Source organism: Oncorhynchus mykiss, chromosome 9 (assembly GCF_057628025.1).
Source record: "Oncorhynchus mykiss isolate SJ-2025 chromosome 9, ASM5762802v1, whole genome shotgun sequence".
In the NCBI taxonomy this organism is placed as follows: Eukaryota; Metazoa; Chordata; class Actinopteri; order Salmoniformes; family Salmonidae; genus Oncorhynchus; species Oncorhynchus mykiss.
Genome location: NC_143030.1, coordinates 68,464,117 through 68,529,481, shown reverse-complemented (window position 1 = coordinate 68,529,481; position 65,365 = coordinate 68,464,117). Strand labels below are relative to the sequence as shown.

Here is a 65,365-nt window from a genome sequence, read left to right as displayed (position 1 = left end):
CCCCTGACCCTGCCTGCCGTCCTGTAACTTTGCCCCGTCTCTGGATTTTGACCTCTGTATCAAGGCACAAGGCGAGACCCAAATGCAGACACAAGAGGCAGATGGTTGGAGTCTTACAATGTTTATTAATCCAAATGGGTAGACAAGAGAATGGTCGTGGACGGGCAAAAAGGTCAAAACCAGATCAGAAGCCAGGACGTACAGAGTTGCAGACAGGCAAGCGGGTACAAAGTCCAGAACAGGCAAGGGTCAAAACCGGGAGGACTAGAAAAAGGAGAATCCAAAAAGCAGGAGAACGGGAAAAACGCTGGTTGACTTGGAAACATACAAGACGAACTGACACAGAGAGACAGGAAACACAGGGTTTAATGTGTGTATTGTATTTTGACATGTATTGTGGTGCTAAACAGGGCTCCTCTGGAAAAAATACCTTGGTCTCTAGATTGACTCCCTGTCAAAATAAAGGTTAAATAAAAACCTGACAGATCGGTACATATGACATTAATTTAACTTTTCATAATATGAACAAGGCCCCACTATCCTGGCTTCTATGCTAATGGTCAACAATGACATGTCATTGTTTGGATTGCATTTTGGCAACACAGTCAGCTCTTGGGGCTTATGCATCATCCTTTTTGGACTTTTAATATGTACATTTGCTACTGTAAATCTATTCACACGTAATACACACACTAGCAATTAAACACTCAAGGTCTACCTGAAGCATTTATCTTGGAAAGGTCTTTTTAAATCATGGGACCGGGTAACCCAAACCAATAAATGTTTCAAGAAAGCCTAATTCAGCACATTAACAAGTTCAGTGTGGTGCCCAGAGGAGGAAGCAGTGGAATTAGACATACAGAGAAGCCAAGGTAAACTTAACAGACATTAGTTCCAAAACCATGCAGGCCTATATCAGGCCCTTACTCTCTTAAACCCATTTTGTGGATTGGTTTATGCTACATAATACAAAGATAGGTGATTAGACATTTTAATACCTTGTAACAGGATGCATCCCAGAGTATGTGGAACTTGTGAATGGATCAAGTACTGGATATGCAACCATTTTGTTTAATTAAGTAAGAGGACATTTCCCACCATTAATATATAATGACTTATGAGGACTTATGGAGGCATTCATGAAGCTTTTAAAGTTGTTGTTCATTTAAAGTGGAAGAACCTTTATACCCATTGCGGTACATTGTACATTGTAGAAAATTAGGACACTGATATGTGTACTGACATCAAATTGAATCTCATTTTATTTGTCACATGCTTTGTAAACATGTGTAGACTAGCAGTGAAATACTTACTTTTCCAACAATGCTGAGTTAAAAATTTAAAATAATGTATAAAATCAAATATAAACAAAAAAAATACAATAAGAATAATATAAAACAAAAGTCTGACGTGAGCAGCAGAGCTTTCCATAGGAAAATATGTGTACTTTAAGGGGCATAATCAGGGATCTGATTCGAGTTCTGACATGGTTTTGGGTGCTAGATCCAGACTATGAAACTAAGTGACTGCAGTCAGTGACTGCAGAAAATCACACAATTCAGAGTATACATTTTAGGGTTAGCCTAACTCTCTGGCCGTCTGAGTTAAATCCATTGCCTACCAGATGTAAATTCCTCCACTGTGACGTTACTCTTGTGCAACGCAAATGATGAATGAGAAAATGAATATAGTTTGAGAAGGGAAACCTGACTGCGCCTGTCCAGAAGGCCGAGTTTGTATTTACGTTTTTTTCTAGAGGAACCCACTTTTTCAAAATGTATGCAGGATTCTTCCTTCACTGTATAACAGCTCATTTAGGGAGCATTGTCTGGGTTATAGCATTACACCATTTTAGTTTTTTCAATTGTAACATGCGTGTTTGAGTTTTGAAACCAGTGAAGCAGTGGAACTTTGATGTGGAAATGCATGGCACATTATATCATGTCTCTTGGAAAGCTTTCGAAGGAAATTCAGACAGATAAAGGTATGCGTAGACATTTGGCTCCATTTGAGTTTCACCTTAAGAAATCCATGCAATTGTATTATTTAAGGTAGACTACGCAATATAACATCATCATCAGCAGTGAGACTTCTTCCTTACAGTAATCAACAACAACCAAATTAAAATCTGCCAAGACTGTAAGCACTGGTTGTTCACAATTTATATCCCTTACAGGGACACCTGCATTTGTAAAAGCAAAAATTGGAATTGTGTTGTTATTGATTTCTGTAAGCAGGAAGTCACCACTCATTTGATGTCATATTGTGGAGTCTACCTTTAATGTGGCACTGCTGTCTTGACTTGAGAGTCATTATTGACATAGTTGTGTGTAGAACTTTACAATGTACACTAGATGTTTTAAGTACTAACTGATAGAGAAGCTTCTGTATTTAGATTTCAGTTTGGACTTCCTGTTCATTGTTTCAGCCAGTGTTTAAAACTTCATTCTTAAAATAAAGTTCTATAAAACAATTTTAATTTCTTAAAGTTGCTGCTTTAAAACTGGACAGAACAGTAGTTCATAGAACTGAACTAAAATGCTTGGATAGTAGAACCAGGCGGTATATTATGTTGTGTAAATAGAGATCCTGTTCTTCTTTTGCCACTTGCCATCTTTGGAAAATATTTCCTTCCTTCTTTTTCCAACTGAATGAACTAATACGTTCCATATCAGTATGGGAACTATATGAACTAATACGTTCAGTATCAGTATGGAAACTATGTATGACCACTATGTATGGATGAAACAACCCCCGTAGCTATGTAATAGGAGTTTGATCGATACTTTAATGTTGGTATAACATTAATTTCTCTGCTTTAGTCCAATGGAAAACAAAGTTACATAGCTCATGGATTCTCCCCTTTTGAGCACAGGTGGTGTTCTGAAATCCCATGAAACAATATCCTCCCAGAAGACACTCTTCGGTGTTGTAGTACCAAGTTTCCGATCCTAACTCAAAACTCTGACATCCTTCTATCCCTTCTATTCCTGTTTGTTTCCACGGTAGCCAAGAGGTGGGGACTACAACGGTGAAACTTCTTTATTCAGCAGTACATGGTAGAGAATAAGCAGCCAGAAACCAACCTTTCAGTCACCCCTGTGCTGTGCCACTCCTGCCCTCTCAGGCTAACACCCATGGGAGACATCTAACACTATGACTGTCTATTCACCCAGCACCTCAATAACAATAACAACAATAACCTCTGACCCCTATAGGAAGAGCTGCGTCTCCTACTTGTACTACAGTACCACAGCTAATACCACTACAACTACTACTCAGTGGTGCAAAGTACTTAAGTAAAAATACTTCAAAGTACTACTTAAGTAGTTTTTTGGGGTATCTTTACTTTACCATTAACTTTTACTTCACGACATTCCTAAAGAAAAATAATGTACTTTTTACTCCATACATTTTACCTGAGACACAAAAGTACTCGTTACATTCTGAATGCATTTCTACTGCCTCTAATTTGGCAGACTCACTAAACACACATGCTTTGTTTGTAAATGAGTGTTGGAGTGTGCGACTTGATATCTGTAAAAAAAGGGGGGAAAATTGTGTCGTCTGGATTGCTTTATATAAGGAATTATTTATACATTTACTTTTCAAGCTTAAGTATATTTTAGCAATTACATTTACTTTAGATACTTATGTATATTTAAAACCAAATACTTTTAGACTTTTACTCAAGTAGTACTTTACTGGGTGACTTTGACTTTCACTTGAGTCATTTTCTTACTAAGGTATCTTTACTTTTACTCAAGTATGACAACTGGGTACTTTTTCCCACTACTGCTACCTCTACAACAACTATTACAAATACAAGTACTACCACTCCCTTAACAGATAGCTCCTCCTCTTCTAATGATGCAATGGAGAAAAAAAAAATTAACTGACAGTTACTGTATATCATCTGAATCGCCTCCCTACCATACTGTTTGAACAGCACTGTACTTCACTCTCCCTCACTAGATGTTATAGAGGATTACAGTAGGAGGGGAAATATTTCAGCGACCCTTCCTTCCCAATAGTAGTAGGTGCTAAGACCAATCAAAGCGTTCCAGTCCTGCCAGGCTATAAATAGCTGTTGAGGAGGGTGTGTGCATGCTCAGCACCTTTTCCTATGAGGAGCCTACTGGTCACCACCAAAATCCTTTGTTTACACTGGACATAATAGAATGTGTAACAGATTGAATTATAATTGACCGTTTTTTTGTATTGATCTGTCACTTTTGATTTATCCGAACAGTACGGCAAATAGGGTTTGACATCATTTTCTATTTGGCATAATAATGTTATTAAAATCATGATTGTTTTTCCGTAAGGGTACATTTTTTCCCCGTGTAGGAGTACAATTGACCCTAACAAGCTGTCTTTCTCTATAGAGGACTCCCTGACATCAGAATGTGTCTTCAGCCATACTGGGTACTCTATATCTCTCCTCTTTTGATTGAGTTGTAGGTTTGGCAATGCTGCAACAAGTGGCTCTGTTGCTCGCTTGAAGCTCTGAGGAAAGAGTTTAAAACATTAAAGATAGGGGTCATTGCTGTTGATTCTGGGGTGGAATTTCAGTTTTCATTGGGCTGATTAACTTAAATGGGTTGTTTTATTGGTATAACCTATGCATTCGGGCAAAAAAACAAAAAAAAACATTGGATGGAGAAGCAGGATTTTATTATGAACACAGTAGTGTTTACAGATTGGGCTGAGGCTTGGTTCCAACTAAAATCATTTCTGGGACGAATACAAAATCTTGGGAGATTCAATACATTTTAACTTGTGCATGTTCTAACTTGGTGTGAGATTCAATTATTATTTGCGAAGATTATGATGTAAAATTTATTTTATACCAACTGAATTTTATCAGATGAACTAAATCCCATAGTTACCTATCATGATAAAATCCCTATCTGACATTACATGGTCAAAGTGACAGGGCATAGACTGACCCTTCCACAGTGAAGGCTACAGGATCTGCTCATCGGAAAGTGTGGCTGACTGTAGAGGAGAGCAGCCTGTGTTGAGTGTCAGGGACTCCCTCCTCTGGTGAAAATGAGACACACTGATTTACATAAGGAAGATTTCCACTACAGTACAGCCTCAGTCTTACAGTTTTACTTGAGGAATAAAAATAAAATAAAAAATAAAAAAATGTACTCACACAAAGCTAAACATATTTTAAAATACTTTTAAAAGGGATTTCAGAGTAATGACAATGAAGGTTCAGTGACTAGAAAGGAAAAAACATTAGATTTATTTGATCACCACTGATATCCACAATTCAATACTATCCTCCTTGTTGTTCTGCTGATAAGAGTGCAATTATACCAACACAAAATGATCAAGGTTAATAAATAAAAACAGGTTATTTACAATTATGCAGTGTCATTCTACCACAATTGATGGTTTGAAACCTCCAAAGTCCACATTATAAAAGAAAGTAGTTGTCAGTGCTAACAAAACTCTGTGCAAAAAAGGCATGTCAAAATTCAAATGGTTTCAATGTTTGAAACGTCAACTAAAATAAGGAGATGTACAGTAGATTACACAATACAAAATGCCTGTAATTCCAACACACTGGGCACACACTGGTTCCATCAACGTTGTTTTCATGCCATTTCAATGAAATGTACATCTGTGTCCAGTGGGAACTGTACAATAAAAGCAGTGAATTAGTAGTTATGCCACACGGCATGCATTCTTGGACTCAAATAATTCACACATTTTAACAGTAACCCTGTCATGGTATTAGGCAACATCTTTATAATGCATCAAATAAGCTAAAATAATATAAATGGAGATAATACAACACAATGTCATTAGTACCAGTCTCTGAATTTACTGAATGGGAGGAACAGTATGGGAGGAATTTATTCTTTTTTTTTCAAATGTGTACTAATACATATTAAACGTCAACACATTCTCCTGGGCCATCCACTCTGAGCAGGTGAAGTGTTATTTTCTATTCCAGACATGTCTGTGTCTGTGGGGAGAAGCAGTGGGAATTGTGGGGGTAGGCGAGGGGTCAACCGGACAGTGGTCAGAGTATTTTCAGCTATGGCTTGAATTGGCTTCATGTCACAACTAAAGTGAATCATGGAATGATACAGTGTGGCCAGAACTGGCGTCAGGAGTGGGCAGTGGCCACATGACAGGGTAGCCTACGGACTCCCTGGCCTAGAGGACACAGCTAATCCGGGGGCCAAAGTGGAATATACGTCTTGGCTACAAATAGCATCATGTTAGTGGCTGAATATTGACCATGCTCTTCAGTTTAGACAAACTGTTTTAACATTCGCCGCCCTGAAGTACGAAATGACAGACACACACACTTTGACATCTGAGCCTGTGGGTTATCATGCTATATTGAACCACCAAGCCACCTCCACTTGGTAGGGTTATAGTCGTTAAGTGACGCACAAACACATACACAAACAGAACTGATCAGTTCACGCATCCATCTTTAAACCTCAGAACTGTTTTTAACATCAAATTGCATAAAGTCCTTGAGAAATGCTACTTCAATAACAATGTTATCCATTAACAGATTGTGCCATAAAGTTTTTTGTATCTGTAATGTAACTATTACAGAATACTGTATGTCAAAATTTTATGGGGGGAATATAAAATGATTACATTTCCCACTATATTTCCAATGTAACTACAACGATTAGTTTTAAGAAATATGTGCAATTAAAACATAATTACCAATTCAATGCATTTCAGACTGACAAGCATGTGTTATTTTTTTATGCAAGTATGTTAGTCAAATCCAAGCAGGCGTTCCTTGTTACAGTTCTATAGGCCTGATGTTTAGATACCAAACAGGATTTCTATATTTCCTATATTGTTGATTGTTGAGTCAGTCCATGATTAAGAGGCACACATAGCCCTCTGTTAGTACATTATGGAACCTATTTCCTGATGGTATTCACACATTTCTAGACACGTTACCATGGCAAAACACAGAATTACGGTTCCAGCTTCAGTCTACATGGAATTCCCAACCAGCGATAGTCAATCCAACCACCAATCCAATCAGTCTGGAAACATACCAAATATTTACATCTAAACAAGGGAAGTATTGTAGACTTGCACAACTTTCTCTCTTCTCAAATCAAACTATTTTTTTCTTCCTACACCATCTCTTCCAATTACACAATAACCTTTAAGAATAAATTAAAGGGGAAGGGAACCCTTTAGGTCCAAATAAAGATATGCTCCATTAGATGAGAGAGGTAGGGAGGAGTGAAAGCAGAGACCTCTCTCCCAGTGCACAGAAGCAGGGATGGAGGTACTGTATGGTGGCGGCGGCAGAGGGGACAGCTGCCTCCTCGTCCCTCTCTAAGTGGTGAGCTTGGAGTAGTTGGGAGGTGAGAAGCGTCTGCGCAGGTACTTGAGGATGTAGAGGGGCAGACAGCTCACCAGGGTGATAACCGTCACCTTCCACAGGAACGACATCGTGGCAATGAAATATACATCTAGAAACAGTACAGGAAACAGAGGGCAGGATGGTGGGTCATTCAAACAGAGATGTTTATACAGTGCCCTCCGTAATTATTGGAACAGTGATATTTCGTTTTTTGTTTTGGCTCTGTACTCCAGCACTTTGGGATTTAAATTATACAATGACTATGGAGGACAAAGTGCAGACTGTCAGCGCTAATTTGAGGGTATTTTCATCCATATCGGGTGAACCGTCCCCTCATTTTAGGGGACCAAAAGTATTTTGATCAATTAACTTCTATGTATATTAAAGTAGTCAAAAGTTGAGTATTTGGTCCCAAATTCCTAGCACGCAATGATAACACCAAGCTTGTGACTTCAAACTTGTTGGATGCATTTGCTTTTTTAAATTATTATTATTATTATTTATTTTTTTACTTTAAGTGAATACTTTTGGTCCCCTAAAAAAATGGGGGGACTATGTACAAAAAGTGCTGTTATTAATGAAAATACCCTCAAATTAAAGAGGACAGTCTGAACTTTAACCTCATCCTCATTGTATAATTTCATATCTAAAGTGCTGGAGTACAGAGCCAAAATAAGAAAAAAATGCTTCCCCGTCCCAATAATTACAGAGGGCACTGTATATGAGAAATTGAGTAAGTATAACTGAATGTAATCAGACTAGTGTGACTACTGTTTGTGTTTCAGTTGCCACTACTCAGTTCATTAGTGACTTAAAATTGGCTGCATCTAACAACCTTTCATCTCAATATCAAATCATTTCTGGGTAACAATATGAAATGTCCTATCCCTGTCAACTGCGTTAATTTTCAGCAAATTTAACATGTGTAAATATTTGTATGAACATAACAAGGTTCAACAACTGAGACATAAACTGAACAAGTTCCACAGACATGTGACTAACAGAAATTGAATAATGTGTCCCTGAACAAAGGGAGGGGTCAAAATCAAATGTAACAGTCAGTATCTGGTGTGGCCACCAGCTGCATTAAGTACTGCAGTGCATCACCTCCTCATGGACTGCACCAGATTTGACAGTTCTTGCTGTGAGATGTTAACCCACTCTTCCATCCAGGACATTTCTGGGGGAATGGCCCTAGCCCTCACCCTCCGATCCAACAGGTCCCAGACGTGCTCAATGGGATTGAGATCCGGGCTCTTCGCTGGCCATGGCAGAACACCGACATTCCTGTCTTGCAGGAAATCATGCATAGAACGAGCAGTGTGGCTGGTGGAATTGTTATGCTGGAGGGTCATGTCAGGATGAGCCTGGAGGAAGGGTCACACATGAGGGAGGAGGATGTCTTCCCTGTAACACACAGCATTGAGATTGTCTGAAATGACAACAAGCTCAGTCCGATGTTGCTGTGACACACTGCCCCAGACCATGACGGAACCTCCACCTCCAAATCGATCTCGCTCCAGAGTACAGGCCTCTGGGTAACGCTCATTCCTTTGACGATAAACGCGAATCCGACCATCACCCCTGGTGAGACAAAACCACGACTTGTCAGTGAAGAGCACTTTTTGCCAGTCCTGTCTGGTCCTGCGACGGTGGGTTTGTGCCCGTTGTTGCCGGTGATGTCTGGTGAGGACCTGCCTTTACAACAGGCCTACAAGCCCTCAGTCCAGCCTCTCTCAGCCTATTGCGGACAGTCTGAGCACTGATGGAGGGATTGTGCGTTCCTGGTGTAACTCGGGCAGTTGTTGTTGCCATCCTGGTTAATTGAACAAGCATGGGAAACAGTGTTTAAAACCTTTACAATGAAGATCTGTGAAGTTATTTGGATTTTTACAAATTATCTTTGAAAGACAACATCCCCTTTTCAGGACCCTTCTTTTTTTGCTGAGTTTAGTGCATTACTGTGATTGTTTTCTATTAAAACAGTAAAAAATAAACAAACATAGCTTCTTAGCAAAGAGCAATTTCTCAGTGGCGAGTGGAAACCTGAAAACTAGCTGTTATTTGCAGAGAGGTTTGGACGTCTTTGTCTTATTGATCTATTAACTAATTTACCGCCTGGTGATATCACCAGGCAGGCCAAAACTTCATTCCACTAAAACAGGCTGAAATTTCTGGCAGTCTTTTCAATCAGCTTAAACTAAAAAGGGCATTACCATCATTTCACAGTATTATTCCAACCTCATAGTATGGAAATGCACAACACACAAGAAAAGTCACGTTTTTGACTGCAGTGGGCCTTTGGAAAAACAGGAGATTAGGGAGACCGAGCATGTTGCCAATACAGTAGATGAGTGAAATGGATTACCATGTAATTGACTCGGATTCAAGCTGTTCCATTCAGGGACATTATGTACCCTTTGTGTTACTTGTGTCGTTAAACGTTAAAATTACCTCTCTTTTAAGAAAGAGAAGAATGAGAAAGTGCACTTTTGACCACGTTCAGGTCATAACGCTGTGGTCTGAAAATGTACCTCCACACCCCACATAAAGGCCTAAAATAAGTTGGAAAACGCAACTAGTGACTGAAGTAACTGATCGGAATCTATGCATCTAGTCCATTTGTCACATTTCTCGCTTTACTTGGGCTTTTTAAGTGACAAATGTCTGCTGCGTACCACTGTTTAGATTTCATAAACTACATAATACAGCCGACACGAAATTCCATAACTAACATCAGCAGCAGTGTGTGGGGTTCTAGATGTGGTACAATCGTTTCTAAACTACAGCAGGCTGTTTAGTCATAAACACAAAGACCTTGGCCAGCATGTGTGTGGTAGAGGGAGCAGGAAACTAACACGAGGCTTTGGCATTTCCACTTCAACACGCTGGCTGCACTCCTCTGGTACTATTTGTCACTTTATTCACCTTTAGCAGGACTTCCTACAGTCAGTAACCTCCAGGTCTCAGACAGCCCAAGGGCACAGTATGAATGGAGAAGACCCTGTCATCACTGAATGCTGACGTACAACTCCAAGGGCAGTGAAAGACCATTACTATCAATCTATCACTGTGTACAGGTTAATACAATTGTGGATACACTATTATTTGTCTCATCTGTATGAAAATTCCTGGCATCGGAATTCCTTGGCCAGAAACATGTCATCAAATGTGTGTGGGTGTTAAGTATGTGTTTTACCCACCTATGAACTCGTGGAGGAAGACGAGCGAGGCGATGTAGCAGGCCAGACTGAGTAGCTCGGCTACGATCATGAGCCAGTGCCACGTCTGGATGGTGAGCGCCACCATCAGCAGCTCCGTGAGGATCAAAGAGGTGAAGGAGATGGCCACGATGTGGACAAACTCTGACTCAAACAGCAGCAATGCCCCATACATGATGATACTGCCTGAGGAGCACAGAGAACAGGTTAGCACAATGTCAAAAGCACTGCTACTGCTTGTATGGATGTGCATGTGCTTTTATTTTCAATCAACAGACATATCTACGGTGCCGTTTAAATGCATGACTGGCAAACTTTAATGCTCAACCTGAACCTTGGCTCTAACTGTTCTGTTCTACACCAGTTATTCCAACGCTACAATCAGAGGAATGGACTACAGAAATACAATGAAGAGAGTGTGAAGTCAGTACAGTACAGCCACATCTATATATTTTGCTATAAAAATAAATAAATAAGGGAATCGATGTCAGGATTTGTAGCTGTGACGGGAAAAGGAAGTGTAACACTTCTCCATGTTATTGTGACCTTAAAACAGAATGTAAAAATACACTTCCTGTGATTGAAAATGTAATTAATACCAACAGATCTGACATGGGACATACAGTATCACAGTTATGTATAAAATACAGCAACATTGTACTTCAATGTATTGCTTATACACATCACATTGTTGGGATAAACCAGATGTACATTTTCTGTTGGACATTGGACAATAAAATTATATTATTCATATAAAAGCATACAAAACATTTCTTCCATGGACAACTGTTATGGAATCGATACCAAACAACCCACCAATGTCCTTAAACACAGAAACCAAAGCCCACTCAATAGCAAATAAGGATAAAAAGGATAATGGCAAAGGAAATGTCAGAATATTCTGCCACACTCTGCTTTGAGAGGGAGAGGTACAGCCACATCTATATCTGTGTGGTGGGAGGCAGGGATTGAGTGCTGAGCTGTAGACTAAAGGTTTAGGGTGTAGCATTGGATGATTCTGGCAACGCCAGTAGTCCTTGTTGGAAAACCACAAAAGGTTATTTAACATTTACAAACCACAGACATCAATAAACTCCACTACTAGCAATTAAGAAGAAAGTGTGTGGGCTGGTGGGGAGCATCATGGATTGTACACCACAGGGCAGGGCAGTTTCTAAAGTACTATCTGTGTAAAAGAGGCCTAAAGGAATTTAAAAAACATAACAAATTCCTAAGAATCTATAGGAATGCCTATTCTACTCAAGCGTTTATTTCCATTACACAAAGCATCAATGTCTTCTTACCTTGGTAGATACTTATTAGGACCCATATCAGAAAGGTCTTAAAGGACAGAGGTCGACCCTAAGAGAGGAATAGAAAAATAACACATTACATTTAATACAATATAATTATTTATAAATACACTGAGGATAACAGTGAGATTAAATGAAAGCTGAATAGAGTTCAAAATAAATGTGTGTGTATACTGTAGATATACTACTCTGAATGTTATGGAGTTTTATGCAGTACATCATTTTGAAATAATGCATATTATACTGCCATATTCGATAGCTAATAAAGTAATATAATGAAGACAGTGTATTACCTTTAGGAGATCCTTATATAACTCAGGATAGAGCATAGCTACTTCTGACTTCACATCTTTATCCAACACGAGGGAGAACACAGGGAACATGGTGTAGATGGTGGAGTAGCTAGAATAAAGAACATAAATCATTGATCAATTTCCATTAAATAGTTTATGTAAGAAATGAAACACAAAAATTATGTTTTATTTGAGAAGTTACAGTGCCTTGCGAAAGTATTCGGCCCCCTTGAACTTTGCGACCTTTTGCCACATTTCAGGCTTCAAACATAAAGATATAAAACTGTATTTTTTTGTGAAGAATCAACAACAAGTGGGACACAATCATGAAGTGGAACGACATTTATTGGATATTTCAAACTTTTTTAACAAATCAAAAACTGAAAAATTGGGCGTGCAAAATTATTCAGCCGCTTTACTTTCAGTGCAGCAAACTCTCTCCAGAAGTTCAGTGAGGATCTCTGAATGATCCAATGTTGACCTAAATGACTAATGATGATAAATACAATCCACCTGTGTGTAATCAAGTCTCTGTATAAATGCACCTGCACTGTGATAGTCTCAGAGGTCCGTTAAAAAGCGCAGAGAGCATCATGAAGAACAAGGAACACACCAGGCAGGTCCGAGATACTGTTGTGAAGAAGTTTAAAGCCGGATTTGGATACAAAAAGATTTCCCAAGCTTTAAACATCCCAAGGAGCACTGTGCAAGCGATAATATTGAAATGGAAGGAGTATTAGACCACTGCAAATCTACCAAGACCTGGCCGTCCCTCTAAACTTTCAGCTCATACAAGGAGAAGACTGATCAGAGATGCAGCCAAGAGGCCATGATCACTCTGGATGAACTGCAGAGATCTACAGCTGAGGTGGGAGACTCTGTCCATAGGACAACAATCAGTCGTATATTGCACAAATCTGGCCTTTATGGAAGAGTGGCAAGAAGAAAGCCATTTCTTAAAGATATCCATAAAAAGTGTTGTTTAAAGTTTGCCACAAGCCACCTGGGAGACACACCAAACATGTGGAAGAAGGTGCTCTGGTCAGATGAAACCAAAATTGAACTTTTTGGCAACAATGCAAAACGTTATGTTTGGCGTAAAAGCAACACAGCTCATCACCCTGAACACACTGTCAAACATGGTGGTGGCAGCATCATGGTTTGGGCCTGCTTTTCTTCAGCAGGGACAGGGAAGATGGTTAAAATTGATGGGAAGATGGATGGAGCCAAATACAGGACCATTCTGGAAGAAAACCTGATGGAGTCTGCAAAAGACCTGAGACTGGGACGGAGATTTGTCTTCCAACAAGACAATGATCCAAAACATAAAGCAAAATCTACAATGGAATGGTTAAAAAATAAACATATCCAGGTGTTAGAATGGCCAAGTCAAAGTCCAGACTTGAATCCAATCGAGAATCTGTGGAAAGAACTGAAAACTGCTGTTCACAAATGCTCTCCATCCAACCTCACTGAGCTCGAGCTGTTTTGCAAGGAGGAATGGGAAAAAATGTCAGTCTCTCGATGTGCAAAACTTATAGAGACATACCCCAAGCGACTTACAGCTGTAATCGCAGCAAAAGGTGGCGCTACAAAGTATTAACTTAAGGGGGCTGAATAATTTTGCACGCCCAATTTTTCAGTTTTTGATTTGTTAAAAAGGTTTGAAATATCCAATAAATGTCATTCCACTTCATGATTGTGTCCCACTTCTTGTTGATTCTTCACAACAAAATACAGTTTTATATCTTTGTTTGAAGCCTGAAATGTGGCAAAAGGTCGCAAAGTTCAAGGGGGCCAAATACTTTCGCAAGGCACTGTATCCAGGTAAATGTAAAAAAATACAGTTATTATATTTTTCCCTAAATGATTGAACATTTCAGGCATCTAATTTCCTGACATTTCGCTAAATCGATTTGAGCTCCATTCTAAGGCTGAAAAGAGGGTATTTTGATGATGTTTTGATGACTAAGCAGGGTTAAAGTAAATTCATTTTTTTTCTACATTCAACCCAATGCAACAATACGTCAACACAATCTCAATGTCATAGCAATCCGACTAACAGTTGAAATGCCATCCTGATAAGCCACAGCTATTGAGAAAAGATCAGCTCACCCAATAATGAGAAATCCTTGGTAGAGGGGGACAGACGCAAAGTAGAAGACAGAGGAGAAGACAGCCTGGGGGAAGAAGAGATCATGAATGAGTCATCATCATAGCAAAATGGTATTATACTGTGAAAGAGTTAATCTGTGTATATCGGAGGGTTAGAGTTAATTTCAGAATAAATGGTGGATTGGCCGCTATGGGTAAAAATCCAGCACTTGAGAGGAAATTAGAAATACAGTGCATTCGGGAAAGTGTTCAGCCCCTTTGACTTTTTCCATTTTTGTTGTTCTTACAGCCTTATTCTAAAATGTCTTAAATAGTTCCCCCCTCATCAATCTACACACAAGTTTCTCATAATGACAAAGCAAAAACAGGTTCAGAAAATGTAGCAAATTTGTATTGAAAAAAACTAACTGAAATATGACATTATTCAGACCCTTTACTCAGTACTTTGTTGAAGCACCTTTGGCAGCGATTACAGCCTTGAGTCTTCTGGGGTATGACGCTACAAGCTTGGCACACCTCTATTTGGGGAGTTTCTCCCATTCTTCTCTGAAGATCCTCTGTCATGTTGGATGGGGAGCGTCGCTGCACAGCTATTGCAGGTCTCTCCAGAGATGATCGATTGGGTTTAAGTCCTGGCTCTGGCTGGGCCACTCATGGACATTCAGAGACTTGCCCCAAAGCCACTCCTGCGTTGTCTTGGCTGTGTGCTTTGGGTCGTTTTCCTGTTGGAAGGTGAACCTTCGCCCGAGCCTGAGGTCCTGGAGCAGGTTTTCATCAAGGATCGCTCTGTACTTTTCTCCGTTCATCTTTTCCTCAATCCTGACTAGTCTTCCAGCCCCTGCCACTGAAAAACATTCCCACATCATGATGCTGCCACCACCACCATGCTTCACCATCACAGGATGGTGCCTGGTTTCCTCCAAATGTGACGCTTGGCATTCGGCTTACTGCTATTAACCCACACAAACGCATTGAATAACAGATTCACTACACAGAACAGATAGTCCCCCCCAAAAAAATCTAAAGGAAATTTGTTCTGAAGTTTCTGTCCTACAGTACCAGTCACAAGTTTGGACACACCTACTCATTCAAGTGTTTTTATTTTTATTTTTTACTATTTTCTACATTGTAGAATAATAGTGAAGACATCAACTTTTAACAAGGCACACCTGTTAATTGAAATGAATTCCAGGTGATTACCTCATGAAGCTGGTTGAGAGAATGCCAAGAGTGTGCAAAGCTGTCATGAAGGCAAAGAGTGGCTACTATGAAGAATTTAAAATATTTTGATTTGTTTAACACTTTTTTGGTTACCACAAGATTCCATATGTGTTATTTCATAGTTTTGATGTCTTCACTATTATTCTACAATGTGGAAAATAGTAAAAAAAAATGAAAAACCCTGGAATGAGTAGGTGTGTCCAAACTTTTGACTGGCACTGTATATCTGAGAGATATAAGAAAGATCAGGATTTTATTTTTTAACATATTTTTGGCATTAAACAGTCCCCATTTATAGTTCCATTCATTTTTTGAACTAGTACCAAAGGACCTTCAGATGAGTCTTATGAGGCCTGTGGGCGTCCTAGAGCAAAACAACTGACATACGTGTTTGTGAGTATCTCACCTTTCCACAGGGGGGTCATATTAGTGCGTAGCTTCAGACAGAAGTTGGCAGATCGGCTGTACCAGCTTCAGAAAATTCCTAAGATGCTTGTGGGGGGCATAGAGCAAAACGGAGAACAGCATTGTGTCTTTCCATAGAGGGGTCATAATAGTTTCTAGCCAAGGACGCTACAGACGATTTTGTGAGAAGACAGATTTGGGGGGTTTCTCATGGTCTGACAAACATCACACTAGCTCTGTCACCTTTCACAGCAGATGCGGAAGAGCGACAAAAAAAAACTTAAAATTGACCGATTTTTGTGGGGATTTTTTGATTATGCTAATTAGATTCCCACAGGGGAGAGGACATCGACTCTGGGGTTAACAGCAGTGGTTGTGGTCAGTGTTAATCTGAGACACATTGGAGGCCTCCCAAACTAGTCAATGGCCTGGTCTGGGAGACTAGAGGGCTGAAGACCTGGCCTTGTGCTTAGGCTGTGTACTCACTGGGGCTGAGGGGGGGGGGGGGCTGGGGTTGGGGCCCCCCAGAAGAGCTCTGACTCATCCCCCACCCTGCTCCACCTCTCTATGCCTGGCCCAAGGTACTCTCACTACCCACTGGCTCTGGGGCTGCATGGTGACTAGGCTTCCAGGGAAGCTGCTGGCTCTCCCTGTCCTGACACTCCCTATCCTGTTTCACCATTTGGTACCCTAGTCCTGACTCACTCCCCACCTTGTTCCACCATTTGGTACCCTGGTCCTGACTCACTCCCCACCCCGTTCCACCATTTAGTACCCTGGTCCTGACTCACTCCCCAACCTGTTCCACCATTTGGTACCCTGGTCCTGACTCACTCCCCACCCCGTTCCACCATTTAGTACCCTGGTCCTGCTTACCTGCATGGTGCTGATGCACAGGCTCCGGTGGATGACAAACTGGGAGAGGCCGGCGGATCTCTTGTAGCTGTTCCGCCCATGGACCATGAGGAGTCGGCCCAAGTGCTTGAACTGAGTCACAGAGAAGTCCGCAGCCAGCGATGCCTGTTTCCCTTCCTGTCAACCAACAACATTGTGGTGGAATTTTTAAGACATTCTGAGATACATTTAGAAAAGGTTAGCAAAGGTCTTTGGTAACCAGAATAACACTTTTTACGAGTTTATATAAAGAAAGTTTAGAGGAAAAGTTGAAACTACTGCCACTGAGTAAACAAGTTCCCTATTTCTGCCACAGTTAAATCAATATTTACCAACTATTGAGTTGATGTGGAGCTCTGGTCCATAGTTATTGAAGGAGCAAGGTGTCCATAAAGTAAGAACTCTACATGGTTGACCTGTCAGCACTACAGTTCAAGCAGTCCCAATAAGAACAGAATACAATACCACATTGTCAGAAGACAACATCACATTCATTTCCTTTACACCCATGACATGTTTTCACACAGTCAAAAATGATTAATCTGTGCATGATGACATAGTGACAAATGTATGTTAAAAGGTGCTCTGGCCAGAGGGGGGCCAGCTCTCAGGAAACACACGACACAGACAGCAGTGACAGTGTGTGTGTGAAAGCAAAGCAACAGGGCGACAGGGATAGAGATGTTCTTACTTTGCCCTCCACTCCCACGCCACAGTCGGCTTCCTGGATCATGCTGACATCGTTTCCTCCGTCCCCTAAGAGAAAACAAACAGACATCAGTGGAAGTGTCAGGAGGAACACGTCTGTTAATGTGACTCACAGCAGAGAGGGTTTAGTGTGTGTATGTGCGTGTATGTTCGTGTGTCTGTCTGTGTCTGCCTGCCTGCCTGTCTGTGTGTGCGACTCCCTCGATCAGATCTCAATCCTTACCATAAGAAAATACTATGAGGCAAACTGTTTATCAAGTTTATATCATGAAAGCAATACCATCCAATATCTTAAAATGTACAGGTCAGTAACCCTGCAGTTAACTATAATTGGAGAGTTTTAGTGAGCCGATTTGAGAGTAGGCTATTTGTTAACTCTGTAACTCCGTATACTGTAATGTCCCAATAGAGAAAGGCTAGAGAATAGAGAAAGGCTTGGGGCTGACACTGGGCAGACTCACCTACAGCACATGTGAGTTTGCCAGTGCGCTCCTGCAGCAGGCGGACTATCTGGGCCTTCTGGGTCGGAGCACAGCGACAACACACCACGGCAGGACACTGACACGCCAGCTCCATAAACTCATACTCATAGAACTTCAGACACACCTGCAGGAGAAGCAGAGAAACAGACGAGGGTTGAGCAACCACTGGGGCCAACGACCAACTGTGGAGATGTCGGGATCTTTATCATTGATATAGACTCCTTCCTCAACGTCTGTTACATTTATCTAGGCAGTTGTCAATTGAGACTCAAAACAATGCAGCAGTGTGAATGGATAAGACTCAACACTGGCTGACGTTTCTCAAGTGTCTCAGTTAGACTTTAACCAATGTTAGACTGACTATTACCAATACCACAGATACCACCAAAGGCCTCTTCAGTAACAGTGCTTTGGTTTGGTTTACACAGATAAGGTAAAGTATTCAGAGTGAGGACGGTGTTTAGCTTACCTCCAGTGAGTCCCCTGATATGACCAGAGCACAGTCGTGTTTCCTCCTGAAAGCGTTGAGCTCCAGATGGGCCTCTCCTCGTGTCGTCACCTAGGACCACAGACAGTACATGGCTTACCATCATGTCAGAGACACACACAGATAGCTATCTAACCCACAGCAGCAGGAGTAGCTGCTCTCCTGACTGCAACTGTCAACCACACTCTAGATTAGCATCAGGGTGAACTGATCAACTGACAAATGTTGAACATATGTAAGGTGTGAAACCATAAGGACGACCAGGACATGAACCCACTAATACATGGCTGATTTTGTGGCTTTATATAGACTACTATTTCTAATGAAATATGGAGGTTGATTGTGTGGACATTACAATATTGCAAATTGTCTAACCTAAGGTCCATATTAAGAAGAAAACATCCCATAGTTTCTGCAACTGTGTCAAACTTATATGTGGACTCGGAATTCCAAAAATGTGGAACTGGAAATGACAACAAGACATAAATATGTCAACCAATGTTATGCACTGGTATGGCTATAATCCTCTCAAATTGCGTGTTCATACGTCAAGTCATCAACCCAGTGCCATTTGTGTCGAACCAGGAAGCCAATAGCAGATGCCTTGGCTATTGGACCACTCAACAGTCACAGCCCCTGCCTGCCCTCCTCTGCTGGGAGAAGCTAAGGGATTGTTTTCATGCTGTGCCAGCCATTGTTATCCTCTTCCAGTAACAATTGTTGTACGCAAGTCCTAAACTTCCTATGGCAGGCAAGCTTTTTTGCAACTGGACGAAGGCCAAAAGGGAAGTCAACAGACTATCAAAGCAATTGTGCTGTTTGAGAGCTAAGCCTGCAAAACAAATTAGAAAGTTAGGTTCTCTGTCTGTGTTCCCTCAGGAAGTGGTTCAGCTGGTACTCACAGGCCTGTTTCCAGACCTGGGGTCAAATAGCATTTAAAAATTATTCAAATATATGTACTATAAGTGTTTGTTTTAGACTGCCTGTAGTGCTAGTCAAGCACAGACAGCTTAAGTATTTGAACCAATATCAAATAGTATTTGAACCCAGGTCTGGAAGGCTCTGGTCTGGTTGACACTGGCTTGAATGCTTATTCTTGTGAGAGGTGATTTATTGTTGGGCCAGCCAAATAGCCAGCGGATCCAGGCTGGGCTACATGGCTGGGGGACTACATAAGCACAGCTATGGGCCTTCACCACACAGAGGATGGATGTCCGCATGAGGTCAGTGCAGACGACAGGAAACTGTGGATGTTCCGATGAACTAGGAATGACCCCTTATGCTAAAGCAATTTATTCCAATTCACAATAAACATTATATTGAAAGTGCAGTGGTTGAACAGAAAAATGCCCTCTACTGCTTTTCCACTCACCGAATTAAAGATGTGGATTTCCTGGTTGCGGGTCACCAGATGAGCATTCTTAGCCGTGCACGTGGCTGTTTCCAGCTTATCTCCAGTTAACATCCACACCTACACAGGTAAAACAGTTTTAAAATGACATTTCTGTGTGATTAATACGTTTTACATTTCTTATCCACATTCAAACAATGACACAACAACAGTTTCAGAGGGCATAAAGCCCAGGGTTAAATAAAGTGTATTGAAAAAAAGTATGAAAATGTATGCACTCTGGATAAAGCGTCTGCTAAATGACTAAAACGTCAATGTAAAATGTATTGAAGTGAATTGTTGCTAAGGCCGTCTACCCCACTGCCCCGGTGACCCCTGACCTTGATGCCTGCATTACGTAGGATCTCCAGGGTGGGCCGTACGTCAGCCTGCAATTGGTCCTCCACCCCTGTCAAACACAGCAGCTCCATCTCCATCTCCAGGCTCTCGATCACCGTGGCAACCTTCAGAGACCGGTCGTGCACACTCAGCTTGGCCTGGACATATCGGGCCTGTGGAGAAAGTAACGAGAGAAATGTGGTGAATATATTTGGATTGTGAGACATTATCCGAATATAGCATATTGGAGTTTAGCTAGTTTGATTTATTAACTGTCAAACATACAAAATCGTCAAATGTAACATGTTTTGGAAGGAGCAAGTAAATGTCCAGCAGTCTCCAGCTCAGAGGAGATAAAGCAAAAAGCTATCTGAGTGACTCACTCAAGAACACAAGATCTATGCGTGAGTCACCACCGCCCACCAGCCAGCTCTCACAATTATACACTCAGGCAATGGGCCTGGTGGGGCTGCAGGGGAGACACTGCCCATCTGCCCGCCCTCCCACCCTGCATTGAGAATGGGAGTGTGTGTGTGTGTGTGAGAGAGAGAGAGGGATATCCGAGTATCAAACAACACACTTGACATCTTAAGAACAATGGCGAGTATCTGTGGAAACTATTTTGTTTTTGTATTTGTTGTTGTTGGTTTGTTGTTGTTGGCAGGTAGGTAGGCTACCTAGCAGATATAAAAGACTTGAAAGGACATGACAACTCCAAGACAACACCTGGAAAGAGTGTATTTTGTGTAGGACGATAAACAAATTAGTGCTATATTGTCATCCAACACAAATGTACATTTCTGTAATCTCATAAGGAGTGGCACTAATACAGTAAAAACAACACATACAGAGGGAGGTGCAGCAACTAGTAAATTCATGTCATTGTAAGAATATTACCACACCTGGTTTCACAAACCCAGACGTTGATCAAAAGGAATTTCCCTTCTATTTATGACACTATGTGGATGTGCTCAAACCACGATGGATACCCTAAGCTTCAGCCTCACTAATGACTTTGCCAAATGGCTATGACACACTGAAATGTCAAGGTCGCTAACAGTGGGCTTGGTTACTCAGGACAGTCAATTCATTCTCCATCTAAACATCCTCCTCCTTCTGTTGGCTTGGGTTACCGCACAGTCCCATACTCTATGGAACAACGTGACGACAGTTACATTGAAGCTCGACCAAAGATAGTGAGGGCATGCTACCAACCTCAAAGTCTTGGTACTGTTCCTCTGTTAGAGACTTTTTGGAAACGACCAAGACCCTCAGGCCTTCCCTGGCCATATTTCCACACTGGAAGAAAGAGCAAAAGTAACACCAAAACATTAATATCAGAACGTTCAAACATACACAAGGACTGAACCTTCCCAAGAAAGGGAAAATTGACAGCAACACCCTAAAGATGACCACAACACGCTATAATCAATTCATGGTGGTAATTTATTCAAACTAAAATGACGTGTTTTAATAGAGGAAACCAAAAATACCTCTTCTTCCAGCCAATCATTATACTGGACGATGCCTGCCATCACTACGTCTGCACCCTTCATGTAGAAAGTTATTTCTCCTGTAGACTCATCCTGTAAAACAGACCATTCACTGTCATTACCTTAATTCAATGCTTGACAAACAGAAATGAAGAAAAACATTCACATTAATCAATAAGTTGGAATGTATGTGTAGAGATACACATAAAGGATTAGTTTATTATTGTTGGTTGGTTGATAGAAAGGGAAACTTATTTTGGTGTTAATGTTCACAAGGGGTCCAAACATGTCTGAAAATATTTTCTTGAGGAAGCCAAGTTTAATCCCAGCCTTCCTAAAGTAGAGTTATACCAGGTCTATCCAAGCCAACAACAATAGTTAGTCATGCAGACAGCACAGAGACTTAGTCATCGGAGTTCATAGCAGGGTAAAGTCTGTCTTAGATCAGCCTATGTCTTGATAGATAAATGGATCAATGCTCAGGATCAAAAGCCATAAAATGTATCTTAAAAAAGAGCAGTTGGTCCCAAACAGTTGGCCCTACTGATATCAGCTATACAATGGATCTTTCAAAGGAGTAGTTACATCAAAACAGACAGTTGGCCGGCAATCAAGCAAAATACAAATGATCTTCCACAATACATTAGATCAGCTGAGGAAAGCATACACCTCTGGCAACTGTAAAGGGATGACTCAAATTAGAATTATCCTAGTCAGCAGCACTCACTCGAACTATGATTCCCATTCGCTTGCTAACATAGGTGAAAGGGAATATCTGTAGGATGGTGAAGTTCAGGATCTGTCCACTAGGAGTCCTCAGCTGCATGGAGTTCTGGTCCCGTCCGACCAGGGTCAGACCCACACTCTCTGTCCATTGCACCAGCGAAACCTAGCAACAGTTTGGTGAATGGGTGGTTATAAAAATACATACATTTGATAAGGTAAAAGGAGAAAGGACTGTTTTAGCATGAAATGGGTTCATCTTGGTTAACCCAGAACTGAAGTATTGCGTAATTGGTCAGATAGTCAATGAAGTTCTGGGTCCATAGTGTTAAGAGAAGAGATAGAATGAGCGGATCCGGAATGAAAAGCACCAACCTCTCTCTTTGCAATTTACAGGCAAGTCTTTGGGCCAAATGTCCCCTCTCCTTCCAAAATTCAAAAGATGCTAACACCTGCAAAATCATGATTTGTCCAAATAATCAGTGCCGAAAAACCCAAGCACTGGAACTAATGCTGCTGATTTCACACATCCCGTTGTATCATGACAGATCTACAGTACCATTTATGTTTACGTAGTCTTTTCACAAGAGATTAACATGATGTACCTTTTCACAGGACAAATGAAAGAACAGGAAATATAAATCTGAGTAGCACATCAAAGAGCTCTACTTCAGCTCAAATCAATAGTATTGATTTGAGAGTATTGATTGACAAACTAGGAAGACAATTTTAAAAGACAATGCCACATGTTGTTTCTGGTCTCTTTTGAAGGGCACATGAGGATAATGCCAAACAGACGACATTTGGAATGATTGAAAGAGTCACTTTTGGGGGGTGGGGGGGGTCAGAAGTTATTTTTCCCAATAACTTCCAGACCACCAGCACAAGATCAAAAACACAATTCATCCCCCATGCCTACACTGACCGGTCTCTAATTTCAATCTCAGATGGACAGGAAGAGGCATCAATTGGACCCTAAACACTTCCAAAGTCCAGTCCCAAACCAAGCCTCTTCCAGCTAACAAACAATACTTATTTTATGCTAATATTTGGCCTGGGGTGGTCTTGAGCTGAACTCCATAATGATCAACAAAGCTCTGACTACCTTGTGTGTTGGTCATACAAGTTGGGGAGAATGAGGTGTTTGACTTAGTCATGGTAACATTAGTAAGGCTACATTCACTATGGAGATGAGCAGTGAATCGGCCTCCAACCCAACAGCACCACCTAGTCATGGGAATGTCTAGGATTTAATTGAGCTGGATCTGCTACTGGCAAATATCTGGAGTCAAAACCACAGCTTGGCAGAAGCTAAAATTCTTATTGGCCCTGCTTGGAAGTATAACCCTCAGGAAATACTTTATACTCTGCCTTTTTTTTTATAAGAACACACTTCTCTTGAGTCGATATCACAATCAATATATTAGACATAATACATATGATATACTAAATAAGCAGATGTAAAAGCACAAGTTTTGGAATAATATCTCCACACAACAACCAGGACTATTCATTTTGATTTCATTAAAAAACGGGTTATATCTGCCAAACATGTACAGGTAACAGCCAAATAAAGAAAACACTTAGTTTAATGAGGTAAATGAGGGATACAAAGTATATTCAAAACAGGTGCTGCCACACAGGTGTGGAATTAACATCCCATCATGCTTAGAGTGATGTATAAAAATACTGGGCAGGCCCAGTTGCCCATTACTTTGTCTACCATGGTTAGAAGAAGAAATCTCAGTGACTTTGAAAGAGGGGTGATTGTTGGGGCACGTTTGGCAGGAGCGTCAGTGACGAAGACTGCTCAACTTGCTGATGATTCACGATATGCCATAGCCGTCTCAGTCTCCAGATCTCAACCCAATTGAACACTTATGGGTGATTCTGGAGCGGCGCCTGAGACAGTGTTTTCCACCACTATTAACAAAACACCAAACTATGGAATTTCTTGTTGAAGAATGGTGTTTCATACCTCCAATAGTGTTCCAGACACTTGTAGAATCTATGCCAAAGTGCATTGAAGCCGTTCTGGCAGCCCTAACAAGACACTCAGTTGGTATTTCCTTTATTTTGGCAATTACCTATATCACATCCAACAAAGCAAGTTAGATAAATGGCTTACGATTATAAACCATGCATGCAACTGCCACTGACATTGTGACCACTACCACCGGCAGCCAACAGTCAACACCATATCTATATATAGACTTCCTGAGAAGCCATAGGAAAGCAAACTGAATTTGAGCCAAGATCATATCAAGCGGATACAATATACCTATTTTATCAATTGCAAAAATATTCAATCAAGAAAGGGAATAGCAACACATTGACTTATATTGTAACCTGTGAGAAATCTTGGAACAGGCCAGGAGCTTCAAGACTCATACATATTTGCGCGAGAAAAAAAAAAGTGCTTGTATTGCATGAAGTTGAGCATACAATAAGCCACAGCTCACCATAAAAACAAAAGCTGTGGGCCATATCAAAGTATCTAATACTAAGGTAGGAGATTCAAAGAGGGAATAGGTTAGCTGAAATCCAATAGACTGGGGAGCACATTAAGGAAATGTGTATTTACACTACGGGAACTGGATCAAGGTGAATTCCTCCTCAGCCTTCCTCCTGGACTTCAAATGATTCATAGCGATCAATGACATAGCTAGGTACACGTGTCATTTGTCTCCTCAAGGTTTCCTTCAAAGGCAGCAGGTAGTCCACGGCAACAACCGCTAAGGGTTCAAACTTCAAAATCACTTGAAGTGACCCTCTCCATCATTTAACTTGGACTCTATTATTCTACTGTCGCAATACCTAGTAACAATTCCCTTTAACCTTCCTGAGGGTGTTGAGTAGACAACTCACATTTTTCCCAGGCAATTTTTTGTACAGTGCCTTGCGAAAGTATTCGGCCCCCTTAAACTTTGCGACCTTTTGCCACATTTCAGGCTTCAAACATAAAGATATAAAACTGTATTTTTTTGTGAAGAATCAACAACAAGTGGGACACAATCATGAAGTGGAACGACATTTATTGGATATTTCAAACTTTTTTAACAAATCAAAAACTGAAAAATTGGGCGTGCAAAATTATTCAGCCCCCTTAAGTTAATACTTTGTAGCGCCACCTTTTGCTGCGATTACAGCTGTAAGTCGCTTGGGGTATGTCTCTATCAGTTTTGCACATCGAGAGACTGAAATGTTTTCCCATTCCTCCTTGCAAAACAGCTCGAGCTCAGTGAAGTTGGATGGAGAGCATTTGTGAACAGCAGTTTTCAGTTCTTTCCACAGATTCTCGATTGGATTCAGGACTGGACTTTGACTTGGCCATTCTAACACCTGGATATGTTTATTTTTGAACCATTCCATTGTAGATTTTGCTTTATGTTTTGGATCATTGTCTTGTTGGAAGACAAATCTCCGTCCCAGTCTCAGGTCTTTTGCAGACTCCATCAGGTTTTCTTCCAGAATGGTCCTGTATTTGGCTCCATCCATCTTCCCATCAATTTTAACCATCTTCCTTGTCCCTGCTGAAGAAAAGCAGGCCCAAACCATGATGCTGCCACCACCATGTTTGACAGTGGGGATGGTGTATTCAGGGTGATGAGCTGTGTTGCTTTTACGCCAAACATAACGTTTTGCATTGTTGCCAAAAAGTTCAATTTTGGTTTCATCTGACCAGAGCAGCTTCTTCCACATGTTTGGTGTGTCTCCCAGGTGGCTTGTGGCAAACTTTAAACGACACTTTTTATGGATATCTTTAAGAAATGGCTTTCTTCTTGCCACTCTTCCATAAAGGCCAGATTTGTGCAATATACGACTGATTGTTGTCCTATGGACAGAGTCTCCCACCTCAGCTGTAGATCTCTGCAGTTCATCCAGAGTGATCATGGGCCTCTTGGCTGCATCTCTGATCAGTCTTCTCCTTGTATGAGCTGAAAGTTTAGAGGGACGGCCAGGTTTTGGTAGATTTGCAGTGGTCTGATACTCCTTCCATTTCAATATTATCGCTTGCACAGTGCTCCTTGGGATGTTTAAAGCTTGGGAAATCTTTTTGTATCCAAATCCGGCTTTAAACTTCTTCACAACAGTATCTCGGACCTGCCTGGTGTGTTCCTTGTTCTTCATGATGCTCTCTGCGCTTTTAACGGACCTCTGAGACTATCACAGTGCAGGTGCATTTATACGGAGACTTGATTACACACAGGTGGATTGTATTTATCATCATTAGTCATTTAGGTCAACATTGGATCATTCAGAGATCCTCACTGAACTTCTGGAGAGAGTTTGCTGCACTGAAAGTAAAGGGGCTGAATAATTTTGCACGCCTAATTTTTCAGTTTTTGATTTGTTAAAAAAGTTTGAAATATCCAATAAATGTCGTTCCACTTCATGATTGTGTCCCACTTGTTGTTGATTCTTCACAAAAAAATACAGTTTTATATCTTTATGTTTGAAGCCTGAAATGTGGCAAAAGGTCGCAAAGTTTAAGGGGGCCGAATACTTTCGCAAGGCACTGTATATGTTGGTCTACTGTATCTTTAACAAAAAACAATATTATAACCTCGCAGAGCAAATGTCAACTGTTAATTAATTATTTGTATAAAACACTAACAACCCCTGGTTGCTATATTTTTGGACAGTTATGTCTAGTAGTTAGGGTGAGCCGTCGTGTACCTCGTCTGGGCTGGCAGCCTGGTAAACCCTACAGGTGTCCTCATAATGCTGCTCTGCCTCGGCCTGGTCCGTCACGCCATTGGCCTCGTACGCGGGCGTCACACAGTGCACCAGGGCGATGGCCTTCACCGCCTCATGCACACGGCTGCTGATGGTCTTACGAACCTTAGTGGCTGCCGGAACTCTGGATGCTGGGAGGTCATGAGAGGGCTGTGGGGTGGAAGGTGCAGAAAATAAAAGTTAGCCGACTGAGTTGGAGCATCTGTCTACCTGCAAGGTTTTCAATAATTAGTAGAGCGTTTTTTAATAATAAACTTTTTTTCTCAGCCATGGATTGACAAACAGTCATCACATTAATAAATTATTAGTGGGGAATATATACTGTAATGTATATATACAGTACATGTACCTGTGAGCTGCCTGATTCAGTAACTATGGCATTAAAGTATATGGAATATATGCGTTTTGTAGTGCTAAAACATAACACTTCTCTGAACTTACTCAGTTCTAAAATGACTACTAACCAAGTCATTTAACTAATCCTACCCTATTCATTCATACCAACCACAGAAAGTAAACACAACCAGGTGTGTAACAAAATAAGAAATATGAACAATTAGCTTTAGTATCTTGCTGCTGCTATTTTTAGGCTGGGGGTTGTGTTTCCACAGGGGTTAATAGTGGAGTCATTAAACTAGGGCAGGTCAGTGCTAGTGGGCTCTGGGGCTAGTGGCTAATCCGGTTTCCTTCTCCACTAACCTCTGGTGTCAAAGGGACAAAGAATGTCATTAGGGGTCAGGAAGCATTCAGCCAAACAATAATCACTTAGCTGATATGCTGTCCAAAAGATATGCCCTAAAGACAAGGGTTGTTATTGGTTTTCACACAGAATTCTTTTGAGTTTTCAAGCATCGACTGTCTCACCAATTAGTAATTCATTGCCCACAGCCCATATGGACAGATGCAGAGCCACAGGTCTACATAGAGAGTTTGGCAATTGTCGTTTCTGTCAATGACGCTCTATGTGCGCCACAACTATCTCAATATGGCTCAGTGGTGATGATTATTGTTTACCTGTGTGTAGGCACTGAACACGTGGCTCTGCACCTCGTCCATGGAGTCCATTCCATAGGCCACCGTTCCAAGATGGAGGCGACGGAACACCATCTCATTCTGGGTAAGAGTCCCTGCATCAAACACACAACCACAATTTATACTATTTGTAGCATTTCTACTGATCAAGGGGTTATTTGCACTGGTGTCAGAAGTGTTGGAAGCGAGATGGTAGTGCTGGTGTTAAAATGATTATAATAATTTAAACATAGTGATTTTTAAACAGTCTATAGTACAGTCACACTATGATCTACAAGTCAAGTATCTTTCCATGCTGTCAGTGTCCTGACTGTCTTCACACTTTAAAAGCCCCCCTCTCTGTAGCTAGTATTTCAGGATGACCTGAGAAGCCCCTACAGCACCTACATTAGACTGACCTTTGACCCCTAGGCCTCATCGCCCTGATCATGGACAGGCTTGCCCTAGCACTCATAATGAACATAACCTTAGCAAATATTCAACACTATCAACTCTCATATGACAGACTGACATGTTGGGGCAATGTCCTCTTCTGACTACTAAAACAAGATACAGGCATTTGGCATTGTCTTATATTGTAGCACTAGCCACTACTCGTCCTGTGCACTACAACATTTAGCAGTTTTCTGCAAACCTTATACTTTACTGTCATGTTTTATTACCATAGTTACATATTATGTGAATTGACTAAGCTGACAGTTTATGGAGGCACTCTTACCTCTTAAGCTCAACACAGAGTCCACAGCCACACAGCCGCGATAGTCCGGCAGTCAATAATTACATATTTATGTCTATAAACCACAAAAGTAGCAGACCTGTTTTGTCAGTGAGCAGGTAGGAGATGCGTCCCAGTTGTTCAGGTATAGTGCTGGCCCTGACCACCGTACCAGGGATCTTAGAGTCTCTTCTGATCATCCAGCTGAACACCATCTTACCCATGTCCAGGTTCACACGCAAGCTGGATAGACAAAGTTCACATTTTATTCATTTAATAAAATGTGGATATTAATGGGTTTAGGTTGTCCATCAAACATGCGCATAAGGATATGTAGAAACAATTCAGCAAGGGTAGATTTTATGTAAATGTAGGCCTCAACTGAAAATACCAACTTTTGGTCTTAAACCTGCTGTTAAATGTTGTTAAATATGCATTTATTAATTGCTCATTTAAATTAAATAGAAAGTGTGTTAAACTCCTACCTGATGGGGACAATGTTGGAGAAAAGCAGCAGGAAGCGGAAGATCTGCAGATACCAACGGCCGGCAAAGTGTTGGAGGGCCACCATGACCAGAGACACCACCACCAAAGCCCCAAACAGGATCTTGGTTAAACAGTTCACTTCCAGGTCAAATAGGCCAACCTATAAGAGATGATAAATGAGAATGACATCAGGCAGTACATGTCAAAACACTCTAAACACAATATTATTGAACAACTGTTGAAATGATATGATTATTTGAGTATTGGTAGTGGTTTACTTTACAGTACATAAATTGAGCAGGGTATTTTCTTTTTTTAAGACCTTAAAAAAAAGGTAACACAGTAATAAACTATGAATTACCATGGAAACAGTACCGTAAAATATAGTTCTACCAGAATATTTGCATGAGTTCATGTACTAAAGGAAAGCGTCATGTGCAGGATGTTTGACATTACTATACCTTGTGCCTTGGGTCTGAGGTGTTCATCACACTCCGGAGTTCCTTGCCTGTGTAAATAACTACTCCTACCACAGTGCCTACAGAGACAGAACATTCAAGTAATGGACTGAAACTTTTAAACCGACAAGTTTCGAATCATAAACCATACCATATAATAAAGCATGTAGAAGACTTCCCTTGATGTGAATGCATGTTTTGAAATGTATAATGACAGTAGTACATGAGAGTTTGCCAATTTGCCAAATGACTACCGTATGCTATATACAGTAGATTAGACTCTGAAATCTCTATGTAGTGTTTTTTCCCTTTAGGGAAACGTTGTCTTTTATGGTTAACTACCCCGAACTAGTTTTAAATGACCAAATGTCTGATTGCGCCGGTGTGTGTGTGTGTAGGACAAATCATCAGCACATCAAGCGTGGAGGAAGTAATGCCTCATCACTGCTCTAGCAATAGATGGAGGGAGAGAGGGATGGAGGAAGGGCTGGTACTGCTTCCTTCCATGTTTTAGCTGCTTCAGTGGAGAGAAAGAGCACACCACTGGGGGAGTTGGTATTTACCAGAGGCGATGACAGTGCTGGCCCAAAGGGTATTCTCAATACTGAGACTCTCATTGACTGGAGGGTCTCCATCCTCCTAAAGCACAGCACAGAGGACACAAAACACAGACAGAGTATGGAACATTACTCCATGAAAACAGAAAGTCCTTCATCAAAGTTCACTATATATGGTGGCAATTGTCTTTATGCATGTCTTAAACAAGAAAAGTAAAATATAATTGTTCAGGCCCTAACACTCACCCTGGTGAAAGTGCCAATAAAGTTGTGGATGTCAATGTTTGGTTCCTCTGCATACACATAGGATCTGATCTGGAGAAGATCCTGGAGGAGCAATCACAACATGGTCACTTATCAATAAGCGATAAAAATTCCAAGAACATCCCCCAAAAACATGAGATGTGGCATTACTTTACTACATTTTTCTGCAGTCAGTGCCGTGCCAACATCGTATTCTACTAAAAGATAGATCAGCCATCTGGTCTGGTGACTCACAGCAGCAGTGGGCAGCCTCTGAGTACAGGCCACTGGGTGGCGTAGTTTCCAGTCCGTCTCTCCGTCCAGTTGGTCAGTACGCAGGAAGCAGGAGCCTAGAACAAGGCAGAAGTGAGGAAAATAACTGATCCAGAATGGAGTCAGACACCTCTAGGGGGCACCGTTGTGTAGGCTTTAGAGATTGCAGAAGCATTCAGAGTTATAGGGCCTCCATGGTACAAATAACTACATTCTGTCCATCTAAAAAACGAAATGTGTTACCCTATGTAAATAATGATAATTTACAAACTTGTACATTTTGTCACATGCGTCAACTTCTAGTATTCTTTTATTTGGTGCATCCTTCATCCCCTCTATCTTTCAACATAAACATATCTTACCAAATGACTTACTGCAAAATAGTGCTCAAATATGAATGGTGCCCAACTGCACATTACTCTGGGGATCAACAAGAAAGTGAAGAGGTATCCATGCCAACCCAACTCTCATCCCCCCACAGCCTCCAGTAACCCTAGTTCCTCCTGGTCTGCGTCATCCTGCCTGCCTGTCTATAGCTCAGAACACTGGGCCTAGCTAACCTCTTCATAATTGACCTAATGGCCTCCATGTGTCAGAGAGATAACCAACTAACCACTCTTTCCAGTAAAATAAACATGTTGTTTTTCCTCCCCCCACAGGAAAGCACAACCACAAATAAGCATGCTTCATCTAGTTTGTTTTACTCCAAATCAAGATAATAAAAGTGTAAGGTTGTCGTACTCCAAATGTTTTATTGCATGTTTCCGATGGATCCTAACAGCTGCTAGTTATCGAGGGGGTGGTGGTGTACTTGTTTAGAAAACAACAAGCCTGGTGAAGATGGCATTGTTTTGCATGGGAGCAATTCATTCTGTTTCTGTCACCACTCTTTCAAATCTCATCCAATAACAAATTTGTTTATTCAGATTAGGCTCAGTCTTTGTACCTTGGTTCCCCAGTTTTCTCTTTGCATTTTATATGTTCTTTCTATTCTACACTCTGCCTGTCTTGGGGATTTTCCTTAGGAATTAACTTGCAATTTAAAAGACAAAAATGGTCAGGGGAAATGAATGGACCATGCTTCTTCTGTCTTCTACCACAACCCGTCCCCCCAACCACCACTTTGAACGATAGCCTACTGGACCCAATTACAATTTAGACATTGTTGCACTTCCTGTCCTGGCTCTAGGCTAATCCCTTCACCTCACCACCCTTTTTAAACATGCCATTACCCTAACTATCCTGTTTTGGAGATTTGAATGAATGACCAGCAGATGTTTACCATTTCTTTCAGAGGTCCTTAAGAAGATCATGTCAGCAGGAACTCGCTGGTTCTACAAAGGCAGAAATAAAGAAAAACACGACTTCAACTTGCATCCTGTTCTTCTAAACCCCCCCCCCCCCCCCCCCCCCCCTATAACTGTGGACGTTCAGACTTTTGCTTTAATGTGCTACATTACCTGCATTCAGCTAGTCACAATAATAATCCCTGCAGCAAATCATCCAGCCTTACCCTGAATAGGAGCCTGACCAGGCTTTACACTCTGTTTGACCCAGACTCCACTGTGACTGAATCCTGGTCAGCGTAATTGGAAGATGAATTCTCAACACTATTTAAGTTGACAGATTTCAAAACATTGAGTTGGACATTGATTATTTTAAGTGGTCGATGGGTTTAATAAAGATTCACTGTGGCACTTCAGATCCATGCGGTGGTACACATTTTGAATGTTATTTAAAAAAAATAATGTTTTAACAGATTTCAAAATCAGAAGATCATAACAATTCAGAGTTCGATTTACTTTCAATGTCTGTCTCCTCGTTCATGGATAAAAAATCTACAATGTATAAAGAGAACAACGTGTGACCTATCCTTCAAAGACTCCCAGAATCCACTCTTTCTACAGTAGCCAGTAAAAAATACTGTTAGGAGTTGGAATGTCTATTAGAATTACTTAAGATACTTTTAACAACATAGTGGCGGCAGGTAGCCTAGTGGTTAGAGCATTGGGCCAATAACCGAAAGGTCGCTAACTCGAATCCCCAAGCTACAAGGTGAAAAATCTTTTGATGTGCCCTTGAGCAAGGCACTTAACCCTAATTGCTCCAAGGTCCCTGTTGATAATGGCTGACCCTGGCCATGACCCCACTCCAAGGGGGAGTTGGAATATGCAAAAAAAATCAATTTCACACATGCATATAATACATACTTGTACATGTGAAATAGGACAAATATAACCTACTAAATTATATTTTATTATAATGTTACCAGTGATGATGCCATTTGTGACGCTAATTTGAATGGCACAATTGATTGCCTTGTTTTAACTTTCCCACATGGATATGCCAACTTAATGGCGTTTTAAGTGAACTATCTGGTAAGAATGCATTGGTATTTTCTGGGTGGTCTATATCCTACTAATCTCGGCTAACCCAGAACTTTAATCTTGCGTAATTGGTCAGATGCTCGATTAAGTTCTGGGTCCATACGTGTTAAGAGAAGAGATAGAAAACAACGAGCAGAACCGAAATGAAGAGCTCCCTCTCTCTTTGCAAGTTACGGGCAAGTTTTTGGGCCAAATGTCCCCTCTCCTTCCAAAATTCAAAAGATGCTAACACCTGCAAAATCGTGATTTGTCCAAATAACCAGTGATGAAAAACCCAAGCACTGGAACTAATGCTGCCGATCTCACACATCCCGTTTTATCATGACAGATCTACAGTACCATTTATGTAGCCTGTCCACGAGAGATTAATATCCTACAAGTGTTGCTTCAATTTTTTTTGTCAGTGTCATCAATAATCCAAATGTCAAATGTTTGGTTTTCTGATCCAATTAAGTTCATTTAAAGTTTGTGTCAGTTACGTCTGCATTGAGCTTGACAGACTCAAGCTCAGAAACATTGATCACAAGATTACAAAATCTTTAACTCCTTTCACCTCAAGTCACCAGTCTAGCAGATTAACAGACCAATCATTATTTGTCATATTTGGCAACTTTGCTATCCTGTTATGTAGTTTGCCTAATACATTGATGCAGTTGGGGTGAAATCTATAAAGTGATTCAAACCTTTTCCACGATTATAAGGTCTCCAACTTGAATGCCACTACTTTTCACCTTCACAGTGCCTGAAATAAAAACAAACGTAAAATTAATATTCAATAAGCGTTTTCAGATTGCAGAATGTTGAGTTGACTAAATTCAGTTTGAAAATCATAATGGTATTGTGGTTAGATCAGAAATTAATGATGAATGCTGTTTTATGGACATTCCATTCCTCTTAGGAGAGGAAGAATAGAGTAAAACAACCCAAACAAGTAGATCTAAAACATCCATGTAAACATTCACATGGCTCACACAGGTTTTTTATGAAAGTGCGACATCCTGGTACCATTAACGTCACTCAAAGACACTGTTAAAACACTAGTCTTCATTCTCCCTACTTCTCTTCTCATGGCCCATACATACAGAAACACTATTCAGCTCACTGTTTACGCCAAACTGTCTCCTCCAGGATACCTTGCAAATGTAGACAACTGTTGTTGTAGATTTCCTTCCACTAAATGTGGGGGGGAAAGTAATTTTCCATGTAGGCCTTCAGATCTGAAAGAATGTTGGGAAGGTGGGGGGAGTTGAGCCTTTTCTCTCATTCCATTTGGAATGAACAGGCAAAATTGTTTGGAGCGGGTCACTCACCCTTGACCTTTGCTGTGACCTCATGCTTTTGCATATGTAATACATTAATATTGCTATGCATTTAGGTTTATTGGGCTTGAAAACCCATTCTGTTTCACTTGGTTTTATTATCTGAGTTTAGTCTACTTTATACACAAATCTGCTAACACAAACTAAACTTTCCCAATAAGCTTCAGAAATAATTGGTCAGAAGTCAAAATACTAAGGAGAAAGAAACTACTTTAAAATTATGAATCATACATTCCTACAGGATGATGCAAAAATCCTTGGTGGACGACTGACATCAAAACATAAATGAACAGCATGTTTTGCTCTCGAGTAGCTACTTTCTCAAAGCAAAACAATCTACAGGCATTTAATACCATTATCTCTAACAAGACAAGCCACTGAGGCCACTATCATGGAAGCAACCATTTATTGTGTTTATTGATAAAACAAGCTGCCAGATCAAAGGGGAAAAGTGCTGAAAACCGCAAGAGGTCTCCAGGTTTTTATTGCTAGTAGCACTTTATTCCAAGCCCTCTTGTGTACACTTTTACATCCCTGCTTTGAATTAGCCATCACTCCCCTCCCACCCAGGACCCACTCCCCTGTCAGCTTAGACAGGACCGGACCAAGCTCATACAGTTATAACTGGACTGGAGACCAGGGTTGGGGTTAATTCCAAAAATTCAATTCAATTCCCTCTCCCAGGAAATTCCATTTCATTCAAATTCCAGGTCAGTCTTTGCATTCAGAGCTAATTAAATTCCTCTCAATTTCAATGTTAGGTAAATTCCAATAATTCAATATTATCACTAACAATTCCACAAATTCCAATTAGAACTAAATTCCCTCCGGCTTTCAGGCTGATCATGTCACTGTTCAGACTGCTTCACTATATGGGAAATATAGAAATACAAGTTAAAATAAATCTTGCAATCAACTTTTGATTCTAAATGTATTAATTCCATTCACTGGGAAATCCAATTCAAGTCAATTCCAAGGATTACATGTGTTTGCAATTCCAATTCAAACAGTCCAAACAGTCTAAATCCAATACTATTTCAATTCCATAACATGAAGATGGTTGAAATTCGAATTCAAGAATTTAACTGGAATTTCAAATTAAATTTGAATAGACCCCAACTCTATTGGAGACACCCACTATTCAGGTACTTGTATTATATTGAATAGAAGCATCAGAAAACTACTGTAGGTCATTAATTGGTTGGAGTGGTTACATTGGACCTGTTTATAAAACATATTTATGTTGTTGTTTATTCTTCTTATTGGGTACCAACTGCAAACAAAATCTTACCTCTTATTGAGAGCTTACTATATATCTGTGAATTCACTTCTTTGTCTCGACAATAACATCTGATCTCTTCAACTGCTTCTCTCAAAATGGTAATAATCAAAACAATTCCCTGAAATACAAAAATACAAGACAAACCTTCTAAATGTGTAAATTTACAACAAGTATCTTGTTTTAAAGCAAGTGATTGATGGATCATGTGAATACTTGATGCTATATTACTTTGACAAAATGCTACACTGCTTACCAAAGGAACCCAGTAGGTGTACAGAGCACCTAGCCTGAGCTCATTGACAAACTGAGAACAGGCCAGGAGCAGAAAGTACAAGTTGAAGAAGTACTTGAACTGATTAAACAGCACCTGAGAAAACAAAACAGAACAATATGATTTCACATAAATCAGCCAACCACAAATATGTATGTACATTAGTGGCATTATAATACACTGCTCAAAAAAATAAAGGGAACACTTAAACAACACAATGTAACTCCAAGTCAATCACACTTCTGTGAAATCAAACTCTCCACTTAGGAAGCAACACTGATTGACAATAAATGTCACATGCTGTTGTGCAAATGGAATAGACAACAGGTGGAAATTATAGGCAATTAGCAAGACACCCCCAATAAAGGAGTGGTTCTGCAGGTGGGGACCACAGACCACTTCTCAGTTCCTATGCTTCCTGGCTGATGTTTTGGTCACTTTTGAATGCTGGCGGTGCTTTCACTCTAGGGGTAGCATGAGACGCAGTCTACAACCCACACAAGTGGCTCAGGTAGTGCAGCTCATCAATGCGAGCTGTGGCAAGAAGGTTTGCTGTGTCTGTCAGCGTAGTGTCCAGAGCATGGAGGCGCTACCAGGAGACAGGCCAGTACATCAGGAGACGTGGAGGAGGCCGTAGGAGGGCAACAACCCAGCAGCAGGACCGCTACCTCCGCCTTTGTGCAAGGAGGAGCAGGAAGAGCACTGCCAGAGCCCTGCAAAATGACCTCCAGCAGGCCACAAATGTGCATGTGTCTGCTCAAACGGTCAGAAACAGACTCCATGAGGGTGGTATGAGGGCTGGACGTCCACAGGTGGGGGTTGTGCTTACAGCCCAACACCGTGCAGGACGTTTGGCATTTGCCAGAGAACACCAAGATTGGCAAATTCGCCACTGGCGCCCTGTGTTCTTCACAGATGAAAGCAGGTTCACAATGAGCACATGTGACAGACGTGACAAGAGTCTGGAGATGCCGTGGAGAACGTTCTGCTGCCTGCAACATCCTCCAGCATGACCGGTTTGGCGGTGGGTCCGTCATGGTGTGGGGTGGCATTTCTTTGGGGGGACGCACAGCCCCCCATGTGCTCGCCAGAGGTAGCCTGACTGCCATTAGGTACCGAGATGAGATCCTCAGACCCCTTGTGAGACCATATGCTGGTGCGGTTGGCCCTGGGTTCCTCCTAATGCAAGACAATGCTAGACCTCATGTGGCTGGAGTGTGTCAGCAGAACCTGCAAGAGGAAGGCATTGATGCTATGGACTAGCCCGCCCGTTCCCCAAACCTGAATCCAATTGAGCACATCTGGGACATCATGTCTTGCTCCATACACCAACGCCACGTTGCACCACAGACTGTCCAGGAGTTGGCGGATGCTTTAGTCCAGGTCTGGGGGGTGTATTGGGGGGGGGGGGGGGGGAGAGATCCCTCAGGAGACCATCCGCCACCTCATCAGGAGCATGCCCAGGCGTTGTAGGGAGGTCATACAGGCACGTGGAGGGCCACACACACTACTGAGACTCATTTTTACTTGTTTTAAGGACATTACATCAAAGTTGGATCAGCCTGTAGTGTGGTTTTCCACTTTCACTTTGAGTGTGACTCCAAATCCAGACCTCCATGGGTTGATACATTTGATTTCCATTGATAATTTGTGTGATTTTGTTGTCAGAACATTCAACTATGTAAAGAAAATATTTCATTCATTCAGATCTAGGATGTGTGATTTTAGTGTTCCCTTTATTTTTTTGAGCAGTGTACATGCACGTGACAAGATATTGATCACTAAGGGTTCAGTTGAGACAAAAATAAGCTTATAGTTTCATAGACATATCCACACACAAACACACATTCTAATATACAGTACCAGTCAAAAGTTTGGACACACCTACTCATTCAAGGGTGTTTTATTTATTTGGACAATTTTCTACATTGTAGAATAATAGTGAAGACATCAAAACTATGAAGTAACACATATGAATCATGTAGTAAACCAAAATATACTCTATTTGAGATTCTTCAAAGTAGCCTATCTTTGCCTTAACGACAGCTTTGCACACTCTTGGCATTCTCTCAAACAGCTTCATGAGGAATGTTTTTCCAACAGTCTTGAAGGAGTTCCCACATATGCTGAGCACTTGTTGGCTGCACTCTGCGGTCCAACGCATCCAAAACCATCTCAATTGGGTTAAGGTCGGGTGATTGGTCATCTGACGCCAGCTCTGTTACTCGAACTCTGTGAAGCATTTATGTGGGCTGCAATCTGAGTTGCAGTTAACTTTATTGAACTTATCCTCTGCAGCAGAGGTAACTCTGGGTCTTCCTTTCCTGTGGATGTCCTCAAGAGAGCCAGTTTCATCATAGCATAAGGTGGTTTTTGCGACTGCACTTGAAGAAACTCTCAAAGTTCTTGACATTTTCTGCATTGACTGACCATCATGTCTTAAAGTAATGATGGACTGTCGTTTCTTTTTGCTTATTTCAGATGTTCTTGCCATAATATTGACTTGGTCTTTTACCAAATAGGGCTATCTTCTGTATACCACCCCTACCTTGTCACAACACAACTGATTGGCTCAAACGCATTAAGAAGGAAAGAAATTCCACAACTTTTAACAAGGCACACCTGTTAATTTAAATGCATTTCAGGTGACTATCTCATGAAGCTGGTTGAGAGAATGCCACAAATGTGCAATATTGTCATCAAGACAAAGGATGGCTACTTTGAAGAATTTGTTTAACACTTTTTTTTGGTTACTTCATGATTCCATATGTGTTATTTCATAGTTTTGATGTCTTCACTATTATTCTACAATGTAGAAAATAGTAAAAATAAAGAACAAATGGGAATGAGTAGGTGTTCTAAAACCTTTGACTGGTACTGTATATATGATATATCTCAACACAGACGGACATCAACTTTTCTAGTGCCACCCACGGTCAAGTATAGATTTAACAGTCTCACATAGCTGAATTTCATTACTACCAATGTGCAAGATTACTACAAAGGGAAAGTTTGTGTTCTCTCATTGCTACTGTGAGTAATTTCCTCAACTACTGACAGGTGACAGTGAACACTCACACAACAAGAATAATGTGTTGATTTGAGAATGTGTGAATTTGCAATGCAAAAAAGGACTGGTCTTCTTGTTTTTCCTACTTTTAATGCATGACTTAATATCCAAAAAAGGCACAATGTTTAAGACTAGATAATGTTTGAAAACCAAATTCATATGAAAATTAAGCTCAGAAAATCAGAAAGTGAAAAAAATGTTCCTTACTATTCTTGCCGTGGTTTAGCTTTAATTAGAGACTCAACAACTACAGTAGAGGCACACTAGTCTATACGGCACAGCCTAACATGAGTGCTCATTTGATTAGAATCAGTGTCCACCAACCCCCTATTCGAATCTATGGGGTCAGCTCTACTGCTCACTCTCCACTTTGCCACTAACTCCACTTTGCCACTAAACCGCTAACTCCACTTTGCCACTAAACCGCTAACTCCACTTTGCCACTAAACCGCTAACTCCACTTTGCCACTAAACCGCTAACTCCACTTTGCCACTAAACCGCTAACTCCACTTTGCCACTAAACCGCTAACTCCACTTTGCCACTAAACCGCTAACTCCACTAAACCAATAACTGCACTTTGCCACTAAACTAATTCCGGCTTGTTGTGTTGTGAATGAGGAGCAGATGGCGGTTGCTTGGTTGACCCGGAGTACCTGACACTCACCCCTGGGAGGAAGGTGAAGAAGTTGTACTTCTGGTTGTTAATGACGTTCCGGGGGTACCTCTGCTCCCTCTTCTCTGGGTGGCCCAGCCACACCGTCCGCGGCCGGAAGTCCCCCATGCCGCAGCACCGAGACCACGGGCAGCACCTGAGGAACACCAGTGTAGTTCATCATTAGGGCTAGTTTCCTGGACACAGGTTAAGCTTACTCCTAGACCTGTACATCACAAAGAGTCTCAGGGTGGTGCAGATGTAGGATCAGTCTTGCCTTTTTATTCATAATGAGTATATGGACAGGGGGGGGGGGGGGGGGGCATATCAACACTCCTACTCTGAGATGCTTTTGAACACTGGCCCTAGACTAAAAACAATGCTCAATGAAGAAATTCCAATACAATGCTTTTTAGTCCATGACTAGGAATAATCTGTGTCCGGGAAACTGGCCCTTTTAGAGTTTCTCTCACTGAAATGCCACCACAACAATATGTAAATACTACAGTTGAAGTCAGAAGTTTACATACACCTTAGCCAAATACATTTAAACTCAGTTTTTCACAATTCCTGACATCTAATCCTTGTAAAAAGTCCCTGTCTTAGGTCAGTCAGGATCCCCACTTTATTTTAAGAATGTGAAATGTCAGAATAATAAGAGAGAACGATTTGTTTCAGCTTTTATTTCTTTCATCGCATTCCCATTGGGTCAGAAGTTCACATACATTCAATCAGTATTTGGTAGCATTGCCTTTCAATTGTTTAACTTGGGTCAAACGTTTCAGGTAACCTTCCATAAGCTTCCCACAATAAGTTGGGTGAATTTTGGCCCATTCCTCCTGACAGAGCTGGTGTAATTGAGTCAGGTTTGTATGCCTCCCTGCTCGCACACGCCTTTTCAGTTCTGCCGACAAATTTTCGATAGATGAGATCAGGGCTTTGTGATGGACACTCCAATACCTTGACTTTGTTATCCTTAAGCCATTTTGCCACAAATTTGGAAGTATGCTTGGGGTCATTGTCCATTTGGAAGACCCATTTGCGACCAAGCTTTAACTTCTTGACTGATGTCTTGAGATGTTGCTTTAATATATCCACATAATTTTCCTCACTCATGATGCCATCTATTTGGTGAAGTGCACCAGTCCCTCCTGCAGCAAAGCAGCACCCCCACAACATGATACTCCCACCCTGTGCTTCACAGTTGGGATGGTGTTCTTCGGCTTGCAAGCCTCCCCCTTTTCCTCCAAACATAACGAGGGTCATTATGGCCAAACAGTTCTACTTTTGTTTCATCAGACCAGAGGACATTTCTCCAAAAAGTACAATCTTTGTCCCCATGTGCAGTTGCAAACCGTAGTCTGGCTTTTTTATGGCGGTTTTGGAGCTTGCAGAGCGGCCTTTCAGGTTATGTCGATACAGGACTCGTTTTACAGTGATTATAGATAGTTTTGTACCGGTTTCCTCCAGCATCTTCACAAGATCCTTTGCTGTTATTCTGGGATTGATTTGCACTTTTCGCACCAAACTACATTCATCTTTAGGAGACAGAACGCGTCTCCTTCCTGAGTGGTATAACAGCTGTGTGGTCCCATGGTGTTTATACTTGCGTACTATTGTTTGTACAGATGAACGTGATACCTTCAGGCATTTGGAAATTGCACAATGTAGATGTCCTAACCGACTTGCCACCTACGGTGGTGAGGAATGCTTCAGTCAAGCAATAGGGCCATAGAGGTGGGTCCTGAGTCAGTAAATATTGGCATCATGTGTTAGGCAGCAAGGCCCTAGTTTCATACACCCTTGAACAAAATATTCCACTTCATCTAAGCCAGCAGCCAGCAGGTAACCTAACCTTATGGCTTGACATGTGTCACAATGTTCAGATCAAATATTGTATACATATTCTAGATACTAATTACTTGGATAATGAATCACTGACTGTGGATGAAGTGAGAAATTTAACCCCTTCTAATTCCAAAAATAGGAAGCTGTGTTCAAATTAGGGCTGACTGCTTGCTACAAATTGGATAAATGCAGAACCTAATTTTTCAAGATATTTAGTATAATGAAGTTACCCTTCCAGATGTGCGAGACAACAACTTCAGAAAAGTCCCCTCTGTATTGGAGTTAGGCGAAAGCATGCATGTCAAAATGATTCATATTGAAATAAAATAAGACATACTGCTCACTTCCACAAAAGATGGAATATGTGAACCAATGAGGTTTACGTTAAGAAGTCAAGCTACAGTAGGCCTACTTTATTTTAAAAAGGAAATATTACATTTCAAGAACACATATGGAGCTCCTCCAAGGAAACGGAGGATAATCCCCTTTAGTGAATTTCAAAAAAATAAAAACAGTGAAACATTAAAAAGTTATCCTTTTTTAGATAAAACTACACTAAATATATTCACGTCACCAAATGATTGATTAAAACACACTGTTTTGCAATGAAAGTCTACAGCAGCCTCAACAGCACTCTGTAGGGTAGCACCATCGTTTAGCCAGAGGAGAACTAGTTTCCGTCCTAGCTCTGGGTACATTGACTTTAATACAAAATCTAGGAGTTTTTTGTGGTTCTCTCCCCCTACCAGACACAGTACTTATGACAACTTCCGGAGGACGCCCTCCAACCTATCAGAGCTCATGCGGCATGAACTGACATATTGTCCACCCAATCAAATGAACAGAGAATTAATCTAGTAATTGAATCAAAGAGAGAGACAATAGTTTACTTTTTTTTTTTTTTTTACAAATGAATTTCTTCAAAAATGAAGGAGAAGCAAGAGAGGAGAGCTAGCTATATTTAGTTGTATTTTTGATTAACTTTCCCGAATGCAGCCAGCTAGTTTAGCCTACTCAAACAGAGAGGAATGCTATGTTAGCTAGTTGGCTAACTAACACAGGAACTCTTCCAAGTCAAGGTAAGCTTTAGGTTTTATCAATTTATTGCCACAGGGGGCCGCCAGTGTAAATCAAATCAAATTTGATTCGTCACATGCGCCCAATACAACAGCCACTTGATTGGATGTTCAGGAGTCTTATGGCTTTGGGGTAGAAGCTGTTTAGTAGCCTCTTGGACCTAGACTTGGAGCTCCGGTACCGCTTGCCGTACGGTAGCAGAGAGAACAGTCTATGACTAGGGTGGCTGAGTCTGACAATTTTTAGGGCTTTCCTCTGACACCGCCTAGTATAGAGGTCCTGGATGGTAGGAAGCTTGGCCCCAGTGATGTACTGGGCCGTACGCACTACCCTCTGTGGTGCCATGCAGTCGGAGGCTGAGCAGTTGCCATACCAGAAAGTGATGCAACCCGTCAGGATGCTCTCGATTGTGCAGCTGTAGAACCTTTTGAGGATCTGAGGACCCATGCAAAATATTTTCAGTCTCCTGAGGGGAAATAGGTTTTGTCGGGTCCTCTTCACGACTGTCTTGGTGTGCTTGGACCATGTTAATTTGTTGGTCGCCAAGGAACTTGAAGCTCTCAACCTGCTCCACTACAGCCCAGACAACGAGAATGGGGGCATTCTCGGTCCTAATTTTCCTGTAGTCCACAATCATCTCCTTGTCTTGATCACATTGAGGGAGAGGTTGTTGTCCGGTCAGGTCATTGACCTCCTTCCTATTGGCTGTCTAGTCATTGTCGGTGTGTCATCGGCAAACTTAATGATGGTGTTGGAGTCGTGCCTGGCCGTGCAGTCATAAGTGAATAGGGAGTACAGGAGTGGACTGAGCATGCACCCCTGAGGGACCCCAGTGCTGAGGATCAGCGTGGCTGGTGTGTTGTTACCTACCCTTATCAACTGCTTGCTGCTGACTGTACTTGCATGATTGTAGTGGATTTACTAATGTGTTTGTTCTAATAAGGCTGTAATGTAACAAAACCTGAAAAAGTCAAGGGGAATGAAGGCTATTCCGTGAGAGAAATTGCAAAGAAACCGAAGATCGCTGCTCCTTTCTACTCCCTTCACAGGAGTAGTACACAGCGTTGTATGAGATCTTCAGTTTCTTGGCAATTTCTCACATGGAATAGCCTTCTGTTCCCAGAACAAGAATAGACTGACGAGTTTCAGAAGAAAGATCTTTGTTTCTGGACATTCTGAGCCTGTAATTGAACCCACAAATGGGCCTATGTATGCCTATGTAGATATATGATTAAAAATCAGCCGTTTCCAGCTACAATAGTCATTTACAACATTAACAATGTCTACACTGTATTTCTGATCAGTTTGATGTTATTTTAATGGACAAAAAAAAAAAATATATATATATATATATATATATATATATATAAAAAACAAGGATATTTCTAAGTGATCCCCAAACCTTTGAACAGTAGTAATATATATATATCACACACACGTAAGAACACCTGCTCTTTCCATGACAGACTGACCAGGTGAATCCAGGTGAAAGCTATGATCCCTTAGTGATGTCACTTGTTAAATCCACTTCAAATCAGTGTTGATGAAGGGGAGGAGACAGGGTAAAGAATGATTTTTAAGCCTTGAGACATGGATTGTGTATGAGTACCATTCAGAGAGGGAATGGGCAATACAAAATATTTAAGTGCCTTTCAATGGGGTATAGGTGCCAGGCTCACCGGTTTGTGTCAAGAACTGCAACGTTGCTGGGTTTTCTACGCTCAACAGTTTCCCATATGTATCAAGAATGGTCCACCACCCAAAGGACATCCAGACAACTTGACACAACTGTGGGAAGCATTGGAGGCAACATGGGCCAGCATTCCTGTGGAACACTTTTGACACCTGGAAGAGTCCATGCCCCAACAAATTGAGGCTGTTCTGAGGGCAAAAGGGGGGTGGGTGCACTCAATATTAGCAAGGTGTTCTTAATGTTTTGTATACTCTGTGTACACTGAACAAAAACTTAACACAACAATTTCAATGATTTTACTGAGTTACAGTTCATAAGGAAATCAGTCAATTGAAATAAATGCATTAAGGGGGAAGGAGGGTGGGGAGTTACTCAGTATTAGGAGGTGTTCCTAATGTTTGGTATACTTAGTGTATATGGTTGCTTATCTTAACTAATTTGCACTTCATTTAAATCTTAACATTGACATGCTCTGACAAGCACCATCTCTGAGATTGACTCTTCAAATCAAATTGTTTTGGTCACACACATGTTTAGCAGATGTTATTGCGGATGTAGCGAAATGCTTCCTGCCTGAGGGGATGATGGGTGCATAAGGGGTGAATAGGGGATGCCCAGACAGGTGTGTAGCCTAGACTTGGGTGGCCTGCATTAGGTTTTACTTTAACATTTGTGCAATTTTATGAGGGCAATATTATCATTGCATATCATATCAGGAAATAGGAGTTACAATTATTATTATATATAAAATGCACTGTGTAATAATAAGTTACATCATCCATATTATGTGTCTATCAATAGATAGTCATGGTGGTTTGCTGTCCCCTAAACCAGGGTTTCCCAAACTCGGTCCTGGGGCCCCCCATGGGTGCATGTTTTTTTTGTTTTTTTTGCCTTAGCACAACACAGCTGATTCAAATATCCAACTCATCATCAAGTTTAGATTATTTGAATCAGCTGTGTAGTGCTTGAGCAAAAAACGAAACGTTCAAGGGGCGTGCCCCAGGCCCGAGTTGGGAAACCCTTCCCTAAACAAGTGCTGATTCTTATAGTAAGGCCTGCCCTGTTTGGGCTGGTTCAACGCAATGACACAAAGAATGTCAGTCAACCATGCCACATTACCCCAACTTAATTTGAAACATAATGCGGAGGGTGTTGTTTTTTTATCGGTCTATATGCCAATCTAGTCCCACGGATACTTAATAGGCGATTAATATTGTACTAGCATCGACAGGACGGACAGCACCCGGAATATGGATGATACATATTTCCCTAAACAAGCCCGTCAATTGTTCTTTTAGAAAATAGGTTCGTTTCATCTTGAACGTTTAGAATATACGGTTACAATGGAGATATTCGTCTGTGGGTTTTGAAATCAATTCGTGTTATCAGCCATCGAGCTAAATAACAGCCTAACGTCGCCGTTCTTAACATTTACAGTGTATACAACGTATTTTTTGTTCTTACCCATTCCTGTTTTTATTGTCGTGTCTTTTTTTGTCTCTCACTGGTTGCAAAGCAATATTGTCCGTCATTCCTGCAGCCCCAGCTGACGTTGAAGCCAGACGAAGTCCACCTCGCTGTCTGCGTTCTGGGCGGAGGCTTTTCTGTGTCAGTGGCTGCTTTGGGCTTGCTTCAGCTAGTGCCTTGGCTCTTCTCCATCTTAGCCGATTCCATTTCGCTTTATCAAATGTTAGAATTGGTGTGATGAAATATTATTTAAAAATATGAACCTATAGGCTTTTTCCCATACCATACACATCTCCAAGGGTTTAACATTTGTCGTTTTCTCTTCATTCCAACAGGCCTAGGGGCTTGTCCACTGATCAGATAACTTTAAGCCAGTAGCCTATGTATGCTCCATCTTGCTCTCCATTTCAAGAGACACATTCGAATAGGATACTTTACGATTAGGTTGGATAACCCTATTACGCTAATTTCATTTTACTAACCATCCGAAGACCGCTCTAGGCTTTGATCAGTCACAAAAACAGATTGTTAGAGGGGAGGGGGGGCATTTTTTAATAGACTGCTAGTTGGATGGAGATGTAAATGTATTTATTTGGATGCAAATTGACTTGGGCGCAAATATTCATTCCTGGTACAAAGTGAGATCAGCAACCAAACCAACAACTCCAAGTGTGTGATCAGAAGGAGACGAGATGGAAATCAGGGGTGTGCACGATGCAAATGAAAGAAAAGTAGCAAGAACAGACCCACGTTATCCACAAAGTGCATGCATGCCCAGACAGAACAGAGCATTTTGTTGGCAGGACTGTAACAAACTCTTCATAGACAAAACTAAAGCGATCAACTTCATACAATGAAATAAAAACACTGCAACATCACATGGTTTTCAGAATAAGTCATGGCATGATGGGGACAGAAAACAGAATGCAAACCAAAGTTGGAAAAGTCACCCTGATTTTTATTTTTACAAGACCAGAAAGTAACATTTAGGTGACAAGGAAACTGAAAGGACATAAGACATTTACATTGTAAACCAGCCTAAACAGGCTCAACGTTTCTTCAATTGTAGAGACAACCTCAAAGCAGATATGACATGATTAGATTTTTTTAAACAAAGGCACAACTTGGTAAATGCATTTTAATGGGGAATGTACAAAAGTATTCTAGAGTTCATCTGCGCATTCAGAGTTGTGCAAAGATTCCAGTGATACATTCATTACAACTCAGTAGATGAGGAATGAAAGCATATCTTTGCTTACCCAGAATGTATCAGAGCGAATATACCTTTGAAGGTAGGTGGAGGAAAAACAAATATCTAAATGAGGTAGAGAGTCACCCCCAAACGCTCTGACATGACGTGATATAAATTAACAAAAAGTTTAAGATTCAACGGTTGATAAAATAATGTATAGTAGATTTGCACGTTCATCAATCAATGGAGAGAAGTATTGAAATATGTCACTTAAAAAGGTTGGCAATTGAGTGGAATATTGAGTCAAATTCTGAAGTCAACATTTCCAAGTCCTCAAAGTAAGAAAAGATGACAAATCAGTGATGTGCCCGCTCTAATATGACCACCAAGGTAAACAAAGTCAAGCTGGATGGTTTTGAAATGTAGCCATCGAAATTATAAGCTTAACAAAACGTGAAGAAATTTAAAGTGCAGGTATGATTGAGAGAATTCTACTTTATATGGTTGCCCCCCAAATTGCATCATATACACATATGGTGCACTACCTTCAGCCAGGGCAAAAGTAGTGCACTAGGGAATACCGTGTCATTTAAAACACACCCATATCCTTCAGAAAACAACCCACCGAAAGACGCAGAAGCTCTGCTGGTCGGCAAAGGTTAATGGAAGCAAAAATTAAACAATAATGAACAGATCTTTGTAAATATGAGTGTGGGGAAAAAAAGCACAATATGCTACATGGACAAACAGTATCAGTCAAAAGTAACCATTACAATCTTGTGGTGCTTAAAAAAAAATAAGACAATAGAGCAACAATTCCAATTCTAGCTAGGCACTTGGCATGAGGTTTTTCAGTTTTAGAGAGAAAGGCAAAGAAATGACTGTCTCAACATATGTAACGTATCTGAAAAAAGTATTAACCTCCAAAATGGACAACTGAGCAAATCAGTAAGCCTATCTGGATCAAACAAAAGTACATGACACCTGACAGAACTCTCAGTAGACCACCTCAGAGCATCTCCAAAAGATTCCCTCAAACATCGGGATAAATTGTTGGCCATCACAAACTTCCTAAAATGTATTGCACACAATAGGAGTGCCAAATAGTTATGTACTGTGCAGAGGAATCAGAATAACTCCTTGTTTATCGGCACTAAAACAATGGTGTACACAGTCATAAACTGAAGATTTTCTAACACTAGACAAAATCATTCAAAGTACAGGTTCTTCCATCGGGGAGGGAGACATTCTGAATCAAAGCAGTTTCAGGTAAGCCAGACATTCAACTTCTGGATACAAAACTAAAAAAGGTCACGCACAGAAATACCTGCATATATTGAGAAAAAATAAACAGTAAATACAACTATAGTAGTTATATCTAGTTCAACTAAATACAACAGTTAAGGGATGAATTGTTCAAATGAAAGGTTAGTGAAGAGCTGCATCGTTTAATTTACTGAGAGTTTCAAATAGGCTTTGCAAAAACCAGAAATCTTCAGCAAGGGTTAAGGATTATCTCCTAAAAGTGTTGGAATAGCTCATGTTTATTGTACCTGGACCTAGTGGCAAATTTTAGCCAACATTGCTACTATGAACATTCAAAAATCTGCACACAATCAATGAAAAAAAAACAAAAAAAACTAGGCAATACCGATAAAACTGCCTTCTCCCATTTCAAAACTAGTTCACTGCAATTTTCCCTTCCTCCATGAAATGTGGGAACTGAGATTTGGCCACACTCTCTGAGCCATTCTTCTCAATCTCTGCCATGGTGGCAGGCAGGCCAGAGTGGGACCCATCCATTTCCATCAGGCCTCCAGTCGAATGGAACAGAGGACCACCAGCCAGGCTACCAGGCATACCACCATTTTGGATCACAGAGATCTCGTTAGTCTTCATGGACAAGCCGTTGGTGAAAGCAGCAGCATACTGGTTCCACAGAGACTGGTCGAAGTTCATTGGCTGAGGATCCAGTTCCTTGGGAGGTGGCATTATGTTGCCAGACTCTGAGCTCATGGCCATCAGGGCCATGGGGTTGTCCAGAGAGAGGCGCTGGCCACGCCTCACAGAGCTGTTCCACATGTGAGTTGTAACATGGACCTAAAACAATTATACATATTAGAATATATTTTTTTTTGCCAATGTTCATAAAATCATGATCCAGAATGGATTACTACAGAAAATTACTTTAAAATACCTCCTTTTTGTTGCATATACATTACAAAAGTATCATACCAGACCACAGAGTCCATGAAAGATTAAGGCTTTCACAACATTTCTCTTCTATGAAAGAACCTTACCTTGAGGTTGCCTCTAGTGGTGAAGGCCCTGCCACAGACGGTGCAGCCGAAGGGCTTCTCTCCAGTGTGGGTCCTCTCATGAATCTGCAGGGCACTGGCAGAGGAGAAGTTTTTGCCACAGGAGTTACACAGGTGCTGCTTGCTGGATCTACGGGGAGCACTTGAGCTATCCCTTGGCTGCCCTCCTGCTCCCTGAGGCATCTGGGAGCCAAATAGAGAGCTCATGCCCATGGAGCTCTCTGGGGGAATCTGCATCTCCAATTGGACCAGACTGGAGGGCACCCTCAGGAAAGGAGGCAAATGGCTGGGAGCTGTTGAGAAGGAGAAGATTCCAGTTAATAAACAATACTCCCAGATTACTCCCTAGTCAACCTACACTTAAAACCCTAAAGAGAATACCATTGATTTATAATACAGCACATTCTAAACAAAGTTGTTTAAACACTTACCATACTCTCCATTAGTGAAGTACAGGCCAGGCTCTTCTTTTATGGTTTTTGGGGTGAAGCTGGGTGCCGTCAGGTCCAGAGCCCCATTGGACTCACTGGCATCCTGAGAGCCGCTGTCAGAGTCTGGTCTAGGCCTGTTCCGAGTGTAATCCTCAGGGAAGGCTAACTCGGGGGACTTTGACTTGCTGCTTCCCACATGGCTGTTGACTGGGGATGAGGAGTGGAAGGAGACAGGGTCTGAGACGGTGGGGCTGCGGCCGCTCTGGTACTCTTGCTCCCGGAGGCTCTCGGAGGCTGAGGTGGACTCTTTGGGGGGCACTCCATTGCTCTCTGAAGCGGTGCTGCTTTGGTGCTGCAGGTTGAGAGATGAGGTGAGGTTCTTCATGTGGTTCTCCAGTGCCGCTATGCTGGAGAACACAGAGGATTGAGGGGCCTGATGGGGTTGGTGCGGTTCCTCAGACGCAGATGGTGGGAGAGAATCTGAGGTTTTGCTTGGTTTCTCCTGAGAGTCAAGCTCTGTGTATTGGTCTTCCATGCTCTCAAAGCCGTTGAAGTCCATGGACTTCTCGTCGGGCAGAGGGGAGTTCATTTCTTCAGAGGCCTCTAACTGAGTCTCTGGCATGGGGGTGTTGGGGATCTGGCCTCCCATGTGCATGCGGATGTGCTGCTGGAGAACCACAGCATTGGTGAACTTCTTCTGGCAGATGGGGCAGGAGTGTTGCATCTTGAGGGGCGTGTTGGCCCGATGGACACTGTAATGAGCTTTGAGGTTGCCCTTGGTGGAGAAGGCACGGCCGCAGATCTTACACTTGTAGGGCCGCTCACCCGTGTGTGTACGGTAATGCATCTTCAGGGAGCTTTGGCAGCTGAGCACTCTGTGGCAGATGTAGCACTCGTTTGGGTCATTGGTCCTCTTCTCCAGCCCATCCACCATCTGCTGTAATTTGGCCGTTTCAGAGCCTTCATGGTCGCCGGGAGGGTCTTTGCCGTTCATGTGATGCAGCGCTCCCATTAGCTCGTTAGATACCTGGTGGTGCTGATCAGAGCCCATTTCGTGATTGAACGCGTTTGAGGAAATTGATGCTCCGTCACTTCCTGATGATGCCGGTCTTTGGGAGAACGGGTCGCTCTTGAAACCCTCAAACGAAGGCTTGAACCCCTGCAGTGCTGATGGGTGGAAACCTGGAGATGGGATGCCAAGCATTGGCTTCATGTCCACCATGTTGGATTCTTCAATTGGCATTGACATGCCATACGGAATGCCGCTGCTGGTGGGAATGTTGTCAAGGTGTTCTGGCACAGGGTGTGGGTTCATCCTGATGTGAGGGTACTTCTCCTTGTGTCTCTGGAAATGCACTTTAAGGTTTCCTTTGGTTGTGAAGCGGTTTCCGCAGATGTTACATTTAAATGGTCTTTCTCCAGTGTGCGAGCGCAAATGGATCTGGAGCCCGCTGTCGTTCCCAAAGGTTTTCCCACAGTACTTACACTTGTGCTTGTACATGCTGTCGCAACCAGACCCGTTTTTAGACTCCGGCATGTTTGGGATCTTGCTCTTTACTTTCTTAGAGTGATCCATCCCTAACGAGAGGCCAGTGAAGGGACTTTGAAAGGCCTTGGAGCCTGGTGATTGAGGCAGTAACACTGGTAGGCGGTTGGCCAGGTCTGGAAGCCCCTTCAACATATCAGCTTTGGAGGGCATTGGCCCCAGTCCTCCAGCCAGTGAGGTGGGGTTGCTGTTGGACTGGGGTAGTTTGCCCTGTTTGAGGGACTCTATCGAGAGACTCTGGCGGCTAGTCCTCTTACTGATCAGGGCTGCTGCAGCAGAGAGCTGCTGAGAGAGGTGAGCTCCTAGGGCTTTAAGAGGGTCAACTGCTGCCCCATTGACAGAGTGGAGGCTCTGTGGAGCCATCATGGCCACCTGGATACGGATCTGCTCAGTCAGGTGGATCTGTTGGATCTGCTGCTGTTGAAGAGCCACCAGCTGTTCCAGGATCATGGGGATGGCTTGCAAGGCCTCCTGGGATGTCTGTGCAGACCTGCGGTTGTTCAAACCAACGTTCGATGAATGCTGAGTGACGGCCACTTTGGTGCCAGGCATGGACTCCAAGGTGACATTTGAATCTTGGAGTTTGGATGAGGTCTGGCTCTGGTGGTGACTAATTTCAGGCCTGGGACTGTCAGACATCTCTACCTGGTCTTGTTTGGGTGGTTGTTCCGCACCATTTATTTTAGGTTCTTCCTCGTCATCCATCCTTTCCATAGACTCTGCTTTGGACTTTGATAGACAATTACTTCTGGGCTGGCAGTCCCTGTGGTCATTCTGGAAGTCACCAGGGGAGTCTCCTTGTGAGACCTCCGCTGGTACTTCTCTCCCCTCGCCATCTTTCACAATGACTGCCTCGTGACTTTTAGTGCAATTATTCTGATGTTCGAGAAATTCAACCTCGTTGAAAAATTCAGCACCACATTTGGTGCAGACCTTTGCTGTGTCCATTCGAAACCTCTTCACCTCATTTCCAACCTCTTCAGTTTGACCATCTTGTAGAACCCCTGTAATGAAAATAAGTAGGGAAATCTCAGGTTAAAACCATTAAATAACAACCAACTAAAGTCAAAGTATAAATTCATTACAGTCTGAATATAAATTAAGTCTTAGTCTGTTATTAATGTCAAGTCTGTATATAAATTCAATTCAAGCAATTATTTATATACTGTACTTTAATTTCAGTCACACACACAAATGCATTTTAAATATACTAAAGGTTGCATTCAAATACTGCAATAACTAATGGGCCTCATCTACAAAAGAAAGTCTGCTTTTGTTGGGCAAAGCTTGAATCAAAGCTCTACATTCACGAAAGGCATTTCATCAGATTTTCAGTCAATGCATTGCGAACATGAGGGTTTAGTGCAATTTGGGCTCAGTGCACAACTGGCCCAGCAGAGGGCAACATCCGACTTGAGACAAAAACAGGGGCAACCTGGCTATACTGAAACTAATTTCGATGTAGAAACTGAAATGCATTCCTATAGCCAATCCTTATAATAAAGTATAATTGCTAAAATGTTAACCCATACCATATTGTATGGGCCTGTAATAACCAGCCCGAATTTGCCACAATAATGAAAGAATCGTTAGTAACGTATGAACTGCTCCAGAATCTGTTTTCAGCGGCAGAGAAGAGACACGTCATAGTTCCACTCATCGTCGACATCGCTAACGCACTGATACAGGGGCAGGTCAAGTGTTAACTATTAAACAATATTGTCTACATAACCGGCACTTAAATGTAATTCACAACCAATTCTATAGAAATGACATATGCGTATGCCCAGTCAGGGCAATATCTTCACACCAGTTGAATTGTCTAACTTTCACACCCAGAAAAGATCAGGGGAAATCGCCCGCATATCAACATCTCATTTACATGCAGTGTAAATTCGAGCAACTTCTAGCAAAATGGAACACGTGAACCGGTATCAATCCTAAAGTGATAATTTTAAGTGTGTCTGCCCACCCGAGGCAATTTAACAACCAGTCGCATACTCAAATGCTAATGTACTCGACTGAGAGGGAGGGGAAGGGAGGAGGCGAGGGGGTGTAGACCGCCTGTCTGCATTCTTCCAACGCAATTGTTGCTGGATTTGCTAATCGCTCAGTGGGGAGGGTGAAAGTTGCAAATGGCATTGTAGGTAGACTATTCAGAATCCGTTCATTGTCAAAGAAGTTGCCAATGTTGCAGTGCATAATAACACAGTAGGCAGCGGGAGGAGAACGTTACCTTATCAATCACTATGCAAAAGTGGTCGATTATGACAAGCAGCAATGAACCCCCAACAACCCGCAAAATTAGGGAAAAACAAGTTTAAAAAAAAAACTATTTCGATTTAAGTCGGGATATGAAATTATATCAAACAAAACAAAGATCAGAAAAGATTGACTTCACAACGTGTCCCTCGAATCATATGACCACTTGGTGGCGCATAAATTCTATCAGATCACCTGGTCTTATAGTTCAATATGGCACAAGGTGAAACCACACAGGGGTTGCCAGTTAAAATGAATGTACGTTGATACATTGTATCAAACAGAACATAGAGCTATTCTCTGATCAAAGAACACATGCACTCTCCCAATCAAAGCGGTCTACGTGTACGTGGCATTAGTAGGCGATAATCATTCATAAAAGGTGATGTTCATTACTATAGCAACACAAACCGCACCCCCACCCCTTGCTTGCCTACAAACCTACCACTACAGGTCCGTCCATCCCCCCACCTCTCCACATATGTAGGAAAGAAAACAGTCATGCGTTAAACTGGGGGATTTATTGCTTTCAGGTCAGCTTACTCCCGAGTCACAATTCATACTGTCCGACACTTTTGTTGTTGTTAAATGCCACATAACACACTACATCATATTCCATATACACCTACCTAATGATGTAAAGCTACCTACAGAGCAAGTATATTAGTAGGCTATTCAGACACCACATGCAATCAAATCTAATGCCCTAAATGGAGTTAAATTAGGCCTACGTAAAAAATAAACAAATCATAAGACGTGCAACTGGTTCTAAAAGATAGCCAACCAAACAATCAGATACTCATATCCTACAACAATCACGTTAGTGATATTCAGCCAGATGTTCCTGTTTAGTATTTCATAGGTAACATTATAGAAAATCAACTGAAGTTTAAAGAAAAGTTAAAAGGCAATGTCGTTTAGAGTGGGCTTCTGGTTCACTGACAAAAACGAAATCGATTCATCAAATTGGTCAAATGTTTGCAGTTAAGAAACTCATATGTATCCTATTTTTGCAACAAACAAAACAAAAACAGTTGAAAACAAACTCGTAAGTTTATTCATGAAAAAGCGTGGTCGGTTCCAAGGGTCATGATCCAGCCAGGTCAACGTGCGAGGAGAAACAATGTATCACCTTCCAATTAGAATGTTGATATCTTGCAACATTGTATAAATATTACCCTGCGCGACTCCTTCTAAAAGTATTTTATCAGTACAAAAACTCACCCTTTTCTGACGAACCGGGATCATCGGAATTAATTTGCTGTGGTTTAGCTTGCTTACGCCTCGACATGGTGCAAACATCGGGAACAAACAGTAACACAATTTTCTTCCCTTCTTTACAAATTCTTCGGGTTGTAAAATTAGCTCCTCAAGTAGAAATGCGCATGTCAACGTAATTATTAGTATCAATAATGCATTGCGATGTATCATGGTCCTCTGACAGCTGATTGGCTCCAGTCCAAGTGCTTACACATTATTCAAATAGGGCCCATTGATGAGAAAAGCAGTGCCATAAGGGGGCGTGAGATGCGATACTAGTAGATAGACGGTGATGGAGGGAGGGAGGGAGGTACAGGAGATACAGATCTAAACCTACCTTATCTGCCATACTTTATCTATGGAAATATTGTCACTTGGATAATCATAATAATATCATTCAACTCCAAAAGTTTGTTTAGAGTACTCATTAGAACAGTATATTTCATAATGTAGAACCATTTTAAATACCTTTGATAAAAAATGATTCCCATGCAGACATGTTGGTTCATATTAATCTGTCCTTTTCTTCCAACATGCAGTCAAATATATTATTTCTGATCCATTAACCCTGCATGCTATCCTTTGCATGTGATCTAGTTGCGCTAAATATAAAATTATTGTGAAAATGTCCCCCCAAAAATGTATTAAGATCATTCATTAAAGTATTTACATTATCATTTAAAAAATGTATTTACCAATTACTCCCATGGGCTCCCGAGTGGTGCAGCGGTCTAAGTGAAAACCAAATCAAACTTTATTTGTCACATGCCCTGACTACAACAAGTGTAGACCTTACCGTGAAATGCTTACTTACAAGCCCTCAACCAACAGTGCAGTTCAAGAAGGCACTGCATCTCAGTGCTAGAGGCGTCACTACAGACCCTGGTTCGATTCCAGGCTGTATCACAAACGCCCGTGATTGGGAGTCCCATAGGGCGGCGCACAATTGTCACAGCGTCGTCCGTGTTAGGGTTTGGCTGGGGTAGGCTGTCAATGTTAAGAATTTGTTCTTAACTGACTTGCCTAGTTAAATAAAGGTTAAATAAATAAAAAATACCAATAACTTTAGGGAAAGTATTTCTGGTTACTGAAATATAGTTTGTATCATTATTCAAATCATTAAAATTGGTTTAAATCACATGCAAGAGGAGTACAGACAGACAACAGACTCTTTGGCCCAGAGTCCATTAACTCTGACTTTCCATCATAATAGTCAGGGTCAAGACCCCTACTATCCAGAAACTGTAATATCATTGTAGGTGTGGTGAACCATACTGCTATGATGACTAAAATGCTATAATGTACAGTATTTTGGGGAAAAGTCTTTGAGCAGTATATACTTTGTTTGTGTGCCGTTGAGGACGGCCCATAATAATATCTGGAACAGCGCTAATGGAATGGTATCAAACACATAGAAACCATGTTTGAAACCATTCCACTAAGTCCGCTCCAGCCATTACCACGAGCCCGTCCTCCCTAATTAAGGTGCCACCAACCTCCTGTGATCCAGATGGTAAAAAAATACATGTGATCTACAATCCCCTTTCAAAAACTCAAACACATTGTCAGAGCTGCAATCCTTAAAGCTCTTTCCAACAACAAATAACCATTGTCTGGAAATTTCTATGGTCTCCCTCAAATTCAAGATTCACTCTGATTTACACATTATTTACTGTAATTCAACTTGATTATCCTTCAAGGAAAAATGCATAGCTTTGGATGTAAAATTAACATATTTCTCTTTGTCATTAGACCATGTGAGTTCTGGTAAATTGTCAATGTGGTAAAGAATGTATTGCCCACTGAACTCATAAAAGGATAGGCCAACCTATTTTACCTACTCAAACCCCCTTCCCACTGCCAGCCATCTTCAAAAAAAGGAGACTGCTCTAAAATAAACGGGATGGGGGTATTCAAAGCAAAAATGCTTAAATAAGTAAGGACATGAGTAAGTATCTCTGTCCCAGATTTCAGACCACCCGATTACCCTCCATATCGTCGTGTATGGTGGGAGGTGTTCAAGGCTTCCATGCACTATGGACATGGAATTGATTCCATTCAGTAGAAAGACGACAACAAATCAAACAGCTAAGAGGCACATACAAACTTTAGCCACGGCAGAGAGAAATTGACATGCATTTTTCCTTGAAGGATAGTAAAGTTGATTTACAGTATAGAACATGTTAATCCGAGTGAAATTTTAATTTGACGGAGACCATAGAAATTCACTAAGTCTATGGTTATTTACTGTTTCTGTAACAACTGTCTGATGAACGGGAGAAAAAACATGTCTTTGTCGATGACTGAGAGACAAAGAAAAGTCCATACAGGTACATCCAGAAAAACAAAAGTATTTTACTTAGGGACTGACTGAAGGTGAAAAAGAAGGGAGTGTTGTCTAGACGCTTTATAGCCCCAATAAGAAAACTATGCTTGAATACACTCTGTTTCTGTTGCGTTCAAATGAAACAATTCAAAACTGTTGGCTTTTGTGTCATAAATCTGAAATGGTGGGAACCAAAGGGACGCTAACAAAAAATACAACATTTCATTATGAATTTAACAATAAACATGCATCCCTAAGCCATTGCATTGCTCTCAACTGTAAGCACCAGAAGCATCAACACCATAAGAAAAGTAAAACTTTCTTTAGCTCAATATTTGATGTACTTATTTGACTAGGATATACAAAATAATGAGAGCAAAAATAAATACATCTACTGAAATGACTTTAACGATTATTCTTTGACCACATTACAGTTTTGTTACTGTAAACGGTTTCATCAAGAGGTGATCCAAGTAAAGGATGTTTCCTCTTTTGTTTCCTTATGTTAGGAAATAATGCATTACTTGAAATTCATCTTCATTTTGTATTGTAATAAAGCGTGTTTACTTGAGGGACAATAGGGTGTTATTGACGTATGCCCAAACATTTGTTGATGTATATGTGTTATTTTTAAATCCCACTTTATAATCAAAATGTTAATCTAGGAGCCTGCTTTATAAATTGCTTTAAATAAGTTGTCTCTTTTTGTCCATAGTTCCTGCACTCTAATCACATACTTTGATGAGTGATTGAATGCAGAAAGTTGCCTGTCAAATGGCAGTTTATTATTGTGTAGAAAAATGAAGAAAAGTAGCATTCTCCTGAGGAGTGACCTTGTGTGTAATACTGAGACATCCATAGTTACCAGGATCCTCTGACCATTTCACCAGTTATGTGTAGATTCCTGGAGCTGTGGCGGAAACTACACAGGCGATCTTCAGATTTTCTTCTTTCCGTTTTGAGTGTTTTCCCAGATCTTATTTGGATTATTTTCTCCTTTCTTGGTGTACCTTCTTTGGTTGCATCTGAAATCCTTCCTCCCCACAAGAAATATAAATAACATCATTAAAGGAAAACTCTGTCCAAAAACGATCTTTTGATATTTGTTTCATTAGTCCATTGTTGACATAGTCCCAAAGGACTAATGAAACAAATACCAAATGATTGTTTTTAGGTGGAGTTAACTTTAAGAACACACAAAGGAGAGAGGAACCGTTACCATGCAAAAAATTGATTTCAATTAAATGGACGGGCAATGTTGAAGAAAGAGTGTTCTCCATGATTGTGTAACCATCTATACATATAGTGCAACACCGCCTTATCTCAGCTCACTGGTCACCATAGCAACACCCACCCATAGCACACGCTCCAGTAGGTATATTTCACTGGTCATCCCCAAAGCCAACACCTCCTTTGGCCGCCTTTCCTTCCAGTTCTCTGCTGCCAATGACTGTAACGAATTGCAAAAATCACTGAAGTTGGAGACTTATGTCTACCTTATTATAACTTCAAGCATCAGCTGTCAGAGCAGCTTACCGATTGCTGCAGCTGTACACAGCCCGTCTGTAAATAGCCAATCAATTTTTTGTTGTTGCTCTTTTGCACACCAGTATTTCTACTTGCACATCTGCACATCTATCCCTCCAGTGTTAATTGCTAAATTATAATTACTTCGCCACTATGGCCTATTTATTGCCTTACCTCCTTATTTTTTTGCACCCACTGCATACAGATGTTTTATTATGTTATTAACTGTACGTTTGTTTATCCCATGTGTAACTCTGTGTGGTTGTTTTTGTCGCACTGCTTTGCTTTATCTTGGCCAGGTTGCAGTTGTAAATGTTCTTAACTAGTCTACCTGGTTAAATAAAGGTGAAATGTAAAAAAAAATATTTAAAAAAGGGCCATCCAGCAAATGCAAAGGCTTTCATCAACCGATCCATAGTGTTAGGTTGTTTTCAATCGATCAGAAAACACATTTTTGTAACTTTTCCCTTTCTCTTAACACATGTAGGCCTATTTAGTTATTTTGTTGGCCAACTTCAGAATCGAGATTGAGGGCATTGAGGTGTAAAGGCATGGGGTTTGAGAAGGTTTCACAAGTTGAAGCTCGGATGTTGTCTATTTAAAAAAGAAACAGTGCTATGTCATGGTTGTGAGGCATGGAGGGAATTCTAAATGATTTCCAAAGAGTTTTAAGTATGAATTTGGTGTATAGAAGCACTGTATTTCTCAGTGGAATAGTACTGTTCTTCACATCATTGAATACCGTGTTTGGGAAACACTGGTCTAAGGAAGACTAGTTTCAGAGAGTTATACAAAACATTCATAATACAAGGAACATTTTAGATCAATAGCATAGTTAACTACTTAATAAATGCAGACATGGTTCCAACACCTGGGTGAAACATGATGTGAAATGAGTCCCACACAGGAAGTGCAATTTACACAGGCCTTCAGATAGAGATGTGAGTCTTCAAAGATAACAAGATGACTGCTTATTTGTCTCACACCACTGAATGGGAGGTGGATGTGGGGGTTGGGCTCCAAGAGAAAAGTATGTGCCACAGCATTCCACAAACAACTCAGCAGTAACCTCTTGGGCTTTTGTCTTTTGAGTTGTCTGTCTGAGTATTGTAAGTGGGTGTGGACAGTGCAAAACTACAAACTTTATGACCTAATTTTCTCTCAGTGGTTGAGGTCATTTCACATGTGAAAGAAGGAAAAGAGCTTTGTGATTTGTTATCTTTTTATTTACAGTGTTGGTAGTAGTCATGTATCCACCTAGCTCACCCATGAGTGTGTGAATGTGTGTCGGTAGTGTGACTGTGTGATGGAGGGAACAGGAGGAGGGTGGTAGGTGGGGGGAGAGTGATCAGCTCAGGATCCCACACATGGCTGTAATTTAATGGAGAATTACCCACCAGGTTCCTGTCCAGAGAAAAACACACTAATAGTCAGGCTTTTGTTATTGCACGACTATGACAACTGCTTCCATCAACAAACAATAAAGTGTTGAGGGAACAAGGACTTACTGTATGTATGGAGGGTTCCCTGCTGTGCCTACTTCTCACCTGCAGTGGATGATTGACCGCATATTATTTATGAGTCTATATTTACAAGCCAATAGTAAAACATGAATGGATTGGCTGCATGGGATGCGAGATCCATTTTCTGTGTTTCCATTCAGAAAATGAAAAAGCATACTCATTCATTAGACTTAAAAACAGTAAAGAGTACATATTAAGGGCTCTCGTAAATGCATTCACAATGTATCAGCGATATAGTTGGGGTGGCAGGGTAGCCTAATGGTTAGAGCGTTGGACTAGTAACCTGCAAGTTCAAATCACCAAGCTGACAAGGTACAAATACTGTATGTCGTTCTGCCCCTGAACAAGGCAGTTAACCCACTCAATTTCTCTAGCACTTTTCTTCTCTCAGTATCTGACACCACATCAACCAACGCCAAGGTAGCTAGCGACACACCAAAGGAAAATGGCTTTATTTCAGTGATCACTATTTTTTTCCTTTATTTTACTAGGCAAGTCAGTTAAGAACAAATTCTTATTTTCACCAAAGGCAGTCATTGAAAATAAGAATTTGTTCTTAACTGACTTGCCTAGTAAAATCAAGGGGGAAAAAAATAGTGATCACTGAAATAAAGCCATTTTCCTTTGGTGTGTCGCTAGCTACCTTGGCGTTGGTTGATGTGGTGTCGGATACTGAGAGAAAGAAAGTGCTAGAGAAATTGAGACACAGCAAACACATAGAGCCAGGCAGTCACCATCAAGCTGTGAGTCAACAGGGGGCCAATCCTTCAAATCTGAGATGCAATCTGGGGCCAGAGAGCTATAAACGTTTACTGGGTGGGTGGTGCTGGTGCTGGGTAGGGAGAGGGGCCACAGGAGATCAGCCCGGTCCCTTCTTTAATTAGCTTATGGTGATCATGACAGTGGTTCAAATGGCATTGAATAATTTTTTTCTATGCTCGATTGAGCCTGCCTGGCACAATGGAACCAATGGAATAGTCCCAAATGTGCAACCCCCCCCCCCCCCCCCCCCCCCCGCCAAACAATGAATTTGAGAGAAAACAAAGGCCCGATGGTGACGATAGTCCATCAGAAAATCAGCATAGTAAACCCTCTCAAATCAAATCAAATATTAATTGTCACATGTGTCGTAAACAACAGGTGTAGACTAACAGTGAAACCCTTACTTACGGGCCCTTCCCAAAAATATTGAATACAATAAAAAAAAATATAATAATAGAAAACAATAGTAATAGGAGGAATAAATAAATCACGAGCAATGGCTATATACAGTACCAGTCAAAAGTTTGGACACACCTACTCATTAAGGGTTTTTCTTAATTTTTAAAACTATTTTCTACATTGTAGAATAATAGTGAAGACATCAAAACTATGAAATAACACATACGGAATCATTTAGTAACCAAAAAAGTGTTAAACGAATCAAAATATATTTTAGATTTTAGATTCTTCAAAGTAGCTTCCTGTTGACTTGATGACAGCTTTGTACACTCTTGGCATTCTCTCAACCAGCTTTTCCAACAGTCTTGAAGGAGTTCCCACATATGCTGAGCATTTGTCAGCTGCTTGTCTTTCACTCTGTGGTTCAACTCATCCCAAACCATCTCAATTGGGTTGAGGTCAGGTGATTATGGAGGCCAGGTCATCTGATGCAGCACTCCATCACACACCTTCTTGGTCAAACAGCTTTTACACAGTCTGGAGTTTTTTTTGGTTCATTGTCCTGTTGAAAAACAAATGATAGTCCAACTAAGTGCAAACGTGCAGTCTCCTCTGAACAGTTGATGTTGAGATGTGTATGTTACTTGAACTCTGTGAAGCATTTATTTGGGCTGCAATCTGAAGTGCAGCTAATTGCCGATTTCTGAGGCTGGTAACTCTAATGACATATCCTCTGGATTTCTTTTGGCGGTACTCATGAGAGCCATTTTGATCATAGCCCTTGATGGTTTTTGCAACAGCACTTGAAGAAACTTTCAACGTTTTTGAAATTGTCCGAATTGACTGACCTTCATATCTTAAAGTAATGATAGACTGTTGTTTCTCTTTGCTTATTTGAGCTGTTCTTGCCATAATATGGAATTGGTATTTTACCAAATAGGACTATCTTCTGTATACCACCCCTACCTTGTCACAACATAACTGATTGGTTCAAATACATTAAGAAGGAAATAAATTCCACAAATGAACTTTTAACAATTAGTAGGTGTGTCCAAACTTTTGACTGGTACTGTACATGTGGTACCGGTACAGAGTCGATGTGTACATGGAAATTAAGGTAGATATGTACATATACAGTAGGTAGGGGTAAAGTGACTAGGCAAAAGGATAGATTATAGACAGTGTGTGTGTGGCAACAATGTGCCTAGTCCTGATTTGTCCGTGTGTGTGTGTGTGTGTGTGTGTATGTGTGTTGGAGTGTCAGTGTAAGTATGTCTGGGTGTGTGTGTAGAATCCAGTGTGTGTTCATAGAGTCAAAAGGAGTTAGTACAAAAAGGGTCAATGCAGATAGTCCGGGTAGCTTTTTGGTTAAGTATTTATGACTTGGGTGGTTGGAGTCTTTGACACCGCCTGATATAGAGGTCCTGGATGGCAGGGAGCTCAGCCCCAGTGATGTACTGGGCCGTACGCAGTACCCTCTGTAGCACCTTGTGGTCAAATGCCGAGCAGTTGCCATACAAAGCGGTGATGCAGCCAGTCAAGATGCTCTCAATGGTGCAGCTGTAGATCTGATGCCAAATCTTTTCACCTTCCCTTGCAGGTCATTTTGTATGGCCGTTATAGTAAAGACCCCAGGCAGCTCATGAGTTTCAAGTTTGGGGAAGCTTACAATTTCTCCTACCGTTTCTACCAATCTGGGTGCCAGTTATGATTATTTTTATATGCACATATTTCTGTATAAGTTTCATTTCAAAAATTACATTTTCATTTCTCAAAATCATTGTCACGTGGTTGGTTAATCACAAAACAATCAAGTAAAATAGTAAAAATCTAAAAGTTCAAATGAAACTAAGGTGAAAGCACTCCATATGGAGACATTGATACACTGAACATTGAACTCAGATAGGATAGCCTATAGGTCAATGAAGCAGTAAGCATATAACTTCATCTTAAACTAAATGAAATACATAGGCCTAAAGCCTACAAATAAAAACAGTAGAAAATATCCTGATGAAAATTCCAGTTCTTTCAATTACATACACCTCTCTACTCTGCCTGTCTGCCTCACTTTCTAGCTCTGTTGACTTAAGCTATTGCTAGAGAAGTGCAACATTGTATCAACTCACCAACTGGGTCCAGCCTGAAGCTGGACTGGCAACATTGTATCAACTAGCCTATTGGCCCTCTGAGTTTCCATGCCAGTGAGCTCGGGACAGACAGCTGTTTTTTAATGACATTTTCCCTGTGTACATGGAATCATCAGATCATGGTATTTTTCTCTTTCACACTGAGGCTTGGTGATTAACAAGGCTGGGAGTGTTGAAAAGATTTTTCAAATACAGAGGAACTATCATTCGCAACGGATGTAAAAAAAACAGACTTTGTTGAATTACTGTGTGAGGTGAAGGAAAAAAATGACTGAGAAACTCGTGGTGAGTTATGACAATCAGACATTGCCAAATCGTCACTTTCCTACTTTTGCACGCAGCAGACCAGGTAGGCCTACTTCTGTGCGTGCTCAGGCGCACTTGCTCCCTCAACGTTATCAGGCCTACTGACGACATATAATGGGGAATTCATAAAAAAAGAAGCAATCAAAGAGTAAACAATTCACACAATGAATACGCAAAAATTGTCAGAAGACAAATGAGCGCATTCTGGAGAGCTGTTGCATGCATTCTGGAGACAGACTCCCCACCACGTCATGCTCCCTGGTGAACTATTTTGAATAATTTTATTCAGACAGGAGTAATTATATAATTTTGCTGCAACATCAGTTTACTTTAGGGGAATCCAGCATCCGAACATTGTACTGTGACCCGCTAACTTTCCTTTCCAATTAGCAAGAGGCTGAAACCAGAGATCTGTATTTAATAACAAGATGCTCATGTCACCGTCCTAAAAATAGGTGCATTTGTCCCAAAGGCGGAGGTGGGGGTGGTCCATCAGGAAGTCCAGGATCCAGTTGCAGAGGGAGGGACCTTAGCTTTGTGATGAGCTTGGGGGGCACTATGGCGTTGAATGCTGAGTTGTAGTCTATGAACAGCATTCTCATACAGGTGTTCCTTTTGTCCAGGTGGAAACTGACAGTTTGGAGTGCAATAGAGGTTGCATCATCTGTGGGTCTGTTTTGGACGTAATCCGTCTGTGAATGTTTATTAAAGGTCTTATTCACATTGGCTACGGAGAGAGTGATCACACAGTCATCCGGAACAGCTGGTGCTCTCACGCATAGTTCAGTGTTGCTTGCCTCTAATTTCCTAGTTCTTAGATAGACTGGATTTGTGTGCCTTTCCTATTTAGTGCATGAGAAGTGAATCAGTACATGTACATGCGCTCCCACATGGTATGTGCACACACATTCATTGATTAGCTTATGTGAAAATTGCAGCCAGATGGTAAAGTGACTAGTTTCTGGTAATGTGTGATGCAGACAAAACATTGAATGATTGTAACGCACACATGCTCACATGCACGCACACACACATACACACACACACACACACACACACACACACACACACACACACACACACACACACACACACACACACACACACACACACACACACACACACACACACACAAAATGTTTTGGAAAGTGTGGTGATGAAAATTGGATCGAACACACAGTTTGGTACCACAAATACTGTTTACATCACAGGCAAACCTCTCCTCTGTCTGTTGATACAGAACCAACCCACAAAATCATCAACCAACTAGTTTATATTTACATAACAATTTACCACAACTTTGGTGGTTTCCTAACATCAGGCTTTTTTTAT

The 65,365-nt window shown here is 41.2% G+C and overlaps 2 protein-coding genes across 6 annotated transcripts; both read right to left on the bottom strand.

Moving 5' to 3' along the window:
- Window positions 1-4,660: 4,660 nt before the first annotated feature.
- LOC110532617 (putative phospholipid-transporting ATPase IIA) lies at window positions 4,661-46,722 on the bottom strand. 4 transcript variants are annotated; one of them, XM_090185146.1, is made up of 29 exons: window positions 46,032-46,480; window positions 44,551-44,752; window positions 39,959-40,103; window positions 36,205-36,318; window positions 35,961-36,069; window positions 34,034-34,092; window positions 32,246-32,297; window positions 30,946-31,040; window positions 30,694-30,774; window positions 30,454-30,529; window positions 29,894-29,970; window positions 29,432-29,592; window positions 29,047-29,189; window positions 28,214-28,326; window positions 27,140-27,349; window positions 22,464-22,625; window positions 21,737-21,829; window positions 21,459-21,542; window positions 20,246-20,416; window positions 19,887-19,985; window positions 18,497-18,586; window positions 18,007-18,151; window positions 17,529-17,593; window positions 16,820-16,975; window positions 14,318-14,382; window positions 12,203-12,311; window positions 11,901-11,958; window positions 10,579-10,782; window positions 4,661-7,484 (listed from the first exon to the last, which is right to left on the bottom strand). In XM_090185146.1, the coding sequence occupies exons 3-29, from the start codon at window positions 40,073-40,075 to the stop codon at window positions 7,348-7,350; spliced, it is 3,045 nt and encodes a 1,014-aa protein (XP_090041272.1). In that variant the 5' UTR covers window positions 40,076-40,103; window positions 44,551-44,752; window positions 46,032-46,480; the 3' UTR covers window positions 4,661-7,347. The 4 variants fall into 4 exon arrangements, 3 of the variants coding, with proteins under 3 accessions (XP_090041272.1, XP_090041273.1, XP_021472345.2); XM_090185147.1 differs by having other exon boundaries at window positions 44,551-44,747; window positions 46,032-46,150; XM_021616670.3 differs by lacking the exon at window positions 44,551-44,752 and having other exon boundaries at window positions 46,032-46,722.
- Window positions 46,723-46,966: 244 nt separating this feature from the next.
- Window positions 46,967-55,267, bottom strand: sall4 (spalt-like transcription factor 4). Of its 2 annotated transcripts, none has more exons than XM_021616669.3 (4): window positions 55,008-55,267; window positions 49,976-52,525; window positions 49,527-49,837; window positions 46,967-49,326 (listed from the first exon to the last, which is right to left on the bottom strand). In XM_021616669.3, the coding sequence occupies exons 1-4, from the start codon at window positions 55,072-55,074 to the stop codon at window positions 48,907-48,909; spliced, it is 3,348 nt and encodes a 1,115-aa protein (XP_021472344.1). In that variant the 5' UTR covers window positions 55,075-55,267; the 3' UTR covers window positions 46,967-48,906. The 2 variants fall into 2 exon arrangements, with proteins under 2 accessions (XP_021472344.1, XP_090041271.1); XM_090185145.1 differs by having other exon boundaries at window positions 49,976-52,513; window positions 55,008-55,248.
- Window positions 55,268-65,365: the final 10,098 nt, after the last annotated feature.

What these genes read in the sequence shown, in the direction of transcription:
- sall4 (XM_021616669.3), bottom strand. Translation starts at nt 55,074, where the DNA reads ATGTCGAGGCGTAAGCAAGCTAAACCACAGCAAATTAATTCCGATGAT. An exon ending in TCCCGGTTCGTCAGAAAAGG is followed by an intron (nt 52,526 to 55,007) that starts GTGAGTTTTTGT and finishes TTTTCATTACAG; the next exon opens with GGGTTCTACAAGATGGTCAA. An exon ending in CTTCACTAATGGAGAGTATG is followed by an intron (nt 49,838 to 49,975) that starts GTAAGTGTTTAA and finishes CCTTCTCAACAG; the next exon opens with CTCCCAGCCATTTGCCTCCT.
- LOC110532617 (XM_021616670.3), bottom strand. Translation starts at nt 46,099, where the DNA reads ATGACGGACAATATTGCTTTGCAACCAGTGAGAGACAAAAAAAGACAC. An exon ending in CCTGCTCACTGACAAAACAG is followed by an intron (nt 28,327 to 29,046) that starts GTCTGCTACTTT and finishes TGTTTGATGCAG; the next exon opens with GGACTCTTACCCAGAATGAG. An exon ending in CAAGGATTTCTCATTATTGG is followed by an intron (nt 12,312 to 14,317) that starts GTGAGCTGATCT and finishes TCTTTATTCTAG; the next exon opens with CTACTCCACCATCTACACCA.